The sequence below is a fragment of the Odontesthes bonariensis genome, chromosome 12 (assembly GCF_027942865.1).
Source record: "Odontesthes bonariensis isolate fOdoBon6 chromosome 12, fOdoBon6.hap1, whole genome shotgun sequence".
NCBI lineage: Eukaryota > Metazoa > Chordata > Actinopteri > Atheriniformes > Atherinopsidae > Odontesthes > Odontesthes bonariensis.
This window is the reverse complement of record NC_134517.1, coordinates 24,257,707-24,327,279: the sequence shown is the minus strand read 5'-3', so window position 1 is coordinate 24,327,279 and position 69,573 is coordinate 24,257,707. Positions and strand designations below refer to the sequence as shown.

General features: G+C 40.6%; 5 protein-coding genes across 6 annotated transcripts; 3 read left to right on the top strand and 2 right to left on the bottom strand.

Moving 5' to 3' along the window:
• Positions 1 to 23,199: 23,199 nt before the first annotated feature.
• sona (SON DNA and RNA binding protein a) lies at positions 23,200 to 35,008 on the bottom strand. 2 transcript variants are annotated; one of them, XM_075479809.1, is made up of 10 exons: positions 34,854 to 35,008; positions 31,805 to 31,898; positions 31,242 to 31,449; positions 30,820 to 30,887; positions 28,882 to 30,741; positions 28,320 to 28,668; positions 27,526 to 28,055; positions 26,888 to 27,366; positions 26,670 to 26,762; positions 23,200 to 25,118 (listed from the first exon to the last, which is right to left on the bottom strand). In XM_075479809.1, exons 2-9 carry the CDS (start codon positions 31,830 to 31,832, stop codon positions 26,688 to 26,690), a joined length of 3,597 nt encoding a protein of 1,198 aa, XP_075335924.1. In that variant the 5' UTR covers positions 31,833 to 31,898; positions 34,854 to 35,008; the 3' UTR covers positions 23,200 to 25,118; positions 26,670 to 26,687. The 2 variants fall into 2 exon arrangements, with proteins under 2 accessions (XP_075335924.1, XP_075335925.1); XM_075479810.1 differs by lacking the exon at positions 28,882 to 30,741.
• A 1,321-nt stretch (positions 35,009 to 36,329) lies between these two features.
• Positions 36,330 to 40,718, top strand: ercc1 (excision repair cross-complementation group 1). Its single transcript, XM_075479807.1, has 9 exons — positions 36,330 to 36,494; positions 36,735 to 37,145; positions 37,359 to 37,462; positions 37,590 to 37,689; positions 38,287 to 38,363; positions 39,341 to 39,440; positions 39,675 to 39,746; positions 40,116 to 40,184; positions 40,274 to 40,718. Exons 1-9 carry the CDS (start codon positions 36,435 to 36,437, stop codon positions 40,334 to 40,336), a joined length of 1,056 nt encoding a protein of 351 aa, XP_075335922.1. The 5' UTR covers positions 36,330 to 36,434; the 3' UTR covers positions 40,337 to 40,718.
• A 7-nt stretch (positions 40,719 to 40,725) lies between these two features.
• On the top strand, positions 40,726 to 43,999 carry LOC142396753 (protein arginine N-methyltransferase 2-like). The gene is given in 7 exon segments (XM_075479806.1): positions 40,726 to 41,014; positions 42,069 to 42,140; positions 42,142 to 42,189; positions 42,358 to 42,445; positions 42,448 to 42,502; positions 43,055 to 43,119; positions 43,122 to 43,999. Coding segments are annotated over 7 exon segments (1,068 nt in total). The 5' UTR covers positions 40,726 to 40,978; the 3' UTR covers positions 43,826 to 43,999.
• A 379-nt stretch (positions 44,000 to 44,378) lies between these two features.
• LOC142396755 (uncharacterized) lies at positions 44,379 to 46,415 on the bottom strand. The gene is made up of 2 exons (XM_075479808.1): positions 46,188 to 46,415; positions 44,379 to 45,861 (listed from the first exon to the last, which is right to left on the bottom strand). Exon 2 carries the CDS (start codon positions 45,802 to 45,804, stop codon positions 44,776 to 44,778), a length of 1,029 nt encoding a protein of 342 aa, XP_075335923.1. The 5' UTR covers positions 45,805 to 45,861; positions 46,188 to 46,415; the 3' UTR covers positions 44,379 to 44,775.
• Positions 46,416 to 46,649: 234 nt separating this feature from the next.
• On the top strand, positions 46,650 to 69,058 carry sacs2 (sacsin molecular chaperone 2). The gene is made up of 8 exons (XM_075479805.1): positions 46,650 to 46,746; positions 47,672 to 47,717; positions 51,672 to 51,759; positions 52,887 to 52,998; positions 54,631 to 54,777; positions 54,893 to 56,348; positions 56,945 to 57,033; positions 57,125 to 69,058. Exons 2-8 carry the CDS (start codon positions 47,686 to 47,688, stop codon positions 68,032 to 68,034), a joined length of 12,834 nt encoding a protein of 4,277 aa, XP_075335920.1. The 5' UTR covers positions 46,650 to 46,746; positions 47,672 to 47,685; the 3' UTR covers positions 68,035 to 69,058.
• The last annotated feature ends 515 nt before the right edge of the window (positions 69,059 to 69,573 follow it).

Sequence of the window (69,573 nt, the reverse complement as noted above, 5' to 3'; positions counted from 1 at the left end):
TGTTTAAAATTCATGTCCTTATCTACTGAGCCAGCCATCCAGTCTGCCTACTTATTAAACATCACAGGCTTGTATATCTTATACTGGAAGGGGAGTTTTTGATGTTTTACCTTCAGAGACTTCAAGACTATAATCCCTGAGCATTTGTAAATGTGATTTACATAGTTAGCGCTGTTTCTTTGCATTAATGTGTACAACTGCTGGGATGATAATGCCTCTAGAAGCTTCTAGTTGGCAGCACACAGCTCACAGACCGTATAGTTCAATGTAATGACAAAACATTAAAGACTGCATTACTGGGTTGACCACATTTTATCAGTATAATCTGATATAATCTTTCAATGCAGTGCTAGTAATTAAAACAGTTTAGCAATATTGGGCTTTGTGACAAGTTAGAGTTGTAACTACATTTTATCTAGTTTACAGACAGAGAGAAGCAATTCTTTCACAACATTATTCTCGATATCAAAAATGTAAAATGTATCTCCAGCAAAATTTCATGCTGCCCTTCCCAATTAGTCCTATTGCATAATTGATTTTTCTTTTTAAATCAAAACGGCCTATTATTTGCAGCCTAGAATCGCAAGAATTATGTTGCCTCTTTATTGTACTTGGTTGTACAATTATGCTTCATAATATGTACATTCCTGACCCAAAGAAGCCTGGTGTCTCTGCCACCACATGACACATAGAGAGGGCTTGTAACAAGTCTGCAGGTTATGTAAGGAGTGCATTTATCCTAAAACAATGTTATTTTCCCTACACGCCTTAACCATATCTTTATTTTTCTAAACCTAAGGGGCTTGGCTGCATATGGGTAACAGAAAGAAGGTGCAAGTAGATGCTTTAGAGTCAGCCAACATCCTCCCTGCCCCAAGAGCTTGTTGGTTGCTTGATAAATCTTACAGTCCGAAAGTCAGTCAAGCATGTGTCAAAAATGCAAAAACTGCAGCCCAAATATTGCAAAGTGAGGGAACATCCCTCACCTTGACTGAGAGCTGCGGCAGAGCCAAGAGCCACAGGCAAAGATGGAAATAAATATGAGTTTACACTGTGTGTTAATTCAGTAGAATTGTCCGGTGAACTTTCATTAATGGTATTCTTCATGGTTAAACCAGTGCAATATTCACCCCTGAGCAGTTATCAGTTTACATAAGATTATATTGAAACTAAGATAGTAATCTCTTTTGTCTTGCTCGTCTGTTCTACAATGAACCCACATCCTCGGAGGAGGAGGAGGGGGGGGGGGGGTGCATCTTTCACAGAGACTGATCGAGACCACAGCAGCAGCAGAGGACATGTGAAAAGGAAAGTAGCAGGATGTCAACCATCAACCTCCCTGTCCCTGCAGCCACAGGGACAGTGAAAGGACAGAATCCTCTCGGTGCTGAGTAGGCTCTCTCCGTATGCACCTGCGTATTTAACGTTAAGTATATATGAGCCCTTACAGCCAGACTGATCTGGATCAAGTCCAAGTTTGTAATGCAAGAGGAAATCTGATATTTGTTGAAAAATGCCCATTTGATACTTTATATAAAAGAAAGAATAAATCAATGAGAAGGTGACCAAATGGTCATTACAAAGAATCATCCTGTAAGGCTATTGCTGTGGGCAGGTACGACCTCCAGAACTAGTCCTCAGTGTGGTGAAGCAGAGGAAGCCTCTGTCTGAAGACACTCTATTGTTTAATCACTATGTTGGGTAGAGGGTATGCTGTGTTGTCCATTGTTTTTAACAAGCTGTGCAAAGAAAATTACACTCCATCACAGATTTATGGAACATAATGCTTCAAACATTAAAGACTTAAGCTTCATCAAGAAGTGGAGTCTTCTCTGGTCTTTGCTGTGGACAGCTTCAGTGTTGCATTTCCCAGTTCTTTCTGTTGTTCAGGTAAACTACAATGTATCTGAAGCCTTCCTCAACTTCCACCACCTTCCAAATATTTTTGGAGACGACAGAATGACTAACACTTAAAGCCTGTGGAATATAAAGTCTTCATATGCTGAAAATCCTAACACAACCGTAGTAACACAAGATATGAACAGAAGTAGACAAACTGCACAAATCAATAGTTCTTAACTTGACCAGTGGTCAGAGAAGGGCTTTTTTGAGCAGATGTGCTATCTCAGACTCAGAATACAGCCCAAGGCCAGTCAAGCATCTGTCAACTTGTGTGAATGCTGTCACTGTGGTCTCTGATCTTTGCAGCTGATGTTATTCACCATGTACTTTCCTCTTCCTCGGAACAGATTCACACTTATGTGATATATGTATGACCAATGGCTTAGATTTGCTTTGACTGACTTGACACCTTTGTTTAATATAAATTTCAGCTACTGAGAAAATGAGTAAGGTACAGTTTTATCAAAGTGATATAAGTTTTAAAGTACAACAAAAAAAATATCCTCATGAAATCATCTATTTAATTTTGGCTCCATGCGTTGAGAGTAGTCATGCCTAGGTTGAAAAAAAACATATATGGTACAAGATTTAAGACAGACAGCTCAGAAAGCACATTTGATTTATTGTTACAAATCATGTTAGGACACTATTATGTTGTTGAAGTATTTGGGAAAGTATTTCAATCCTAGTTCAAGAATGGTACCAAAAGCCTTTTATGCGGATGAAGTAAAAAAACAGACACTGAGTTTGTTTTTGAAATGTATTCATATGCAATATTAACCTGTGCATACCTTTGAAAAAAAGAACCCCTTCCTAAACTTAACCACACCATAAGCAAGTCTTTTCACATCGGGGAGCAGATCTGTTTTTCAGCAGACACAAAGAAATTGTCTTGTCCTGCTCATTCAACACTTCAGTGTTTTCTGGGGGGCATAGACCAACAACATATTTTATCACTTAATTCCAAAGACTTGTTGTGCGTTGATGGGTTTATGCTCTGCAGCCCTGCTATAATGGTCCTGCATAACATTCTCAGTTACATAAGAAGTTTATCTCAGATTTTTTTTCCCACTTTTCATGTTACTGCATAAGTATTGAGGCCACAGAATGTGTGCTTTCAACCGCAGCCCGTGCGTAATGATATCTTCTTTTCTACAGTATTGATTCTGCAATGAACCCTGTTTCAGAACTGTCTTATTCAGTACGCAGTCATTGATTCTGAGAAAACACCCTTTAACAATTTCTTAATGATTGGGTCATCTGTTCTTTACAAGTTGTTTAATACCAACTCCAACTTGTTTTTCTATCATATTGTGTAAGATGTACCTGCATTTATACGAGCCACAGAACATGAGACCAGTTCATTTGTTTAACTGAAGGTAAACCTCCACTGCACTATTAAATGTATCTTCCCTTAATTTACACTGTTTTTCTGACATAATAAACTGGATGCATAAAATCGAGGGGCATTGAGGACTTCAATTAAACATGGAATAAAGACCTTGAAACATCATCATTTTTCTTTCTTTCTTTCTTTCTTTTTTGATTGCCCTTTTGCCAGGATTTTAGGCGCTGGACTGGAAAATTGTATTCATATTTCCTGCTGTTTCATAAAAGCTCTCTCATTTTTAAAGTCAATCATGAGAGACACGTGTTAGGAAGTTAAATGCATATTACGATTGTTACTAGTCAGAGCAGTGAAGGGTAAAAGGCATTATTACAGAACAACCCACTGGCAGCATTGCGACAGGTTGGACTGATGTCCTCGTGTTAGGTTTAATGGTCATAAATGTTCAAGGTCAGCAAGAATCCTGAATTACAGTTAGTTTCCGCATGCAATTTTAAAATTAAGAAGTAGGAAAAACAAAAATATATTGTTATTTCAAACTCATTTGTTTTCCAAAATGGAAGGGTCAAAATGTCAAAATGAAGTCAAAATGCTTGGATTTGATTCAGACTAGTCCCAAATCTGATGGCAAAAATCAGAAGAAATACATGAAATATTAACTTAAAACACACTGTATGTAAATTGAAAAGAAGCAACATAATCCCAAGTCTTGGCACTGTGGTTTAACAAGCTCTGTATTTTATCCCTCTCCAAGAGAATTAATCAATCAATTGAATTACTTTTGCCGGATTACTGTGAATGAGACCCATTTGGTGTGTTACGTTTGAGCTTAAGACACAGTGAGGTCATCCAGTATTGCTATACTGCTGGCAAGTCATGCTGTAGTACTGTCTTATCAAATCAATAAACAATCAAAACTGTCTGGCATTAGTTTGCAGAAGACTAACATTGCTGCTGCTGCTTTTAAAAGAAACTGATGTGTTAATGTTACAGAAACCGCAGAGAGAGCTGCGGATAATGACAAGATGATAACAAAATCAATAATATGAGTAATAAAAAATAATTTTTAAAATCTGCAACTTATGTAGGACCTCAAGCAGTGACGTAGGTTGGTGTTGAGAAGTATGAATCAAGAAAATGAACAAAAGGTGTCAAAGTATTCCATTTAATAGTTCACCAGCAACACATTTTTAATGTAGTCAATGCAAAAACACATTAACACATAACTGTGTTCAGTCAAACTCGTTTAAACAAACTTGTTCTAACAAATGAATGCGAATTTCTGAAAGACAATTGTGTGTAGCTTTAACATTCTATGAAATTTTTTTTTTTAAATGTTACATCATGACTCTTTTTGAGACTAAAAGTTTCAGGGCTTGGGCTGAACCTAAGCAGCTGTGCAGGTTATAGCAATGCATACTTTGTTGTACTCACATTTCTCTTTGGGTTTTTTTAGCATTTCCTGCTTGATCTATTAAATGAGCTGTAAGTAATCTAGATCTGGAGAAATGAAGGTCGGCTCATTTCTGATTTGCTTTAGTCTGTTTTAAACTGGTTCAATATGACTGCCAGCTTCATCATGCAACAGGACTTTAACAAACACAGACCACAATATTCAGCGGATATGATGTGTATACTGTGAAAAAAACTCACATCCAGCAATAAACTCTGAGGTAGACACACTTAAGGAAGCCGGGAGCAATTTTGCCTGCCATTATTCATTTTGATGCCATTATCTCAAGGTCATTCGTTATGAACCAAGCTCATTTTTGCCTAATAATAATAAAGTTAGTTCATCTCATTCTCTCGAGATATCCACCTATTCTTTGGTTGAGTCCACAGCATATAGTAACCTATTATTATGAGAAAACCAGCTTTGGTTTCTCAAGATCACAAGGTGATTATGGTGGGCTCCTAAATGAAACAATTCCTGTTCTAACACCTAATTTCATTGTTTATAATTGCTGTAATGACAGTTGGGGAGGATCTATCACATCAAGGGACGGAATGTACAATTCTGTTTAATTAATGTCTGCTGTTGAGCACAGACAGTATCGTTAGTGTCCACGGATTTGAGTTTAACCAACTCTGTTGCGTTCCATTCACTAGCTGCTCTTCAGGTGTGTGCTGTGATGGGAAAGCAGACTTCCAGAGACCACATTAAAAAAACATATTAATCACTATATTGAGTGAAAACAAGCATTGTAATCACAAGGTAACAAATGTATCCATTGTCATGACTAAAGAATCCTTGCTATGTCAAGGTAATATAATAATTTACCCCTTATCAATACAAAAGAAGCTTCATTATTCTGAGATAATCAGATAAGTTGCTGGTGATCTCAAATTGATATATATTTTTTTAAATGTTTCAAACATGGTTTCTCTTTGCTTCCATACAAAGCAGATACAACTATGTACGCCCCTGACCTATTTAGGCAAGGCAATTTTATATGTAGAGCACAATGGTAATTCAAAGTGCTTTACAGCTACATACAAGAAGGCAATAAAATCATTAAAAAAAACATAAAAAATAATCATTAATTAATTAATTTAAAAGTGAAGAGTGCAGATAAAATACTTTCAGGTGTCATATGCACAGCTAAACAGAACTGTTTTCAGCCTGGATTTAAACATTGTCAGAGTTGAGGCCTGTCTCACATCTTCTGGAAGACTGTTCCAGATTTTAGGGGCATAAAACTGAAACGCAGCCTCACCTTGTTTAGTCCTGAGTCTGGGCACCAGCAGGAGACCCCTCCCTGAGGTTCTCAGAGCCTGAGTTGGTTCATATGGCTCTAACATGTCAGAGATGTACTTTGGCGCTTGACCATGAAGAGACTTGTACACAAGCAGAGCTGTTTTAAAGTCTATTCTCTGAGCAGCAGGAAGCCAGTGCAGAGACCTGAGCACTGGACTAATATGGTCGTATTTCCTGGTTCTAGTCAAGACTCGAGCAGTCCTGCTTACTTACCGTATTTATTTAGAATTGTGAAATATCTGTCATATAAGTGTTAACCTTGAAGCTAAATGCAACCTGCAGCTGATAGCTCATATTGTGACTTTTTTACCTAGTTGTGGCTGCTCACTAACTGCTCCCCTTTTCTTTACTGACCTATGTGGTCAGACTATTTCCCATACATGTGGACCAAGGAGCTCAATGGTAATTTTCCGTAGATCCAGTAATATCCCTCAAGTTGGTCTCAATACCACTCAGAATGGCTTGAGCGCTGCTTTGGTATGATATCAGAGTATAAACAGAGTATAAACGCTGAATGTGTCCACAGTAATGACGGCCTCAGTTCCTCTTCACAGCAGCTGCATGGAAATCAGACTCTGGAGACTCAATTTGTCTATGTGTGGAATTGTTAATGATATTGCTTATTTGTTTTCTATCCAAGTATCCTTTTTTTTCTGGTTACCTTTCCAGCCTCCATCAGTCTAAACCTTGTTTGAATCTTCTGTTATCTACAAATTTCAAGAGATGCTTTGTAAAACTTTTACTTAAATTGACACTCATATTTACCACAAGACAGTTCACATTCAGTGATTTTTTTTTGCCCATTCATCCATCCTATCAAATGAAAGTTGCATCTTCCCTCCATTGCTTAGTCCAGATTAGTCCAACATTCATTCATCTCCCATCCCTCCAGCTTCTCTGTCTCTTCTCCAACACATTTGCTCTGCCCGTCTATTAAATCATCTCTCCGTCTCTCAGCAGCCCAACTCTCTCTCAGTTCTTGCATTCCTCCCACTGCTCCTACTCTCTCTTAAAATATTCATTGATGTTTTAAACACTTTTTACGTTACCTATCCTTTAATCTTTCATCGCTCTATGCAATCCCAATATACTATGTTACATCACATTTACATTATTTCACATACTCAGAATTTCATATTTCATCTAAATATATTATGGAACTAGGATTTAGAAAAAATGCTTTCTAGAGACTGCAGTGGCTTAGAGTAGAGAATAAAATGTTTTCCTAGTCTTGCTTGACATAAGACTTCAGTGGTTCAGCAGTTCAGCACCTCTTTTTTAATGCATCAGTTGATTTTGAAGGGTTTCAAGTCTTAACTGCAAGCAGGTAAGTTTAGCACTTGTGCTCTCATACTACAGAGCTATGCTGTTGTATTATGTGCAGAATGTGGGTTCTGAAAAAGATGTATGTACATATGTATAGCATGCAATATATGCATACTATGGAGCTTTGATGAATAAATGCTATAAGCTACATACATACATATATATATATAACAGACACACACACACATATACATATATAAAGTATATATATATATATATATATATATATATATCACATGTATTTTGTTTTTATCTACATTTTGCTCCATGTCCAAACTCAGTGTTTGTTCTTTTTGTCTTGTATTTGCTTTTTTTTCATACCCCACTGGCATCCCTGACTGGCAGTGGCATGTCCCCCGCATCCCATACCATGTGAAAAAATCTTAAATTCATGCCTGAACAGGGGACAGCAGAAAATGCTTTGAACCATTTTATACAGCATCTGAGTTATAATGAAAAATACATGGGTGGCTGAGTGGCAGAATATTTTTACTTACATATATTTTCCCCTCTTATTTGTTAACTTAAACGTGTTACTTATCCCATAAGTGACTTTCACTCCACATTTGCAATGTTTTCCATATAATTGGCTTTATTACATTTCATGGCCACTTGGAAACAAATTTCTATGTTGGTGTCTGGGCAAACAAACAGACAAATAAACAGACAGAAGTCAAACATGAAGAGTAATTCTATCTTAGTCAGACAACATCAAATAAAACAGAAACAAGTTCTTCACCACTTTGTGGACTCTTGACATGAAATCTCATTTAGGTCATGAATATTCCAGTTAGATTTCTGCAGTCCTGCATAATGCTGTCAGAAAGCTTCTCTCCCTAAGCCCATCTCCTTGACTATGCTTCAATGGTGGAGCTGTGCTTTATGAGGTATTTTTACCCCTCCCATCATTTTATATGACTGAGCAGTCAAATCAAGTCAAATACATTTACAAAGTACTTGTCACAAAGGGCTTCATAACAAAGTGCTTTAAATTAAACGGGACATGCAAACAAATAGAGACAAAGACAAAACTAAGATCACACAAACTTCAGAGCTCATTTGTACATCACATAGAATTCTCTTCAAGAGAATCACTAGACCAATAGAGAACATAAGATGGAAGCTGCAGGGTCCTGATGTGAATGGATGGTAGCAAAGAGCAACATGTTGACTGAAATGATAAAATGGGTGGACTGGTGTGGAGAGCTGCTGCACGCTGTGAAATAAAACCACTGCAAAGTGTGTAATGAATAAACAAAGGAAACTCTGTCCTGGGGTTTGAGGATTTTCTCATGGTATGATAGTGGCCCAGGTTGCTAAGCAACATGGAATGCACTGTGACATCATCTATGACTTGCTCCTGCATTGGACAGGCTCAAACACTGCTTGTTTTATAGTCTTGTCTTATTACTTGGCTTTGAAATGTGCCTTTTGACCAAACTTGATTTGACCTCACAGATGCTGCCAGAGTTCAGATAACATGCATGTGATAGCAAGCACCATCTTTCAGCCACACAATGAAAGAAAATGTACAGAACACCAATTTGAGATGATAAAATGCTGAATCTGTGATGAAAAAAGGGATGAAACTGTCGGTTTCAAAAGGGTTGTCCTGCAAAAGCACTTACTGTAGGCTTCCATGCTGTTAGTGTGTTGAAACATAAAATATATAGCAGATATACACAAACATGTAAAATAAACAATGCACAAATAGACAATTCTCCAGCTGTTGTATTAATGGCAAATCTGTCCCATGTCACACTAACGTCACATCAGCTGTAACTGCCAAGGAAAAATACGAGTTCAAGATAAAATAACTTAAAACTCCTGGCTCATGAGTTGTTATTTGAAGCATTTATCATGGTTGGCTGAGGACTATCAGCTCTGATTTATCGGCTGTATTGGAGTGTTGCAACAAACCAGTATTTTTATTAACTGGTTTCCGTGGGTATGAACTGGCCTCATTCTTGCTAAAAGTATACGTCACTTGTACTGACTTTCTCCCACTACTCAGGCAAAAGTGTTGAAAACTGCTCCAGGGTTCAAACTCAACAAATGATTTTGCTCTCTGCTCTCTGAGAAGTAGTGGTGCATGTGCATTGAACGACTCCAGCACACAAAGGCAGACCCTGTTGGTATTTGTCACACCTTCAAGGTGGAAGAAGAGGACAGAAACTGGAGAGTAAAGGTCATCAGGCGTCAGATGGAGACATAAGGAAAGGGAGGCAAGAAATCCAGGAGCGAATGAGATCAAAATGACAGTGAAAGGGGAATAAGGGAGTCAAGACAGCAAAGCACAGGAAAGAAGAAGAATAGGAAACACTGGAGAGAGAAGAGGAGAAATTGTGGCAGTTACGACAAAGGCAGATGCGAGTGAGAAGAGAAAGGGAGAGCTAATAGGGGAGGCAAGGGGTCTGGACAAAAAATATAAGAAGCAATCAAGAAGTGGTGAGAGCAGAGACAGAGAAGATAGAAAACAGTGAGGCGCAATATAAAAGGGAATTTTGTACTTGTCTTACATGGTCACAGATTGAGGGATATGGATCGTACACATTTGGGGACTAAGTATTGATTGTTTCACAACACCAGAGAGTGCATACATTCAAGGGCTGTGAGGAAACATGTCTGGGTCTGTGTGGTATGAAAAGAAAAGGGCTATAATCGGTCATTCCCTAACGACAGGTTTGGACAGAGGTCAGAACCGTTGGAAATGACCAGAAAGCAGAAGGCATAAAAATGTTCTTTTAAAACAAACCAGTTACACGTGAGAAAATACTCTCTTTAAATTCAGCTGTTTAAGATTATAATCATCAACATTACCTGATTATGTACTAAATTCCACAGATTTGATTCAAAAGTGTGAAACCAGTTTATCACCCTTTGTGGTTCCAGAATTCTGACCCAAGTAATGTTCACTGATTAATTCATTGACTGAATAACCATTTCATATTCTATGCTAGTCTGAAATTTGACTGCACGTTGAAGAGGTAAAAATTAATAAATTGCTCCGAAATAATTGTCTTTTTCAGAAAAATGTCAAAAATTCACCAAAATAAGAAACACTGAATATTTAAGTTGGATAATGGATGAATGCTTGTGGCTCAATGGCAGGCTGTTCCTGACCTAAATGCCCTTCTGAAATATTCACAGTCTTTCGGCCACACCAGCAATCAGTAATATTTCTGCTCATATAATATTCATACCATATATCCAACAATAATCATTGTGCCTTTGTCTCTCGGCATGCTGCATATTCTGCCCGTATAAACCCACAGTGCCTGAAATTGATGATCGTGGATCACAGCCTAAAGGGGGTTCCTGCTGTCGTCTCACATCAAATAGAATGAGACACACTCATCACCCGAGGCTGGAACTTCTCCATTTCAAAATATTTGTGGATCATATGAGCGAATGAGGCAAAGCCCCAGTTTCTATATCAAGAATACCGGATTAAAGCGATGCATGTATTGTGGGAGGGGTATGTTGACAAGTGTGTTGTGTAAATGTGTCTCCTTATGTCTGTGTCAGGAAACTTATTGCTGAAGGTTTCACTGCGCTACAAATAGCCACTGCACTGGTCACTGAATTGATACGAGCAGCTGTTGAATCAAGAGACCTATAGGCACTGCTATAGGAGACAGAGCCCTTTGAAGTGTCAGTGAAATCCTGTTGCTGCACGCAAAGATCTCTCCATCCCCTTGTGTCAGCTTTTGCATGAGACTGTTTGAATTTCCCATCTCGAAAACATTGCATCAACTCTAATTTGTCAAATCAGAATTAATTTATGTAGCAGCCGCACATCTCGTGCTGTGTTTACTTAGGAAGCATTCCAACACAATTACTGTCATCATTTTCATTCTTGTTGAGAGAAAGACTCTTCATTACTTAGACTGCTTACAGTAACCAGGTGTGTCAGTCAAGGGAGTGAGCTATTAGTAATTTTTTTGTTGTTGTTTTTGGTTTTGTGTACGTGTGCGCGCGTGCGTGTGTGTTTGTGTGTGTGTCTGTGTGTTGATATCAGCTAATTCAAACACGGCATCAAATAAACATAAGCTTAACTTGCTGTGATCTTAATTACCCTTCATCATCTGAAGCATTGCCTATTTGGCATCATAACTGATGTGAAATGTTTCTTTTTTTTTATTATTCATATGTGCACGTCAAAGTTTTTAAAGGTATCAATAATCTCCACCAAAAACAGAGCATGCATTTTTTTAAATGATTAAACAACTAACACGAGATTTCTGTTCAGAATCTTTCTCCAGATAGGAAGCCAGGTGATGGATGTTGGTGGCATTTGACCTTGGTTACATGTTTTTTTTTTGTTTGTTTGTGTGTAAGTCGACCAATCTTGGTGCTATAAAAAATCCCTGAGCATTGGCACTGATATAAACAAGGATGGTGGACCAACAAATGATCATCTGTGAAGGAGTACAACACCCAAGTGTACGCAGACTTGGAGACTCACATGAAGTAAATAGAAACTAGATTTAAATGCAATATGCAGTATAATGTTGTATTTATATGCAGTATGTGAGAACATGTTTTGCATGAAATTGCTCATTGCGTCCTGCGTGTTCTATTTGTCTACAAAGTCGTGGAGATAAAAGGGCTCACTCCAATGTACGGCTTTGGCTAGTTAGAAGTAGTAGGTTTACCAATAAGAATTACAAATGAAATATAATTGTAATCAAATTCAGTTACTCTGGCTTACACTGAGTTGTCTCTATAATAGCAATAAATGTTTCTTTTTGCAGCCATGATGAGAGCTGGTGGATTTCTCTGTATGTTAAGGAGCTTCAATACATCCTTTAGTATCTCCTTTTGCATAGGAAACACAGGAGTATCTTTTATTAAAAGGTATGGGGATAATTCTGTCCCACAACTGCTTGCGGCCACAATTTTTAAAACAACACTTGATTACTGTCATACCGTTGTAACAGCCATGAATAATGCAGATGAATAGAAAGCTTTTCTTTATCTTTTTTTTATAACAAAGCTTAATAATGTATCAGCGTTGTGTCTTATGTCTTATAATACTAATCTGATTTCTATGATGTAGCCTCTGTGAAACATTGTGATAGGAGTGTGTTATGCTAACTAACGATAGCCTTCTAATGTGCTTTATAGAGATTTTAAAAACACTCACTTACAACAAACACTCATGAGGTCTTAGTGTGGTCGGATTCCTATTGGTGCCTGGTCATCTTTTTCTAAGACTCCAGGACATTTTCCAAAGAGACAATGAGATGTAATCTTTTCGACTATTCGACTGTACCAGTAGACAGCATTCATTCATTTTGGCACACACAAATGTTGAGGGTTGCTTTTTATTGGCTCTCTTGTTTGAAATTGCCTTGGCTCTCATCTGCCGATCAAATCAATGCACACTGCTATATGCAACCTGTGTCTGAGACCAGCGGACCACACCAAGGAGAGTAGCCGGACAGAAGAGAGAGCAGGCTTTAGGCTTTAGGATTTAGGATTCACATACATCGCAAAGCAGTTCATCTCACTTGGTAATACGCTTTACTCTATTCGATGGTTAAATTTATTTTTGGTGTCCTTTTTTTGTTTTACATTTTGTGTTTTTGCATTAAAACCAATACATTGCTGTGTTAGTTCAAGTTTTAACGACAGAACTTGTCAACAGTTTGTCAGCCCACTGTTAAGTAGTCTTGGTGCTCTTCAAAGGACTTAACAGGTTTAGTAAACCGTTTTTAACGTTTGTTGGTGAACACAATGAAAAAGGGCTCAAAAAATGTGTTAATTTACATTACTTTGATTCAGTAATTCAACAATAATTACATGTCTCGTTAGGTCCACATTTTTGAAAAGCAAGTAAACTTTGAATAAACATAGATAAACAGATTTTCCATCACTAAAAGCAACTGCTTTTTAAATGAATTAAGAATGCTTTCTGGTGAAACAGAGATCATATGGGTTGTGTGTGGTGGAGTGTGAAGTTTGCTGCACAAATGGTCAATCACATGCGTAAACCTGAGCAAAATGGATGTCCACCAACATGACTGCTCAATAAGCCTTTACTTCAACCGTCACCTTCTTTCCTTCGCAGTTGTAAGTCGCAGACCCACGTGACCTGTGACTCGTGAGCCTGGAAAGCAATTTGTAAGAAACATTCGCTCGGCAGACTGATAACTGGAAATCGTTCTTCCACCTATAGATTATTAAAATTGAAACTGCATTAGAAAACATGAGGAAGCAAATGAAATGATTGCAATTCAAAGATTAATTAACTGTGAACAGCTACTGCATGGTACACTCTGCCAAACGTATGAGCTCCTGAAACTGCTACCGTCAAGCCATCGGGGAAAAATCCTCTCAAACAAAAAAAACTGAGAGAAGAGAGAAGACGAGAGTCTTTCATATTTTATTACTTCACGAAATATTTATGTCAGTTTAAATCACCTTATCTATTTATGTCACAAATATCAAACAGTGTGAAGAGGAAATACATGTTCTACATATAAGGGGACCGATTTTGAAGTTTATGTCAAATGTTATCTTATTGTTATTTCTTTGTGAGTAGGTTGGAGTTTCTGGTCTAAAACCACAAAAGAGTTGGTGCATAAATACCAGGCAAAGAGAAATTAATTCAACAAAATGAGCAATCTTAGCTTGCAAATGCAACACTTTAGGGGCAAGGAAAGTTGATAACAGCCTCCAAAGAGAAGTACTCTTTCTATAGATACAGATAAGAGCTCTTAAAAGCCCGTGACTGAATTGCTTCTCGTGAAAAAACCCTCTTTACAAAAACTGCAATTATACAATAGAGGAAGCGATAAATTTACACATGCCTCCCGGTTCAAACTGAGGTAGATGATATACTTTGCAACAGAGCAAACCATGGTTTATTCTAATGTAAAATACATGAGTATGTTAAAATATGAACAGGCTGCCCCTGAATATCCAGCTGCAATGGGACATGTATCTACTGTCGAAACGTACACCCAAGAAAAATTACAGTTGAATCCATCAAATCCTGCTACAGAAAAAAGCCCATGTCGGCACAAGATGCTTCATTCATGATGCATGCCGACACGTCTTTTCTGGCAAAGGACTGTGAACAAAACCAGAGACAAGACTCTCTCTGAGCCTCCATCCAGGAAAACAAAGGCGGGCCAGTGTTGTCATACAAGCATTGAAAAATAGTCAACACTGGGAGTAAACACACACACAATCCCTTGTATTTTGTAAGTCAACCACATCCTGCAGGAAAACTGAAGAATAACCGAAACAATGATGAGTCAGACTTCCTGTGGACGTTACTGGAAACAGAGTGAAGAATTATGTTAGGCCTGTGAAAATAAAGGCAGTGGCTGTTCTCACTGTTATACTGCAAATCATATAAACAATGTGTTTATGCTTCAGTCTATTTGCAACTTCAAGTTGATACATTACACACTTAAATACAGGCTCATGATACACACAAGTAGAAATTATAAAGATGCATATTCCTCTGCTTTCATCTGATATTAAATGACCGCCGTGTCTCAGCAGTACCCCTCAGATAAGAAATGTAATATCCTCCAACCGAAGCTGCTAAAATAAGGGGCATAAAGTCATAAACTGCCTGATTTTTCATTTCTTAGTTTGGGTGGGCTCCATTAAGTTGGACAGGAATGGGGTGCAGAGCAGTGTGAGCCATGAACTTCTTACACACTAAATGAAGTTGCAGATCTAATCTATTTTGCATGGAAGCCATAATTAATGCATGCGGTGACGGGCAAAACGTACATTCCTTGGCTGTCTTGCAATATAACAGAACAGTGAGTTTGCTTTTAAAGAGCTGTCTTGTATAAAAATGCGTTTAAGTGCAGTCAGAGGTAAATGTGTTGGCACAGCAAGAGAGTGAAAATGTTTGCTGCCGGTTTGGTGAAAGCGAGTCTACTTTCAACACCTACCATGGATAAGCTGTTCGAAGAGCAGAGGGTTCGTTGACAAAAGCACTTTGATATGGACATTCTCAGGCAGCGTACAACAAAGAAGACGCCCAAAGTCAAAGAGAGATGGGTGTGTTTTGTTATTATTATATGGTTACATACTGCATGAAAGAGGGAGATGTCTGTTTTTGCATAAAAATAAAAGAATCCTGCAGTTTCCTTGACATTACTTGATGGGATATTTGAAAAAAGAAAAAAAAAAGTATACAGGCACAGTGTGCTACGTATGGATGCCAAGAGCAACATCACCTGCAATACTTTTTTTTTTTATCTTGAGACCACAAGTTGATTATTTTATTTTCTCATGATAAAGCTTCTTTTTGTGCAACATTTATTTTTCAATAAATACGTCTTACTTTTCGTAAGATCAGGACATATCGTTAACATTTATCATAGGAAAGCAAGCTTGTCATCTGGTAAAAACTACACTTAGAGGAGACATAGGGTGTGGATGTGCTGACTAATCAAAACTTAAACTGTATCTGGGGAAGACAGAAGAGTGATGAAATTGTGGTAACAGCACAACTTTTGAGCCTCTAATGTGAACCTGCAGCCACTTCACATTCCGCCATGAGATCGAGCTGCAGCCTCTTTACTTTAACAAGTAGTTGTAGTCAGGGAGAGGAAGACTATTTGTGATGAAAAGTGCACAAAAAATCTTCAGTAACAAGACAGATCTAGGATATATTTTTTTTTTTTAATAAATGAAAGAATTCCCATTCGCTATGTTTTCTGACATCTAAAGTATGTGTTGCTAATGTAAGCTAATCCTCTGATAAGTCCCATTCTTGAAGGGGATTGTACAGTACCTAGGTTATATTGTAGGAAACTCTGGATGTTTGAATCATTGATTTTGCGACTGTCATGGGTGGGCTTCAGTTTCAAGGTGAAAATGTTCAGCCATGGTTTTGACAGCTTATTTTGCTCTTTTTATGTCCTCCAGCCTACGAAGAACATGTTCACTGAGGACATTCTTGAGGCTAATCTAACTGCTCTATATGATGTAAAAGAACTGGACAGCACGGGGTAAGGTGCGTTGGGAAATGATGTGACATGATAGCGTGGAAGAAGGTTCAGATACAAAAGCAGAGGATATACAATATTTGTGTGATATGCTCTTAAATATTAAAACCTTTCAAGCAGTCAGCTTATTAAATCACACTAGACTCATTACATGGGTTCAATCCTGGTTCATTATCTTCTCTCTGTCCTGTCTTACTTATCCCAATGTGTGATATGTGATAAAGCCGAGGTACAACGAAATCATGATTTCTTTAATGATGAAAGGAGAATAGGAGAATTCGTCTGATCAATCAAGTGGCAATTCACTTTTTAATGAAAACTTAAAAAACAAAAATACTCCGCTGATGCAATGGTGAAAGAATCCCAATGACATCAGTTGCATAAAAAGGGAAATAAAAGCGGTTGCCAAAAGCATTCAGTTGATCACTTAGGATTGCACTAGTTTGGCAGGAAGGAACTTCTGATCTCTTGGAAAACCACTCATTTGAGTACTTCACGGGCCCAGGGCAAGTATTAATATTTGATTAGCCAGTTGGAAATTTCAATATTTGATCAGCCTGTTGCAGGTAGGCAGGATATAAAAAGAGAGTGTTCACATGTGGTCTACTCTTACACTGTCTACTATTTTGAAAGCAGCAAGCACTAAATTATGGAGCTATTTTTCTTCACATTGGTTGAGTATTTAATCACCGAACAGGCAATCTGCATGTGTGGGTCGAATGGAGTTTTCCAGGAATGGAATGCATGCAGGTAAAGCACCAACATTAAATGACAACTACAAATGGGTTTTGTGTATTCGCTGCAGTGCAGGTTGTCTCTCGTGGGGGACACTCGTGCTCACAAACACGAATGCTTTTTGTTGTGCACATCAGCAAGAACAATGAACCAGATCCTGCTTCAGTGCAAGTGACAGTGCACGCTCACGGCTGCATCACTCTGCCTTGTTGTGTCGTGACCTTAGGGTGTATTGTGTCTGTGACACAGTCTTGATGTTCACACTGTGAGCCCCAACGCGAGAAATAGACCGCGACGTCCATGATTATAATAGACACAGCTTAACAGTCGAGTGGGTGTTTAGGATTGAAACCTCTGATATAAATTGTTACAAACTGAACTGCTAACTGGAGACAAAGACAAAAATGAACAGGCACCAACACAGGTTTAGGTGAAAATGAACAGGTGAGGCTTAAGTAAAGTCACATGACCTGGCCTCAATCAAGGTTGTCAATTGAGAGCACACAGATAGTTAAGGCCCTCAACGAGCATCAATCAACATAAATCACATTCATATGCACACAGATGTGTAACTGTGTCTTGATGAAGGATGACCTCCAAATGGATTTAAGGCACTTATTTCAAATTTCCTGATGAATAATGATTGAAGTTGTTGCATCATTTTGGAGAAAACATTAACAATTACTCGTGGATGTGTTCCCACTGAGGCTTTTACACTCGTATTGATGTTGGGACACATGCTAAATTAATCAGCGTAGACCCAAAAGACACAAAACTGTCCCTCCCTGCAGCTAACAAACAAACACGCACACACTTATTTACACCCAGTCCCATTTTAACCTTGTTCTACCTTGATCATTTTGGACGTCATCGCGGGCTCCCCCTCCGTTGCCGTGACAAACAACAAACGCGCTCACACACAGCACCACCTCTGCTCTCATTCTAAAGCAACGGACTGGAACTAACACACGCACCTTTCTGCCGCCGTCACACACAAGGAGGCAAGGAAGAGACACAGAGGACGAGTGCACACAACCCTGTTGTTGTTTATTGATCTCAGGAGAAAACAGCCCGAGTTTGAATTAGTATTAAAACACACTCTGTTTGGAAATGAATTACAAAGATCTTACACAAATTATACTGTACAGTCCTTAGAGGTCAATTGTGCGTCAACGGCCAGCATCTCCTCGCCATCTGCAATACACAGTTTGTAAATCAAAAATTTCATACACATAGACATTTTGACATGATTTGGAGGACATTCAAATACAGACCACATCTGCTCAAAACAACAATGTGCTTGGATTTGAACTTCTGCTGCTTATCGCTCGTTGTCGCTCATTGATGATGAATAAAGTATTTTTCTATTCTATTTTATTCTATTCTATTTTCCCTCAAGTCTTGTTTTTGTCTGCCGTGATGATATCAGATCCCCCAAAACAACTCAAGTACTTTTAACTCTAACCTGTAAGATAATTTAACTTAAATGTGCAACTAACCTGATCCACACAGAGGTCTGTAATAGCACAATTTATATCTAGCACTACTGCAGCTGCTGACTTGCCAGATGCCTTTGGACAGCTTTCTAACATTTGAATACTATAAGCAAATGCATAGGTTTACACATTCAGAATCTCACTTTGACCCAAATATTGCATGATATGCATGAAATAGTTTGGTATTGTACTTCTCCTTGCCCTCCCGAATGAATGTTTAAACTGGCTTAAATTCTCTCATCCATAAATCAAGAACTATGGTTACTCCCTCCTAGTGCCCTCATGAAATATTCACATATGCATGCAACATGTATACAAACATATTCATGCGTTATTGTTAGAGCAGACTTTCCTGATTTGGTACAATGTTGTGAAGATGTGATTCTGTCTTGGCGAGCACAGTGGCACATGGTCTTTAGCTGAAATGCGCACACACCTTCAATTGACCAAAGCAACCCAAGCCACAACCTTTATTTTACTTCTCTGTCCAGTCCGTGGACCCTCGGCGTTCCACACACAGCTCCCTTGCTACCGTTTTTGACTTTGTGTCAAATCCCTCTCAGTAAAATTAGGCATCTTATGTTGTCTTTTGTTCTCAGTTTTTTCCTCTTTTCTCTCTTCACTCTCGTCAGCTTTTATCTCGTCAAGCCTCTTCTTTTCTCTGAAATCCTCTTTTCTCCTTTTTGTCTTGGCTGTCTCTGTTGTCTTCGTTAGTCTGCCTCACATTGTAGTGAAACAACTCCCACTCTGATCCAGAGCCCCACCGAGGACTGAATACATCAGCTTATCCTGTGTGCATGTGTGTGCACGTGCAAGTGTGTATGGGTGGACTGTGAAGCAATTTTATGATAGCAAACAGGATTTTGAAAATGGAGAGGGGGGGGGGGGGGAATCTGTGTATCTGACCTCCTTTCCTGGCTGCTTCACAGAAAGGGTAGAGTGTTTGGACGGGGTGGTCGTTGCAAAGCACTCAGCCATCTATCGACTGTCAGCCATTGATCTGCAAAATCCAATGACTCACTGGCTGCTCAGAATGCAGCCCACATGCATATCCATGCAGACGTCAGTGCTCTGTGTGTGTGTGTGTGTGTGTGTGTGTGTGTAAACAAGTGCACATGCAGACACTGACTGATTAATGTAATTACAGTCCACAAATTAAATGAGTATAATTGGTCTGGAATATCTAAACAGACTTGTTCTTTTGGAGAGTGCAGCTGACTGAGATTACTAACCCCACCCTTACATAGTTATTGAGACAACAACACCGGAAGCTAAAGGTGAAAAGTAAAATCTCTAAGTAGGTAAGGTGTTTGTTGCTGTTGTTTTTCCTTTTTATTGTAAAGAAATTTAGGAAGGTAAGGAACCTTAGATAAGGAACCATAGTGGCTTTTGAAGTGTGCAGCGATAACAAGCAGAATGGTCCCTCTCTTCTTCAGATCACAAGAACACAACATCTGTTATCATCAGAATTAAACAATTTGATGCGTCAGACTGTAGAACAGTTTTCCGCTTTATCTCTTTCCATTCTGAATAAGCTCTGGTCTTAAAAAATGACTATTTGTCATATATATATATACAGTCAGGTCCATCTATGTTTGGAAATAGGCAAACATGGATTATTTTAGCTTCTTATGAAACACATGTAAGTCCCAGGTATATAATGAACACAAATTTATTCCCTCTCAAAGTGGAGGAAGGTTAGGAATCACAGCTTTTTCTATTGTCAACCCTGTTTTCTTGGAGTGTGTTTTGACTCATTAAAATTACCATAAATAAATTACTAAAAATCCAAACTGTTGATAATCCTTTGCAATATCTGTCTTAAGTCTTTTTGAATAAACTATTTATACCCCAGCTCATCTTGACTTCCGGGCTCACTCACAGACTCTTACAGCCTCTCTGAGATGTTTGTTTATACTCATTAATGTTGCTGACCTGTTGCCGGTGAACTTAGCTCGGAGGTGTTCATGTGAATACATACCGTGTTCAGCCTTTTCTGGAAGCATCTGGTTTCAAAGTCCAAACGAGTATAACACTTTCAAAGTTTCGTATTACTTTCAGTTAAAATCATTTACAGTTTACACAGCATCCCAGCAGGTTTGTATTTTGTTATTTCCATATAAAACATCTCCCGAGAGAAGGCTGGAATACCGTGTAAATCAGGGATAAGGTAAAATAAGAAGGCTTTCCGCTACTCCTCCAAAAAGCAAATGGGAAATAACATAATCCTTTGCCTTTAGACAGTGAATAAATGTTTTTTTTTCTTTAAACAGACTGCTGCTCAGAAAGGTGTACACTGTGGGTAGTAAAGATGTTCACATAATTTGTTCATTTTTCTGTAGAAATTGCCAATTAAATCAAATTAAACGCAAATTAGAAAGTTCTCATTATCATCGTTTTGTATGCGATGTTGGCTTTCCCACAAGATGGATACAGAGGGCCTCATTCAAGATTTATTCCATATAAGATACTTTCTTTAGCGATGATGTTCATGTAATCCTTAAATATAGAGGCAGATATGAAGGTAAAGTTTAGGAAACATTTCCCTGGCCTGCCGTTAAGCTTCTAAAGAAATATGTTAAAGGCTCTATCAAAAGTATCCAAAGTTTTACCAGCAGAATTTGCTTCAACATGTAAGTCACCAATAAAACAAACCAACAAAAAGAGAAGTAGACCTCAGTGTAAGAAAATGGAAATCATCCGCTACCAGTCCAAAGCTAATCATTTCCGACAATCATAATGATGAAAAGGCCTGTTTTTAACCATTTTATCCAATGCTGATATCGAAGCCACAGATTAAAGACTTTCCTCAAGAAGACAGGCCTGAGTTATTCATTTTCATTCAACACCTTTGTCAAACAGACCGCAAAACATAAAACAGAAGACCGAATGTGCCAAATCCTCAAAACCTATTTAACTCACATTTCCCACACAATCTCTATAGCTTTGAATTAGAGGAATCACAGGAGTTCAAAACTGCACATTTCACTGAACAGATACCACATTTCTTAATGGAACTCTGCCTGCATACCAAAATTGCAGAGGAAACAAAGAGAAAGTGCACCACTTACAGGAGGGATTTATAACTACAGCTTATCTAAATCCAAATCATTTTCTGAATATTAAAGCACCCAGTACATCACATGGCAACATACGCCCATTTCAGACTATTTCATTATCTTTTACACAGGCAAAATACATCACAGCAGGGATGAAGCCCCTCACCACTGCTACTTCATTTAACATTCAAGATATGAGCCCGTTCATAACCAGCAGTGTTTGATTGTAGTGTTAAACAACATGGGCGGTAATCAATAACTGTTCATACAGAAATGATACGTGTCTTTGTTGTTTGGAAAACCTAAGATCTGAGAGACGGGACATGGAGCACGAATTCTTATGAAGAAGAAATTATTCTTTTAGTAAAAATGTTTGTCATTGTGTGGCTTTGGTATAAGAAATTTGAATATTTACAGCTTAAACACTGCAACATGAATTGAACATAGTTGAACATATGCTGGATGCTTATTCTGTATTGGTGGTTAGCACCGTGGCCTCACAGCAAGAGGGTTCCAGGTTCGAATCCCGGCCTTTGGAATGTTCTCCGGCTTCCTCCCACTGCCCAAAAACATGAATGTCAGGTTAATGGGCAACTAAAAGAGAGCGTGAATGGTTGTTGGTCTCTGTGTGGCCCTGTGATGGACTGGCAACCTGCCCAGGGTGTAGCCCGCCTCCCACCCAATGGAGGAATCGATGTATGAACCAAGTCTCATTTTCTCCGTTAGATTCTTTAACACCACTAGGTGGTAGCACAGGATTGAGTGGAAAATCTAATTTATTACAGATTTGTTGTCATCTCAAAAGATTAATATTTTGAGTTATATTAGTAACTCTATCAACAATGGACTTTTTAAAAAAAAATTCTTAGGTGTGTCCCTTAAAAATAATCATACTGATAACGATTAACATATTATGTACTGATAATTTCCTCTCAAATCTTCTCCAATCCCAAGATATGGTCAGTTAAAACAACTTCAGCAGAATTGCTGATGAAAAAAAAAAAGAAATAGCCAATTTGCTCCACTTAGACAGCCTGGCGCATCCTAGCAACAAAGATATCCAACACCATTTATTGCAATTTTCAGAGGGAAATGATATTAGCAGCCCACCACACAAAGTCTGAACTGGGGGCTTTTTGTTTCCACCACGATGCATTTCAGTGCTGGAATGGACTGCGGCACGACTTCTGACGATTCTCAACTCTGGGAGATTTTGAGGCTTTAATAGCTCGTGCACAACTTATATTTAAGCTTTAAAAGGAATATATTGCGCATGATGGTTTCAAGAAAGAGTTTCCTTGTTGTTATATGCTCTATGAACACCATGAAAGGAATGTTCTGCTCATTAAAAAGCTACCATTTCTAAGCCTAAAGACGAGAACACCTTCCAATCAAAACTGTTCACTCTAAGCCTGTATTCACATAACGATCTTCAGGGTTTTAGTTTTTGAGATTTCCATTGCTGTCAAAAAAATTTAACAACTACAGTTACTATACATCATTATTAGATATGTAAGGCATAAGTAATCCTAATCTTAAACTTATAGAAACTGGCAACTGTAAAAGAGCATAAGAGGATAACAATGTATACAGATTGTTGAGGTTTTTAATAATCATCAACACATTTATGTACAAAGCAAGCAATGTCGTGTTCAAATGACCAAAGCGGAGAAAAAAAAAAGAAATCCTAAAATGCATTTTCATATTTTCCTGTCATTAAAATAGCTGAAGCTTACCTCAGAGAATCATTTCAACAGTTATAACAGTTGTACAGAGCAAGGATAATTAAAGTTTGACAAAGCCTTCAAAGGTAATCTTTACAGTTTAATAACCCTGGGCATGGGAGAGTGGAAAAGTGAGATGGAGTCACATTTATTCCCCTCTCCTATCAATGAAAATAATTGTAAATGATGAAAATGAATTTAAAATCAGAAAGAATGTGTCCCTTACAGTTTCCTCAAAAGCACCAAGTATGTCTTTGTTCTTCACTTACCCAATAAGACAAATGCATTTAACCTGGTACCCACAAAATACAGTCCAGGAAGAGCAGATCTTAGCTCTGTGGGTTAAATGAAACAGGCTTGTTAGGCCTTTCGTGTTTGCACGTCAACAGACATTCTCTCTCCTGTTTGCCACCTGAATACAGTACTGCAAGATGTGTACGTGTGATGAGCCTATTGTTCTTTCTTCAAAAGAAGAATCTCCAGACAAAGACACAAATTGTCTAATACAGAAGAAGAAAAAGAGAATGGAAAAAAAAACCTGAAATTAAGGTTTTAAAAGTGTCAACAAAACAAACCACCAAAAAAACAAACAACAATGGCTACCTTTTCTGTAAAGTGTATTCAGAAACTATAGTTCTAAAGAGAATTCTTTCTATGGACCTAATAATCACCTAATTTACAATAGTCTCAAGGAAATGTCCGTGTGCATTTCCTTAGCTCGGAAAAACTCGAAAAAATGTACATATAACTTGAGCTCATTGGTGAGCTTGGTTCACGTATCTTAGAGGGATCTGCGCAGCTGAGATATATCTGATAATTCAGGATATCAGAAAACACCCGTCAATGAGCAATGTCTTCTGTTTCAAAATATAATCTCTGCACTTCCTTGAAAATACCAAAAAGTATTCTTTCTGTGCATCTCAAAGGAAAAATGTTGATGCTGTAGGTGTTGAAACTCTCAAAGTTGTCCATTCAAATTTAGAGCGAAACGTCCAAAAATGAACCAAATGAACAACCAGATCAGTGTCAAAGATCAGCTTGGCGGTAAAAAAATGAAAGGCAATCAACTCACACCCAGGGTAGTGCCAACTGAATTATTTGTTTTAGTTCTTATTTTGCAGCCAATATATTCAAATGTCCTGTTCCTTCAAATAATCAGATCTTGCATCCTGCTTCCTTTACGCTGAAGATCCTAATTTGAGTAATTATGACACGTGAGGATTTACTATCTCTACCTTCATCTGCATTATTTGTACATAAAACCAGGGACTACAGATAACTAAGGGGATTACAGAAGAACAAGTAAGCAGTCTCCACTTAACACAATCCTTGGGAAAGCAAAAAGGTCAAATAAATTTAGAGAAACTTAGAACTTGTACAAAAACACTCGCACCACTACTTAGTTTGGTTTGTTTCCTCTTCAGTCTTTATAACTGTCTGTTGATGTGAACAGCAGCACTGAAGGGATGGTGGTGAAAGTCATTTTATATATACACACACGCACGCACACACACACATTATGCTCACTCATACAACTGCGCACACCTCAGTGTGTCCAGTTTTCTCAGTGGTATCACAGGTAAAAAGTCTCTCGCTCTCATACACACATGAAACAAACTGGGGAGCAGAGTGGAGCAGTGGCTGCCGCCGGTGATGTGGCTGCGACAGCCAGTGTGTGCCTCTACTCTGTGGCGACGTCGTCGGGCTTAAAGAGGGAACTGTGGGAAAGTAAGTCCTTCTGTAAGGAATCCTACATTTTCCTCCAGTCCTTTGAAAGGAGTAGCTGTGTGCAGAAAAGATGGAGAGCATGTCAAAAATTTAATCAGACCAAAAAAAATTCAAAAAAAATCCCCATTTGATGTTTACACAGCACGCAATCTTCCACAAGGCAAACAATAATAGTCAATTTAGCCAATACCTTGGCAGAAATGAAGAATAAAAAGAAATCAGATGAGTCTGAGACAAGTTTTAAGAAATAGTTATTTCACTACAGTATTGACCCCTTCAGAATTACCATGACATGCAGGTCTAAATAAGATATGTAGATTTCAGATTTTTTGAAAAATAAAAATCTCAAAAGCTGCATAGGTTGTGATAGGGTTTTTTAAAGAGTCCAACAAATTACTAATCATAAAAAATGGATAGAGAATGATTATTCCAAATTATGGTTTGAAGGCGAACTCAGAATCGGTTCTTTCCGTTTCAACCATGAAAGGTCTCGCATCAGCGTGGACAAACTGGTGCGACAGCAGCACCAACTCTTTGCTGGGCCAAAGCAAACAAGCTCTTGTAACAGCAGCTGATGGAGACCAACCAGTCAAACGAAAAATTACAGGACAATAGAGGGGGGGGGGGGGGGGGGGGGGACTGAGCTGCAACAGGGATGTGAGGTCGAAGGAGTAGCTAAAGAGCAAAAGCTCATTGTTCATTTAGTCTCCTTGATTTTTAATGTTTCAATATCACACGTCACATCTGTCAAAACAACCAAATGTGTGAAATAGAGCAACATTCAGTCCCCTTTTTGTCTTTTTAAAAACATTGTTGGGTGCTTTAATATCATTAGCTGGTAATTACAGATCCTGCTTGAAAAAGTAGGTAGAAATCTTGTTTGCAATGCCATTCATAAATACTAGCCAGGGTTTGGAAACGCTCAAATTTCATAGCAGGCTATTCATTTTTTTCCATTTATTTCAAAAACAAAAACATTTGATTGGGCTTTTGAAGCAATTACCTTTCACTCAAAGACATTTTCTCATGTGTAAGGTGATAATTAAGGTTGTATAATACATTTGTATAAAATTATTTGTGCTCATTCAAAGATGGGCTGAAACACTAACTGTTCATTTATTTCTTAGAATGCATATTTTATTAGTTCAGATATTTAAGGAAGAAAAACTGACAAAAACAATCGGTATTGACCACTGGCCAACGGCCAAATCATTATTCTTAACGGCGGTATGGACCCACAATTTCACAATCAGTGCATCCCTGCTTAAAACACCAACTGTTGTTTAAAACAGTGTTTAGAAACTACACTAGGGGTTTTAGGGAATCAGTGGGAATGAAAACAAGAGAAACCCTGATCTGTCAATATAAATCTTCCTGCAGAGTGTTCTTCTACAGAAATTCGGAATAAACAAGTAGGTGGTTGAAATAGTATTCGAGCAGACAGCTTTGTAATAGCTCTCGAGCTGTGGAAAATAAAAATAGTTCTAAGCTGGATCTTTAACCAGAACCGGCTGTAACACCAGATATGAACCGGCATTAAAACCGTTTCGGTTGGAAAGGGGTAACATGGACAAAAACATAAGAGGAAAAAGATGGGAGATTTTACCTCTTGGACTTGGTGGTTTCAGTTTTCATCATCTGAAACATGTGGTTTAGCAACAGCCATCTCCTCTTTGCTATTTGCAATCATCTTACATTTCTATCAAAACAGGAAAAAAAAATATAAAAATCAGTTACTTTGTAAGGAACTATATACATAAATACCATCTGCATCTTAACTACAGTCACAGATTTCCCCCCCTCCCTAAAAATATACACATTTACCTCAGTAAGCTCCTTGATGGTATGTATATTGGCCTGCTGAGTGACCTTCCTCTTTGCTTCCTCAATGTGGTCGAGGTTAAGAGATGGTGTTGGAGGGGCAAGGCACGGGGGAGGCTTGTTAGTAATTGTAGGGAGTGGGGCAAGGGGAGGCATAGCCGCCAGGGCACCCATGTTGGTCAAGGCAGCCGTCATTGTGGCTGCTGTCATACTTGCCACAGCTGCACTCATGGTCATATTTGACATAGTGGGCATTCCTGGAATACTGGTTAACCCCATTGGACCCATGCCGGACATATTCCCCATCCCCATGCCCATTGGAAGAGGTAAAGGTAAAGGTAAAGAGATGGGGGTAGGAGATGGAGTGGGCAGAGGGAGCTGGAGAATGGCTTTTGGCCGAAGATTCTCTGGAATGGGAACCCCCGCCTTAGCACACATGGCAGCAGCATTAGCCTTTGCTATCTCAAGTAACTGGTCTTTATCTGAGGAGAGAAGAGGTGAAAGAGAGACAGAGTGAAGGGTAATGCAACAGAGAGTAAGTTAGTAATAAGGCAGGATTAACTCTCAAATCGCAAAATTGTTGCATCAAGATCCATACATGTCACGACAAAGTGTCTTTGATTACAATATAAATGTTTTACCCAGATCAGTGAGTCTTGGAGGCGTCTTGCTAGTGCTGCGTCGTGTCCGGGACCCTGAGCGGCGCTGTTTACGCAGAATAAGAACTGGTGAGTGGCTAGGTTCCCGCTTCCACCTGTCCCTCCTGTCAAACGAACGACTGCGAAATACCGGGCGCCTCCCGCGACCGCGTGACCTTGACCTGCGTCTACGATCTGAGGAACGAGACCGAGATCGCCTGCTTCGGTCGACTGATCTGGACCTTTTCCTCCGACCTGTGGAGCGGCTCTTGGAACGCTTACTCCTGTCAGCAGACTTGGACCTCCTCCTTCCTCGAGCATTTGCTGAACGGGAGCGAGATCGTCTCTTGCGGGCTTGAGAGCGGGACTTGGACCGCCGGTTTCTGGTTCGTGACTTGGACCAAGAACGCTTATGGCGCGTGGCAGAGCGGGACCGTGACCTCCGCCGTCGGGCAGGACTCCGAGATTTGGATCGTCGTTTCTTCTTTTCTGATGGAGAGACAGATTCTCTTTTCCTCACTGGAGACTTGGACCTGAGGAAAGTGAATAATAGGACTGATTAACAGTAGCCCAATATGAAGCAGTTATAAAAAAAAAAACAAGCAGAGAGGCATTGGTGCTCAAACATTTGTGGTGGCTTACATTTCTTCAACCCATTTTATTTATATCTAATGTTATACAATGTTAACATTTGATGAGCGTCTTTCGTGTCTCCATTTAATAAGGTAACTGCGTTTAAAAATTTGGAGGACATGACACTTCTTGAATGACAGAGTTATATGAACATCAACACAAACCTGGACAACTTTCTTCTGGATGTAGACTTGGACGCTGAAAGAGAAAGTTTCCTGCAATCGGGAGGCGAGCGTGACTTGGACAGCTGCTTCTTCGGTAGCTCTGGTGATGCAGAGCCTGAGGAGCTTCTCTGGCTTTCAGACACCGTTTTGACTGGAGATTCTTCATCTACATCTGACCTTTCTGAGCCATCTGAAGCATCTGGGCCTGGGCCTGGGCCTGGGCCTGGATCCTGGGAAGCAGATCTGGACCGGCTCTTCAAGTTAACGGGCTCATCCTGCAGCTGTTCTGTGGTGGAACATCCACCTTGGGGGCTTGGCTCAGGTGCTGACGGCACTGGTTTCAAATCACCTGCAAAATGCATGCATATTAAATAACAGTCAAATATGGATTTTCTGGGGGGGGGAAGAAACACTTAAATATATCCAGTGAGTCAAGTCATTGAACTCCAGTGATTGCCAAGATCAACACGAGTAAAAGCTCCGTTGATAAGTGTACTGGTAACGATGTTTTGAAAACAAAGCTGAGTTATCGTAATTCACCCAGAAATGAAGAGGCTCTCACCTGCTGTAACTAAGCTTTCAGTTCCTCCATTTTCTTCAGCTGCTTTTACTCCAATTGCTTTCTCTGTGGTTGGAGGGGGAGACGACGTCTTCTCTTTAACAGGGGTGCAAGAAACAGACCTGGCAGAGGATGAACTGTCATCGCTTGATTCAGACCTGGACCTGGACCTGGACTTGGACTTGGACCTGGACTTGGACCTGTTCAACTCTACAGAAGCAGATTTAGACTTGGACCTTCTTCCACTCTTCCTGGGTGATTTTGACCTCTTGACTGGTGGTGGTGACCGGTGCCGTCGTGACAATGAGCGGGACTTGGATCGTTTGCCTGACCTTGGTGGGGAACGATTTCTTCTTGCTGGGGAACGAGAACGCTTTCTCACTGGTGACCGAGATTTAGATAGTCGTCGGGAGGGAGGGGTTCTGGATTTGCGGTGGCTCTTGGATCTGGAGCGACGATTGCGCTTAAGCACAACAACGGAACGTGATCGAGTACGCCTGTTCCTGCGGAGTGAACGAGATCGAGAGCGTCGGGATCTGGGGAGTGGTGACCTTCGGCGTCTAGATAAGGACCGACTCCTAGAGCGCCTGCCTCCTGCACGCCTTGCAGGTGACCGTGATCTGGAGCGACCAATAGGGCGTCTAGTTCTAGAGTGGGAGCGCCGAGGTCTCGTCACAGAACGTGACAGCGACCGTCTGCTAACTGCTCCACCTCGCCTAGGTGAGCGGGTCCTGGAACGCCTTGTGCCTGCTCGGGAACGTGACCCTGACCTTCTTCGTCTCCTTGGAGATCGCGACAGGGAAGGAGATCTGCGCCCGCCACGTTTAGGAGATCGTGACACCCTTCTTTTGGGAGAAGGAGAACTCCTGCGTCGTTTGGGCGAAACAGACAAGGAACTCCTACGCCGCTTAGGAGACTTGGACTTCCTTGGAGACTTTGACACCTTCTTCTTGGGTGTGACGGAGAGAGAGGTAGATCGAGACCGATTGCTTGCTCTTTTAGGAGACTTGTGGGAGGAAGAGAGTGATTTTCTCTTAGGTGACACAGAGGGTGACTTGGAGTGGGACCGCTGTCGAGACTTTAGAGGAGTTGAAGATAGTCTTCCCTTTGAGGTTGACCTGGAATGGCTTCTTGACCGCTCCTTCACAAATTCTGTTGTTTGACCAGCGGACTGCTGCCTACTGAGAATAGGTGATGGTGACCGGCTTGGGTTTGATTCTGACTTGTTTATTTCTACTTCTAAGCCCCTAGGAGGAGATGGAGACCTGGATGAATCATGCTCCTTCACCTTTTCCCATTGAACTGAATTGGTCTGATCTTTCAGAGCGGGGTCTTCTCTTGGGTTGGCACCTTCCTGTTTCGGGATGATGTCAGGCAATTCCTGGGCGTGGCTGATCATACCATTTCCGTGACTGCCTTCTGTCTTAACCTTAACTGTTTCCGTCTGCGTCATCTCATCCTCGCCTGCAGAGGGTGGTCTCATATCCTTTTGTGGTTCATTGGTGCTACCACCCTTTCCTCCAGTGGAGGTCACATCCATCTCAGTCATCTCCTCTTCCTTTACTCCAAGCAATTCAGGTTTCTGCATGATGATGGGAGCTTCTTTATCCTCCCCTCGCTTTCCTTTTGGAACAAGCCTGGATACTGGTTCTTGGAGGTCAGAGGCAGCAGCTGGAGAATATTTACCATCACCTGCCACTTTACCTCCTTCACCTTCAGACTCAGAGCCTGATGCTGAACTGCTTTCAGATGGAGAGCGAGATGGGGATTTCTTTTCATCTTTCTTTTTCTTTTTTTTCTTCTTTTTGGCAGCTTGTCTTTTATGTTTTTTGGATTTTGTCTCTCCCTCCATATCCACACGATCTGAAAAAAGTATCCATAACCTTTGTATTTATCATTTACTTTGAAAGGAAATTATTATTACAAATTTGTTTGCTATACCTGTAATCCCATCTTTTTTGCCGTCCTCTTTATGTTCTCCAGCTCCAGCAGCTGCGGCCAGTCTGGCACTAAAAAGAAGAAGAGAAGGTTTTTTTTTCTATATCATGTCTAGAGGCTTCACTTTGCTCAGATAATCTTCCATGGCAAAGATGGAAAATTTGACTTCTAAATAGATTCTGACAACAAAAGAACAAAACTAACATAGCACTGAGCTTAATTTGTAGCTTTTGTTTAGTCAGCTTTTGTTCAAAACCTGGGACAGTGAGAATATGGGATCACAATTAAAAGAAAGTTATGCCGAATTCAATAGAATATATGAATATATATCCATTTATCCAGTCACTGAAAACTGCATATGTAGTTCAGAGTTGGCATCTTATTTACATTTTTGACAGACTAATTGAATGTTTAGTTTTCCTAACCTGGCTCTAGTGGTCCTGACTGGTCTCTGTGGAGGCAGGGGCTCCACATCTGACTCCGCACCAGATTCTGAACTGCTCTCCTTCTCGCCTTTCCTTCTCTTCTTCTTTTTCTTGCTCTTGTGTTTTCTGTGCTTCTTGTTTTTTTTGTGTGGCGGTTCAATCCCTTCCTTGGCATTCACGTCATCTTTCTCCGGTGCTTCATCCTCACCTGCACAGGAAAACAGTATTTCTTATTCATGAGCCTTCAGCATCCACCGTGCAAAACCAAGAGCAAATTGTCAGGAATTTGGGCTGGAAAAACACTGACTGCTAAGCCTGGGTGGTTCACATCGTGGACAGGGCAACACAAACAGTAACACCAGAGGCACACAAACTCTTAAGTTGTCATTAGCGTGGGACTTCGTAAGATTGAAATGACAAGATTTTGGGTCCACAAAATTTATGCGCCAGCAATGTGAAGAAACATCCCATCAAGATATAGCAGTTAGGTAGATAACCATGAAATCTTCTAGGAAGCAGCAGTAAAAGAAACTAAACAGAAAAGGTAAAAAATTAATTGGTACCTGAAGGAATGCCCAATGCACTTTCCATTATGATGGTGCTGCAATTTTGTAAGACCCTCTTAATCTCACTGGTGTGCTTTTGTATCAATCAATGCTGTGGAGGAAAACAAAGGTAATGTCACTTAAATTTACAATATGCTTCTGCAAAGCACTTGATTGTGTGTTTCACGTTCAAGATTTGACATACTCTCACACCTAAAGAAGCAGAACTACCACACGACATGCTTGCCTGCCATTGAGACTAGGTTTCAGAGATTTGCCCAAAGGCATTTCACCACATGGAGGGAACCAAATCTAAACCACAGCTATCCTTATAAACCTTAAAAATCCAGAGTGACACATGTACACAGAGTCCAAAACTAAAACCTGACTTGAAACTCTTAAAAATAGCTTGTAGATCTCTATGCAATAAAAGTAACGCAAGGTAAAAACCTAAGAAGCTCCAAGTAGCTTACATCAAGATCTACCAACAAACTATGTGCAAGTATGGGTACCAACATAGGAACACATTAGGCAAGGTAAAATATTTATGGGACTACTTTGGAATCAAAAGTATTTGATTGTCTGTCATTCATTTATTTAATGTATATTAATGTACTATTCATTCATTGTCTGTTCAAATAAATAGAAATGTGTTTAGGCAAAATATGGGAGATATCTTCAAATATAATAAGTGCTTAACATTACTGCACACCTAAATGATAAAGCTAGTTACGTTCACCCGATTTATTCACATAGCTTTACTAAATGTACAATGACTAATTTAAAGAACAATAAAAATATACACAAATCAGAATTAGAGCTGATCTAATAAACGGAAAGTAAAGACAAGATATTGAAAATGCAGGAGCAAACCGTGTATCAGTATAATATGCACTATTTTCACTGTAAACTTGATCTTGTTCCTTGTCCATTCACAAACAAGTAGATAGATTAATACTGATGTCAGTAAAAAAAACTCAACTAATGTAACCCAACAAAGTAACTGTTATGGTCAATGACTTAGCTAGCAAATGAGACTTTTTACTAGGCTTTCAGGACACATATGTAAAGTTAAATAACAAAAGAGGAGTATGGGGTAAGAAATCGGTCAAAAAGAAACATGCATCCGTGCAAGTAATCCGCGCATATTTGGGAAATGTGTGCGTCTTTGGTTGTAGTTGACCATAAAATAAATATGTGCAATCTCTAAAAATGAGTCCGTCTGTGTTTATAATAGGTTGTGTTTTGATATTTGTCAAAATACGAATTGAAAAGTTACGACATCAAAAAATACATACACGAATCGAAAAGTTACGAATACGAATTTCTCAAGTGCAGGAAAGGGGACAAAAATCCGTCATCGCTGACATCATCACGTCACAGGCATCACCAGCAGAAGAAAATTCAATCACCCCATCAGCGCGACCATGATGCTAGAACATATTTTGACTTTGACCACAGTGCGGACTCTATATTAACTATACTATACTAGTAAATATTTACTGGATTGCGTTTGTGATTTAAAGCATGACACAACAAGGGGCTTCAGCAGCGGATGAACCTGTAAGTTAAAGATATTTTCCCATTATTTTTTGTGTATGAAATGCGCTGTGAATAAACTTGGCTTGTGAATAAACTTTTAGAGATTGCACATATTTATTTTATGCTCAACTACAACCAAAGACGCACACATTTCCCAAATATGCGCGGATTACTTGCACGGATGCACGTTTCTTTTTGACCGATTTTTTACCCCATAGAGGAAGAGCAGTGAATAGTGATGTCTTAAAAGAAAACAAATTCTCCAGTTTTGTAAGTGCAACAGAATGCCAACATTTGAAGCTCCAAATACACTTGCTTTTAAAGACTACTGGATGATAAATACCCAGTGATTGCAATCGTTAAGCATTAAAAGTGAGCCATTATAATAATGATTTCGGGGACAAAAAAAACCCAATACAGACAACATTATAAACCAAAGGTGGAATTTCTTGCAGCATCCACCAGACGAACCTGAAACATAATTATTTATCCAAACACGTGGCATAAATTCATGAAAACAGAGGTTCTTCATTCAGTCTTAAGATTTCTTTGAAATTGCGATCTGACAACTTCAGTCATTTCTATGTCAGCCATACGCTCACTGAAAATGTCTCAAATGTTTTAGTTTAGCTTTTTTAGAGCAAGTTAAAGAAAATAATTCTAGTGTAATATACGCTTGACTGAAGAACGCAGTCGCCCTGCACAATAGGTAAAGTTATATCATAACCCCCAGGAATGAAGAAAACGTAAGGACCGCCGCTGTTCAAAACCGCTAGCACGGAAGCCACACTCTTCCTATTATCGCGTGCAGCTTTTCCGTGCGGAAACAATCTACACGCTTCAATATGTGTTCATCCGAAAGAAACTTTGCAAAAAAAAAAGAAGAAAGAAACAGAGAAAAACAAGAGAAATAAATTAAAATACATACTCCGGAAAATAGACGATACATTTAATGGCCACCTAGCGAAAAAATGCTAATGCTAACCTCGTTGAGGTACGTTTCCCAACATGCTTTAAATTTTAAATCTGTGAACCGGCTAACTTAGCTACTCAATTCCTAACTCATTGTGCCCTGCAAAGTTACACTCAATTAAAGGCGTGCACGCATTGAGCAAAAGCGACATTAATAGCCAACTTAAATGAGAAAGAAGTTCAACTCAACGTCAAATCGTAAACACGTTAGATAACGCTGACCAGGCCTGCTTCACCATGGCTTACATTCAACCACTAACGGCTGCAAATGGATTTAGCCCAGTCAGATCTGTTTGAAATATTACAAAGATGCACATATTTTAAGCTTTCCCATATACAGATAACTAATTGGACAACGCAGAGACGGTAAAAGCCAAATAGGCAGCTTACATGCTGTGGCCTGTAAGGCAATTCACAACCAGCTCAGACATCACCGCTAGTCAGCTCGTATTCAATTGGCTGGTTACTTTGCTAAATCATTTAGCTGCTGCTTGTGTCAGCTAAATACATTCGCCGGCAAATCACATCTGCTTATTATTTAACAAATAATTACCCAGTTTTTGTTAGATGGCTGCAGTTCCTGAGAAGAAAACGCCAGATGGCTGCGGTGCTGAATTGCGCGAAACCAACCAGTCGTTGAATATGCTAACCGTTGTCGTTAGCTCACTCTCTGGTCCGCCATGATGGAGAAAGGTATCCCAACATGCCATGCTGCGCGGTTTGAATGGCGGCGTCACTGTTTCCTAGACAACTGCGGGCTTCTTCGTAGTAAACACATCAAAATCGAAAACCACAACGAATCTCAGAAAACTCTGTACATATTAAAGTGCATACTTTTGACTTAATCTTGAATATATTCACATTTAACGTGGATAAAGATTTTAAGGATTACAGCTACATGCTTAACATTCTTTTTTTTTAAATTGAAAAGTTGCCTGTTGGATAGTAGCATAGGTGTGGTCTATTCTTTCATTATTTATTTTCATATTTATATTATATTATTGTGTACAATTTCCCTTTGGGGTAAATTAAATATTATTTATCATTTTCATTTCATGTCCTCATCAATTTAACATATAAAGGCTCTGGAGTTGCTTTTAAATGAGACATCTATTATTTGTCGTCATGAGACCACAACGTGAAATGAAAGCTGCTATTTCGACTTGGTCAAATTAAAATAAATCCATTCTGAGAAAAAAAAAAAGAGCACACTCCGAAACATGGTCTAGAAAGCCACAGAAGATAACATTTGCTCATAATAGCCAAGAATAGCATGATTCTGACTGATAAGATTAAGATAAGCCTATAATAGAATGAATGACAGAAGAATAAAATGGAGAAAACATATGGAGGCAGTGCGATGGCATGCATGACTTCCACTAGTGCTGGTGTTCTTTGATGATGTGGCAGATGGCAGTAGCAGCTGGATAAATCCTGAAATATTGTGGACATGTACTCAAAACAGATTAATTTAAATGGAGCAAAGTTCATCGGACAAGACTTTACAGTGTATATGGACAAAAGAAACCCCTGGGTAAAGAGGGTTTTTACATTTTATTGTTTGCAATACCAAAACCCGCTCTTCTATTGGATGTGCATCATCTGATGATACTCACTAAAATTGATTTTCAAAATTTCAAAATGAAATTCTGTTTAGTACACTAAGTTGAGTGCTAATTAAGTTATGAGGATACCTGAATGGAAATGTAATGGTTTCATTTTTGTTTAGGCTTGAAAACGTGCATTTACAATAACAGCAGTTATAAAGTTCGACTGCCACCGTTTGTATGTAATTTAGCACAAAAAAAAGTTAGTTCCCACTTTAAGTTGAGTTTATGACAATGTGTCTTCTTTTAACAGCAACAAGGTAAACGGTAACAAGGAAATAAAGCACAAAAAGAAGCCATATTGTTATGAAATGTGTGCTGAATGTGTATTATTTATTTTTAAGGACCGAAGACTGTAAAACAAACAAAAACTGTCTTTGATAAGGACTGTGCTTTTATTCTGGTGGGATTGTTCCGGAAATGTCAAAGCTACTCCCTGCACTGTCTGTTGAGTGTCGTTTGTACAAATTTAATCACGCTTATCAGGAGCATGTGATAATTTGAAAAGTATTTATCAGTTTAAAGACATGAAGAAAAGGTTTCACATCAACCTAGATGACTCTGCCTTCACCAAAGAAAGAACACCGGTCTGTATTTGTTTTTTTTTATTGTTAATTTGGCGGCTATTTAGCTATGAGGCTAACTGACAAGCTTTTCAGCCCATAACAACAACGTTTATTTCCGAAGTAACTTTTTAAAATGAGCTCATAAACTTCGCAACACGGCATTTCGGTCGGGTTAACTTTGTAAAATTCAGAGTTTTCATTTTACATGATTTTAAGTTGAATTTAGTGCTCAGACTGACTTATATTTTAACTGTGTTCTAGCCAAAGCCACAGTTTCAGCCTGTTTCCAAAGGACAGCAAACACCGACAACATCGGCTTCTCTTGCATCCACTGTAAATCCTGCTCCTAAGTCAGCGGACCAGCCCCTGTCCTATGCAGAATACATCGTTCAGAGTAAGAGCAATGTGGCTGCTGTTCCACAGAGGGATGCTCTATCCAAACCGCTCAGGACTGAAGGTGCTGGTGTCTCCAGTCTAAGACAAGAGGATCCAGAGTCCATGTCCTCTACTACAGAAAGGTGCGAAACTGCTCAGGACTCTGTCAAAGGGACTGAAGCTCAACCCGAGGAGATTAAAACGAGTGAGGACAGCTGTCAAAAGTCAGACCCGAGCGTTAGCCTGGGTCCTAAGCCTGTGGGGTCTGGGAGCAGCATTATCGTCAGTCCTCGACAGGTGTGCCAATTCATGTATAAGTTTTCACTCTTACAACAGAAACCGCATAAAAATGAACCATATCCATTCTGTTCACATGTTTATTTCAGGTACGTCATAGTTCACGTGTGCTCATCGTCTTATCCTATTTCTCGATTTGCCTGAAACAAACAGTTTTCAGCAACAACATCAACATCGCACCTGTATTTATTTCTTTTCACTTTGCTTGTTCAGAGGGGAAATCCCATTCTGAAGTTTGTGAGGAGCGTGCCATGGGAGTTTGGAGATGTTGTACCCGACTACGTCTTGGGACAGACAACCTGTGCACTCTTCCTCAGGTGGCTTTTTCACATTTAATACTTTTTGATGAGCATATTTTGGGGGGATTCACATTTCATGGCTACGAACTTTGTCCTTACCCACATTCTCTCTCCCACTATATTGGTTTTGGACCCACATTTGAAGTCTGAGGTACCACAACCTCAACCCAAACTACATCCACGACCGTTTGAAGCAGCTTGGCAACACATTTAACCTACGTGTGCTTCTAGTTAGTGTAGATGTGGTAAGCATAGATGTTTTGTATCATTGATGGTGGACTTTTAATAGTAAAGTAATATTAGCAGAGCCAAAGAGGATATAGTTTACTTCATGTATCTATTTCTTACATGTTTCATGCAAATGGACAACAAATATGGAGACAAATATCTATGTTTCTGTTATCTTGTGACAGAGGTTAAGAATCGCAGCTCTCAAACGGGTAGTTCTATCTTTTATGAAAGAAAGCCGACAAGAATTAAAATGTACGGCGGCCTATTATTGTCAGCTTTGACAGAGTAGTGACTGTAATGCAATCTGACCGTGTGGATGTATTTATCCGTGAAGTCTATTTTTTTTTCTCAACAGAATTAGTTTCACTTGAATAGGTGTAACTGAATGTGTGCAGCTGGTGGCTGTTTTTAGCATCATGTGGCACAAGAAAAACAAAAATGGGTGTCAGATGTGACAATTGGAGGAAACTGTATTATACAAAGAAGATCCTCTTAAAGAAACTTTGATATATCTGTTTGCGACACATCCTCAACTTGCATTTATAAAGCCACAAGAATTCATGTTGTGTGTTTTGTTTTTTTAATTTTGCTCTTGCTATTTTGAACCACAGAAGGATCCTCATCACGCATTAAAGGAGCTGGCTCGCATCTGTATAATGGCTGACTGCACTCTCATTTTGGCTTGGAGGTAAAAACCTGTAACAGCTGAAACATACGAGTGTTCTGGGAAACTGTTTTAAATTGTGACTTCTCATGAGCGAGCTTAAGGTCCTTAAAGGAGAACTCCGGGGCATTTGAAGCGCATTTCCATTGCTAGAGGTTGTCAAATACTGATAGTAGGACACTATTTAAAACATTACAACAATACATGCCCAGTAATATTGTTGTAATGTTTTAAATACTTGAACGCAGTTTTTCTAGAGAAGATAATTGTTTTGTATATGGGATTATCGTCCATCGACTCTTTTGGGCTTTCACATGCGCGAGCCTACAACTAACCGGTGAGTTACATGCTGTTTATAAAGTTGTTTTGTAACGTCCCCATGCCAGTAATGTGAGAACCATGCATATGGTTTTGATGGTAAGGCTTGTGACTTTATTGTCGGATGGTTTATAAAGTGGTGTGACGTTTCTGCAGTGTGCAAGTTGTTGCTTTACGTGGAAGGGTTAGCGCTTGCCCCTTAGCCACCACGTATTAGCCTCGCACGACAGGCTGAGCGAACAGCGCGATCTCCACACAGGGAGCGCAGATTTGCACCTGTCTGTGTCCTACTATCACTATTTGACAACCTCTAGCAATGGAAATGCGCTTCAAATGCCCCGGAGTTCCCCTTTAAAAGCCTTGCCACCTTAAAAGTATGTCACCAGAAGATAAAATTGGACTTTTCTGGGTTTTTTAAGGACACAACCTGATGTTACATCAGTGGTTCCAGGACGAAGATGAGATCTTGTATCTCAAAGGGACCTTCCTGGTTAGACTGAGAGCAAATAAATGACCAAACATGTCTTTGACACTGTAACCATTTCATCATAAGAGCCCATAGAGATTATGTTTGATTCAGCTCCTCCTTTTTTTGTCTGACTGGTATCAGAGAGTGGAAACCAGCCTTTGAGCCTGACATTTTCTCCGCTCTGTTTTGTATATTTTTCATGTTGAATCTGTAGTCAAGAAGAAGCAGGGCGCTACCTGGAAACGTACAAGTCGTATGAAAAGAAACCAGCTGACCTCCTGAAGGAGCAAGTTGAAAAAAACTACCTGTCAAAGGTGTGTGTGGAGATACCCTTTTGATTATTAGCTATTTAAAGGTTATTGTTTCACTTTCCGCATTGACGTTTTGCCAGTCTGAAAAGTTATGTAAACATTATAATACACCGGACTGAATGTGACACAAGCAGAAGGAAAAAGGCATGGAAAATATCTGATGGCAATCAAAATTTTTGCAAAGGTCTTGCAGGAATGCGGCGTGATCCAATCTGGATTTCCTATGTTTATTTAAAGGTTACAGATTGCCTGACCACTGTGAAGTCCATAAACAAAACTGATGCCATTACCTTGCTTTCCACTTTCTCGGTGAGTACCAATGAAAAAAGAACCACGCCAACTTAACCAGAGTTACCCGGGCCAAGTTTAAAGTGTGAAAAAGGTTACTGATGCTATTATTCTGCTTATGAAGACGTAAATGTGTTTTGGCATTTCATTGTGAAATTTGCTTGATGCAGACTCCCAATGATGAACAAAACAATGAATCAGAAATGGGGAAATTTCTCAAAAAGTGGTCAAATTGATACAGAGAAGTCAGACAGTATTTTCACTCCCATTAGCTGCAGTGTAGTATAATTTTTTAACTGAACTTTTCATTCCTCTGAGAGGAAATGATGCAGTTATTTTACTGTACAGAGAAGACACGTTTTTCTTCTTTTTGTTTTCACTTCTTTACAGTCTGTGGAGGGAATCATCGGTGCCTCTAAGGAAGACTTGGTACTCTGCCCGGGCCTTGGACCGCAGAAGGTTAGAGAGAATAAGTGTGCAGGATATTGACGTCCCAAGTGTCGATGGATTATTTACCAACTAATCATTTTGACATTTTGTACTCGCAGGCAAGACGGCTCTATGACGTGCTCCACAAACCTTTTCTCAAGTCAAAGACAAAAGACAGCTGAGATGCCTTACCAAGGATGTGTGACATGCTTTTCATGTCAGAGTTGGTCATGAAAAGCATTTAACACACAAAGGACTGAAGTAGCATCATGGACCGTCTTTATTGCAGAAAGAAATGTGAGAATAAGCAGGGAGTTGTTTTTTTTTTTAATGGAGTGAAATATTTTGTTTATCATGTTTGTTCCTGAAATAATAAATATTGCCTTTATACCCTAAAATGTCACTGCAAAACTAGTTATGGTGATGGGGAAAAGACAAAAAAGTATGTGATGAAGTATGTACGATTCTGTTTTATTACTGCTGTAGAAACCAACCAAATGTGACGAGGACCGTGAAAGGAATTCAAACACGTAAAACGCCTTTAATTCATTCATAAGGTAGCACAATTACACAAACTGAGCGAGTCTAGTTGTTCGGAGCGTGAATCTTTGCCAGATTTATTAGAGTTTTAAAATTTCCGACAACCGCAAAAGCACTCGTGGACGTCGAAACAGGAAGTGTTTACTATGTCACACAAGCGGGGTGTTGCGAGTTTTTACTCCTTGTTTCTTTGTAGCAACAAACACCGTTTCCCTATTTTTACATACTTAAGTTACTTTTTAAAAGAGAAAAAAAAAGTATTTGTGTACCAAGTGTCATAAGTTATGCTCCTGCCAGCTATCTGCGCCACGACTTTTCAGGTAAACAACCCACTTTGCTCACTTTTGCTACTCCCTCTGCTGACAGGAGGTCCACAAGAGGGAGATGTCCGCACCAAACCTCCACAAATCCCTTTCTGCCAAAAGTTTGGCATAGTTAAGATGAAGAACGTTACGTAGTTATTTGATTACAACATTTTATGTGTTTGCTTTCATTTCACGTTGTGATTTCTCATAACCGCCATTTTGTCTCATTATGTCACTTTTCACGGCAGTTCTGTGACCGCTTTGGCCTGAAGATATTCTATATTTCATGTTTGTGTGTCCAATTGCTTCTCGAGAAGCAATTGTCTCACCGTGAGCAGGCTCTGGAGGAGCTCTGTATTGCAATGTTTCCTTTGTATTTATTTGTAATAAAAACTTGCGTCTAAATGAAGCAACATAAAGTTGCCGGTGTCGTGACGTTTATTCACTCCACCGAGTGGTTTCATTTCTGGTATTTATTTGATCGTGTCTCGTGATACAGAGGCTTCCTCTGGAGATGTCGGACTGGAGCCGTACTGAGACGAGCAGGTGTTGTGTCTGCCCTCAGCTTGCACGGCCTTCAACGGTAATGCTTGGCTGATGGGGAATTTATGACGCGTATGTCACACAAGTTGTTGGTTAGGTACGCTGCAGTGTACAGGCAGCCAGGTGAGAGACTGACATATCGCAGATATCGCCGTGTGCTGCTATGAATTTGAGTCACCTGTTGACACGCTGGAGCAATAAAGCAATAAACTGGAATATGTGAACAGTTTGTTGTAATTCCTATCTTTGTTGTATTTTACCTCAAGACATTATACCAGGCAAGCCTTAATTAATGTTGGAGTATCGTGAAAATGTGCAAATGTTAGTCATCCCCTCCAAGATTTCAAATGGGGGTAAAAAAAAACAACTCTTAAATAAACATAAAATATGTTTATTACTAGCAACGGAATCAGTGAATAATTGAGAGCACCGCTCTGAATGTTGAGCATTAAAATGTTTCTAGTGCCATCTGCTGGTGAAGTAGTGTTACTACATGGTGTAAGAAAGTTGATCTGTTGCTCTCTAGGTGTATGCTGAGTACACCAGGCAGCTGGTGAAGCAGAACGGTTGTGAGGAGGTGGTAACAGTGCTCCAGGGAACGAGCTGAGGAGCTCGAGCTGCCGGAGCAGATGGGCACCTGCCTACTGGTAACCATCATGTTGCTCCCAGTACTGTCGCTGAAAACACAGATTGTTTTGATTATTGGAAGCTTTTTGTTTTCTCGACCATTGCTTCCATTATTGCCTTCTGTCATACCCTTCCACTTTCGACCCTTTTCACTGGGACTTTTTTTTGCCCATTTTCTTTTGGTTTAGTTTGAGTTCATGGTGGAGTCGGTTCTGGTGGCCAGAGACCGCTGGCTCAGAGATGGAGGTGTAATGTGGCCGTCCTCTGCAGCCCTCACTCAGAGAAAATGGCCTCCTGGGACAGGCCTTATGGCCTGGACTTCACCCCGCTCCAGTAAGATCTATAATTAGGCTGTTGACTCTGAACAATGCCCTCTCAATTGTCCAAGAACCTTTAGATCTCGAACCTACAAAACATTTGGTATTTTGTAATATGTTGCAGGCCATGGCAAACTTTTACCTCTGAGATTCTTTGTACCATTGCTAAAAACACGAGTGATAGGGGCAGCGTACTTTCTGTACTGTCTGGTGTTCATCATTAAACCAACAGTGATCATAACACTGATTTAAGGAGAGTAACGAGGAGATTTACTCCAAATTACAACATTTTGGTGCAGAAACTGTTTGAACTTCCATTTCATGCTTTCATTGATCGTATTATTTAGTGTTCCATTTTTAGCTGGCCTGTTGTCACAGTTATGGTTCAGTATGGGAACAGGTTTACATGCTGTTCTGGACTCTAGAAACATTGTCACATACACTAACTGAGCAATTCAACTGTTTATAGTCCTATAAATTCTTTTAATCATTTTCTGTTGTGTTAGATATTGTCGGTGTCAGCGAACTGATTTCCTAATCGGTTCTGAATTATATCCCATCTCTGTAGGCCTTTGGCACAGCAAGAGTTTTTCACTAAGCCAAAGTTTAGCCATCTCATGGAACCACAGGATTGCTCGCTGCTCCCTTTGACGTCATCTGCCTGGACATGTGGACTCTGCAAGTGGGAGACCTTGAGATAAGATGCGGGTTTCATCAATAGAAACTTGATTCAAAAAGAACTTGTTTCATTTGTCAGGAAATGAAGGGTGAGTTTCAGTTGTGTGTGAAAAAGCCTGGAGTTTTCCATGGATACACTGCCTGGTTCACTGTTCCTTTTGAGAGCCTGGAGCCTGGAGGTGCGACAGTGGAGCTAAACACTGGACCAAACTCTGAGTAAAGAACACAACAAAACCATCTTTAACACCTTAAATGAACACATTATTTAGAAAAAAAAAATAAAAATAAAAAACATTGGAGAGGCCTTATTACTCTGTTCATGCTGGACTGACCGGTCAGTTTATATAATGGAGACTGCATCAGTTGAACCGTTGTCCTGCGCAGAGACGCCACGACTGTTACCCTGAACTGGAACATCAACAGCTGCACAGAGGATAGATGTGACTGCCAGGCAAACATCTTACTGTGTACTCATACCCACAAAGCTGAGCTAGATTGTTTTTACAGAGTTGTTCATTTGTTCTTTTTAATCTTTAGGTTGGGAGAAAAAGTTTCCCCATGCGGAGGTGACAGACTGAACCGTCAGCATGGACAATCCACAGAAAACCATTCTAATACATCCACTCTTCTGACCTGTTTTCAAGTGTGGCTCAAAGGTTAATGTTTAATCTGATTGCACATTTAAGCCTCTGGTGATAAGCCCGATGGCCACAGGACCAAGTGGTTACATACTCTGTAAGAACAAAACACACCCACTCAGAATGAACTGTGGGGACATTCTGCATGTGATCAGCAGGAAAACAGGGAGGAGGCAATGTTTTTTTTTTTTTTTTTAATGAAAGATGGTTGCTAACATGGGGCTTTTTCCCCCATATATTTTAAGCCTTGAGATGAAACAAAAGACAAGGCCACATTACCTTTTCATGTTTAGTTTACTTGCCAAGCTTAACTTTCCTATTGTTGTACAATAAGCATTCTTTTACATTGTCATCAGCACTTACAGTACATACTATGACCTCTGAGGATGGGTTTACATGGATTTTAGAAAACAATGGTTTCAGATCTTAGAAATTTTTTTCTTTACAAGATCGGAGGGAAGAATACATGCCGCTGGGATCCTGATAAGGTTTGTGTGCTGAACTATGCATGAAACATACCAGACATACCAAGTGTTGCAGTGAGATGCTTTTTAATGGAAACAGGTTAAGAGATAAGAGAAAAGTGTCACACATTCCGGCTCTTTACGCACTTCATTTTAATTTAGTTAGACCGATGTTTGGGCCGGGCAGGTCTCCTTCAAGTCTAACAACATTTTTACGTCTTAAAATATGTTTTAAAACCACAACACTGTCGCGCTTACAAGGATAATTGTTAACAATGACATTCTAAATAACAATACTGTACAATTCGTAAACCCATGTCGATTCAAGTTAAATAAAAAAACATGTTGGGGCTTTTTCCAACTACTTGTTTGCTCTTTGTCTCTTATTCTTAATTACCCTCATTTGTGAACATGTGAATTGTTAAATGAAACCGATTGACACAACTGTGCTATTAGGATGTGCAGCTTTGGAACAGCTATGACCCCCTAGTTGCTTCTCAGCCTCTTGGTTATGGCTCAGTCTTAGTCTTTGCTTTCACTCTGGAGCGCGTGTTCACCTCTGAGGATAAAGGTTGAGTGGTCTCAGAAGATGGAGGCTTGGAGAGTGGAACAAACAAGGGTGGTTTAACAACTCTGTCTTTAACCTCCTTATTTTTCTCCTTTTTCTGCCTCAGGTGCTTGTCGCAGTGGTTTACAAATGTATCCAGCTTGACAAAGGTCTTGTTGCACACCTTGCAGTGATACGGTCTCTGTCCTTTCTTCAGGCGGATGTGCAGCCTGATGTACGATGAGCGCACAAAGGTGCGGCAGCAGACGCCACACTTCAGATCCTCCGTGCTGCTTTGTGTCCCCTGAGACTGGTCGGGTGGTGGTGGTGGTGGTGGCGGTGCGGGTGGTGCTTTGGTCTGTCCGGACGCCTCCTGAGCCTTGTGAGAGAGCAAGAGTGACAAAGATCGAAAGCCCTCTCCACACTGCTCACACTTGTACGGCCTCTCCCCGGTGTGTATGCGAACGTGAGCCAGCAGTCCAGCCTTCTGTGTGAAAGATTTGTCGCAGTAGGTGCACTTGAAAGGCTTCTCCCCTGTATGCAGCCGACGGTGTGTCTTTAGATGCGAGGCGCGCCCGAAGGTCTTCCCACACTCGGGGCACTTAAATGGCCTGTCTCCACTGTGGATTATCCTGTGAGCAATCAGGTGGGAGGACTGGTGGAAGTACTTGCCACAGATGCCGCATCTAAACTTCCTCTCCTTGCTGTGGGAGGCGAGGTGAAGGGTCAGGTGGGCGTAGGAGATGAAGGTTTTGGAGCAGAGGCTGCAGCTGTGAGGGTCCAGGCGGATGCGCCGGTGGGGCCTCCGGCCATTCGGGCGGCTGCTGCTGCCGCCTACCCGACAGGATGGACATTTAGAAGGACTGTCGGTCTCCTCTTGTTTAGGAGCAACTGAGGCGTCTGTGGAGTCGGGCCGTGGGAGACTGAAGCTGCATCCACAGTCTGAGCAGAGCCCAGACTGCTGCTCTTTGTCACTGGTTTTATCCAGCATTCTGCCATCTACAGCCACAGCAGGAGGGGGAGGGGGTCGCACTGTTTTAAAGATGATCTGAGAGGGAAAGCAAACACACACAACGTGCACCAGGCTTTAGTGTGAGGCAGCTTTTAGGTTACATAAAGCACCTACGAGCCGTTTCCCACCCTATCGGCTACAGTTGCATTCACTGATTTCTGCACCACGTTTTGTTTGTCAGTCACGATCGTACTGTGTGGTTCCTCGGTATGTGGACCAAACAGGTGAAACATAACCAGAAAACGCCTAATAAGACAGCTTCCTTAGCAGCCTGTCATCTGAGCGTAGGCCCCGCTTCGTCGTAAACAATGCGGAGGACATAAAGATGCGACTTAAATCAAAAGATCAAAGCTTTTACATACCGTTTTTCATCCTCCCTAAGACATTTAGCGTGTGCTAAGTTGATTTAACTGGCGAGCACATTAAAACCCAACAATAGCGGATTTAAGTAACAATGGGGGGGACTGCTGGGTCGTACGGCGTCAGCTGCGTTTTCCTGGAAGAAGCAGCCCGGTTTCTCTGATCAAACAGGGCTGCAGCATCATCTAGCGAGCGGCGGAGCAACTGTCCTGCCTGTCACCACATTAAAGGGGCACAAATGTAAAGAGCTGACTAAGTTGGGGCAGAAAACAAAATAAAAATCACATTGCACAGATATTATTCGCCGTGACCCGTGGTGCCCTGGTGTTTTGACATTGCCCAGTAAGTTTCGTTTCACCGAAGAGGAGATTTCCGCTGCTGTCCCTTAGTTCTTAGTTTCGATTCTGATGATATGAGAGTCGATTGAGTGAAATGAAATAAACAGTTGAGAACTGACGTGTACTGTTGGGATTGGACATCAGCAGTCGTTATAAAAATGCAGATTGATGCAACTTCACCAGTGAGAGTGGAGCTGATGCGACCTGCGCTGACATGGCTGAGGTACTGTGGTTTTTCTCACCTATCTGCATCTATATGCAATATTATCTATAGTAACAACAATCTATATCGTGCATCTATTTGCACTAATGTTACGCTTTGACAGATGACACTCATGGCACAAAAACCGACAATGTATGAGAAACATTGAAACGACAAAAGAGAGATATTGTCATACTGCTCAGTTTTAGTTCTTGTGTTTTATTTGTGAAGAACTTCAACTTTAATCTTTTTTTTTTACTCCTGCTTCTTTTTTTTCCGTTTTAATGTGACTTAAACGAAAGTGTGAAGGTGTGACACCCCTCTAAGAGGATTAACACGAACTTTCTGAAGAAAGATCTTTCTGATATCACTCTGTCCTTGATCATTCATTTTGTATGAGAGGCTTAGTTTGAGCACAGGAGTCACTATTAGCACCGATTTGTTGAGAAGCAGCAGGAACAGGAACTCACTCTTCTTGTTTAAGATTTCCTTAGTTTATTAGAAACCACAGTAAACCGACTGTGGGTAACTGGAACTGTTTTTTTTTATTGTATCACTGTCTCTAAGAAATACATCCTCATAAAACATTATCCACTTAGTTTTTGTCCAATAGAAGCCAATGGTTTGATGTGGGCAAACAGGAAGAGGAATTAGTTTGCATATTCACATGTAAAAGTCCCTCCGATGTGCTTGCATTTGTAAAAAATATTCTGATTATATTGCACCTGTGTCTGATACTGGACTACTTAAGAAATTGATATTTCAGAAGAAGTTACAAATCAGTGCAGGGGAGCTAAAGCAACAAAAGTGTGTTTTAAAAACAAAGTCTTTGGTTGGTCCAAACTCAGTTACTGTCAGCAACTACTCTCATTTCTTTTGGGTTTGATGTCAGAACAAGTGTTTGCCCTATACTATCCTCCATCATGGTATCCTGACTCTGTTACAGTAACCAACCCAGGAATGATGAGTCAGAAGACGAGGAAGACATCCCGGTGAGTTTCCCCCGCCTTTTGCTCTCCTCTCATTTAGACAGCAAAGAAGGAACACTGAATGAAACGAGCTGATTTAGACACTGACATCTTTAGAAACATTTGAAAATCATGTATTTATTTTGCACAAACTCATGGTTACTACATAAAACATTTCACAGATCCTAAAATCTGTGTATTTACATGCTTGTTTTGCACATAAACCTTCCATGAAAGTTGAGAGTAACGAACAATGACTGCACAGTTCTCTTGGATCCCTCCTCTGGCGGTAAGGTACAACTGCAGCATGTTTTCATTTTACTTCCTGAGTGTCACCCAGTTAAAAAAAAAACTGATTAGATGTCCATAATCTATGGAGTTTCCTTGTTTGTTTATTTTGCACGTGAATATAATACGCTTGAACCCAGTTAGATGTGAGAGCAATAGTGCCAGTCAAAAAATAATCCTGGAAACAAAAGCCCCTTCTAAGATACTTCAGATTCTTGTAGGTACATAAGAACAAGGAAACAACTATTATTTGAGTGTTTTTGCTGAGCAAAGACATAAGTTATACTTCTCAGCTAATAAATTATTAGAAAATCTCCTATAAAAAAAACAATACTTTGGTCCTTTTTAAGGTGGGAAGGTATTTTTCCAGGTGCCTTTTGGTGGGAAACTGCACCCACTCCATGGGGATTTATCAAGCATGTGTTCTACTTCATGGTGTAATATATGATAAGAACAAGGCGATCATTTCTTTCCTCTTTATTAAACAATATAAACATGCTGGGCAATTGAAATAAACACAGTAACACATTTACAGTGTAAATGTGAGATAAAAGAGTACTCCTTTATGCCATCACTGCAGCAGATCAAAAGTTAAAGATGGGAGTGAGAAATAAATGTAACTTTCTTTAGAAAGGTGGTATAGAAGGTATTTATTGTCATCTGAGGATGTAAAACTAATGTAATACCATCCATCCATCCATCCATCCATCCATTATCTTCCGCTTCTCCGGGGATCGGGTCGCGGGGGCAGCAGCTTGAGCAAAGAGACCCAGACGTCCATGTCCCCGGCCACTTCCTCCAGCTCTTCTGGGGGGACCCCGAGGCGTTCCCAGGCCAGCCGAGAGACATAGTCTCTCCAACGTGTCCTGGGTCTTCCCCGGGGCCTCCTCCCAGTGGGACGGGCCCGGAACACCTCACCGGGGAGGCGTCCAGGAGGCATTCTCACCAGATGCCCGAGCCACCTCATCTGACTCCTCTCGATGCGGAGGAGCAGCGGTTCTACTCCGAGCCCCTCCCGGATGACCGAGCTTCTCACCCTATCTCTAAGGGAGAACCCAGACACCCTGCGGAGGAAACTCATTTCGGCCGCTTGTATTCGCGATCTCGTTCTTTCGGTCACTACCCACAGCTCGTGACCATAGGTGAGGGTAGGAACATAGATTGACCGGTAAATCGAGAGCTTCGCCTTCTGGCTCAGCTCCTTCTTCACCACGACGGGCCGGTGCAGAGCCCGCATCACTGCAGACGCCGCACCGATCCGCCTGTCAATCTCCTGCTCCATTCGTCCCTCACTCGTGAACAAGACCCCGAGATACTTGAACTCCTCCACTTGGGGAAGGATCTCATTCCCGACCCGAAGAGAGCATTCCACCCTTTTCCGGCCGAAGACCATGGTCTCGGATAATGTAATGTAATGTAATACCCTAATATAATATTGTCAGGTTTGATGTATATATTAAGGTCAATCACATGCAGTTACACTTTAGATGCTATACGAAGAGCTGAGCAACACATTGGGCCTCATGCAAGAACATTTTCGTATTTTTATTCTATATTTCTCTTACTTTTTTCGTACAAAGGTCTCGTACGAACACGCCACGTCAGATTCAACAAACGCTCTTAACTTCGGAAAAAGTGTGTAAACGACCTGCGTATATGATGAAGGTCACCCGTGCGTATTTAAGTGCAGGTGCACGAGGATAGTAAATTTCCATTCTCCACACCCAAAATCATACCATATAAGGCTGTGCTTGCTCTCTCCTGTGCCAGGACTTGTTGAGTGTTGAGTCATGAGAATGGCATCAAGGCGCAAAAAGAACAACTTTACGGGCTCTGAGACTGAAGTTCTGCTTCCAGAGATCCAAAAAGGAAAATCTGTCATTTTTAGCAGTGTCAGCAGTGGAATTACAGGACCTGCTAAAGCGAAGAAATGGGAAGCAAACGAGTGCTGTTAATTCTCTGTCACCTGTTGTTTGTAATGTCACCGAAATAAAGAAGAAATGGTTTGATATGAAAATGGCTTAAAAATGCGCTCGATGACTGCAACTAAAGCTGTGCAATCAGTTGTTGCCTCATCATGATGGTACTTTGATGGAGCGGTCCATGAGGGGGGTCTTCTGGCACCACACCTTCTGGTCTGCCTGGGCTGGTTCAGGTAGTGGGAGACCCTCGTTCATGGCAATATTGTGCAAAATGCAGCATGCCAGATTTCTCTGGGCTATAGAGCAGTTTGCCCCCCGCTATATCGAGACACCTGGCCTTCAGCTCACCAATAGTGCGCTCCACAACAGCACGGGTGCTTTGACACGAATATGTGTGCAGTTTATTGCTCCGATTATGTTGTGTCATAAGTTTGTCATAAGTATGTCATACGTTTATCATGGGTGATAAACTTATGAGAGTTTTGATGACCAAGAGAGAGCACAACTGAAAGGTTCCTGTGGCCAAAAATCCAAGGGTGGTGATGACCTGGACGTGTGGTGGAATTAGGTTTGATCGGCGTGTTTCTCTCTGGAGTTGTGCCTCTAGCAAGCTGCATATTTGCAGCAGCACAGTCCTCGGCAATCTAAATCGCAAAGTCAGCCATTCGTCTGTCTCCACACGGTCTCTTCCAAGAGCCTGACGCGCTAAGGCATCCAAAAGTAACAAGTCAGCCGCTGGTTACACTTCCCATTGACCTTGTTATATACAGAGTCAAACTAATCTTCAATTAGTGCATAATTTAAATCAAACAGAATAATGTCAGTATCATTATGGGTTATAATGTATATATTTATTTATGTTTGCTTCAAAGTAATTAAATATACAACATTGACAACATTAGTCAAGCAAACTTGATTGGAATAACAGCGGACTATTTTACTAAACTCCTACGACAGCTCTGGATCACTCGTAAATTCTGTTCGTACCTGAAAGAAAACGTAAAATACGAACAAATTGGTGAATGGGCAAATTCTCTTAAATCCCTCGTACACACGATTTAAGACCAAATCTGTGCGTACGAACGGTTGTTGCATAAGGCCCAATGTTTTTATTCTTGTAAAGAGTAAGATGCACAGGGTCAGTTATGGAAAAAAAACTACTACGGCTCGGTTTGCTCTTAATGCAGTTTTTTTTTTTTTTTTCATTCATGCCAACACACCAACAATAACTACTACTTCCAAACGAATATGTACTGCAGCACCTATAAAACACATTTGTAAAAGCTGACATGACCAGTTGGCAAAGTGTTTAATTTTGTTGCACACTCCTGTAACCTATTAACAGAGAAATGTCAGTCAGTTATTATGTAAGAGTTGCCAGAAGATGCTTTATATTCAGCTGTGGTCACTTATAGTGTAGCCCATACGGTAAGAACCCACTACTTTTGAAATACTCTTCACTCTCCACTTGATATTCCCTTATTTCACGTTAGTTCTAGTAAGTACAATTACGTATTTTAAATGTACTGATTCATATGACCAAATTACATTGTTAGTTCAAAGAAATAAATGTAAAATTACACTGCAGGTTGCAGGTTGTATTATGTAGCATTAAAACTATTTTGAAGCAAAGCATTTGTTAGCCATGTGTTTGTTTAACTTTACTCCAATCCTAGTTATTCTCACTCTTATTGCTTGAGTAGGATTCACCTTGTGTTGATTTGAATCTCAGCTTGAGTTTTTTCTCTTTTCCTGATGCTTTGTGCAGGACTTCCTTCGGGGCCACGGCGCCGCCCTTCCTCGACTACCTGAAAGATATTCTGCGTCGATATCCAGACGGCGGGCAAATTTTGAAGGTCGGTATATTACCCGAATTCTGACTGTAACAACTGCTTTGTATGATGTTTTTAGGCAATAATCACGAGTATAAATGTAAAAGAGGGATTGTTGAATTTTTTCAGTTTACAATACAAGCAACAAACCAGTTATGTTTCTGTTTAATGTTGTTAAGATGGTTGACGTCCCTGCTACAGACATATCATTTGTACAAAGTACCCTTCTGTCCTTGCTGTCATCCCAGTGTTGAAGTTAAGCTGTGTACTCTATTTTATTGTGTGTGTGTGTGTGTGTGTGTGTGTGTTTGTGTGTGTATGGGGGGGCACTTCTTTTTACATCATGATGAGGACCAAACCTGACTGGACACCAACATATATGAAGTTCTTGTAAATGTGGGCACACAGTTTTCTTCCCATGGGATCAGAGGGATTTTTGGTGTCAGGGTTAGAATCAGGCAGGCTTAGGTTAAGGGCTGAGCATTCAGTTGCAATGGTTAAGGACACGATAAAAAGCCAGTGAATGCAATGTGTCAATGGAAAAACCTCACTGACGTTAAAAAAACAGACATATTTGTGTATGTGTGTTCATTTGTTCTTTGCATTTCAGGCATTTTCAGATGTGGTTTAGACAATCTGCTCAAAGGACAAAAAGTACATGTATAAAAACTGGATACTTATATAAGAAAGTTCTTCAAGCCGTGGTCCTCACTGATAGACAGACAGAGGGACAGGGTGGTAGTGTAAAGATTTACAATAAGTAATAAACAGTTTGTTTATAAGATCAGTGTGCACAGATGTGGAGTACAATGGTGTGTTCACTTGTAGCACAAATGTGAGGTTTTTTGCAGCTTATAAAGGGCATGGATGATTTTCTTGAATAACCCAAAGTATACAGTAATCTTTTCTGGTTTTATATGTTCAGAAACAGATTAATGTCTGCACAGTCACCACATAAGTTACACTTTATTAACAATAGTTCAGGCTGCTTCAAGGTTTGGTCTTACACATCTGCACGAGTTCACAGGAAAACCTGCCTGGAACACATAATGACACAAAACAATGCATTTTGTTGCTGCTGCGAGTCCGTTGGCTCCCTGTTCATCTGTGTGAAACTGTGTAAATTCACATTTCGTTTTATTTGTTGACAGGAGCTGATTCAAAATGCAGATGATGCTCAAGCCACAGAGGTGGTTTTCATCCACGATGAGAGGAGCTATGGGCACAAGAGTCTTTGGACTGATGAACTGCAAAAATATCAAGGTACCTATGGGATCAGAGAATAACAAACTGTTGATTTAGGGCAGAGGTCACCAACTGGCGTCCCATACGGACCCGGACCTAACCGGCCAAAAACAGAAGGTTATGATTAAACCTGACGGAGCGCTTCTATTTTAACCGGCGCAGCTTTTGTAGTCTTTACGGTAGCAGTTTAGCTGGTGTGGAAACGCACAGACCAATCCCACGTGATACTACCCAGCCAATCAAGTCTGTGCATTACAGGCGGTAAACATTGCGAACCTACAGTGCAGACAGAAAAGAGTTTGAGTCAAGTTACAGATGAAAAGACGATAGATAGCATACAGTTAGAGAAAACAAAGGGAGATATACAGATGACTGACTTGAAGAAAGTTGAGAAACAGGAGTGAGACGGACAAAGGGAGAGGAACGGACGACGGAGCCGGAGAAAGGTAGAGAAAATTAAGTAACAAACGGCGCTCTCCAAAAAAAGAAAAGTGGACAGCGAAAATAGAGCATTTAATCCGGAATGGACAGACTCGTTTCTGTTCATACTTCCCACTGGGAGCATTAAAGCAGTGTGTCTCATATGTTCAGAGACTGTGGCACTTATAAAAAGTGCCAATGTGAAACGCCATTATGAGACAAAACATAAAGGTTTTGAACAAACATACCCACTCAAATCTGAAGTGAGATCACAGAAAATAAGTGGTCTCAGAGCCCGATATGACCAGTCCAGAAAGCGTTCTGTGAAGACCTGTTAGGTGTCACTCCCCTTCAGACCAGTACAAGAGGAGAAGACATCTACCTGGCCATAAAGGAGATGTTAACAAATAGAGGAATAGAGCCAAAACAAGTGTTTTCAATAACCACAGATGGAGCCCCTGCTATGATCGAGAACATTATACTTATCTGCAGTCATACATACATGTTCAGTTCTATGTTACGTGACAATAATTGTCAAAAAGTTTTTGAATTGTACTGAATTCATTTGATTTAACCGTCAGGTATTGATTACATGCAGATGTTGATACAACTACTTGGCTACTTAAATACATATCACACTAAACTTAAATATATATCACACTAAATAGACATTATGATCTTCCGGACCTTTGCTTCAAGAAATTTTCTCGAACTGGACCTCTTTCAGTTTTAGTTGAATACCCCTGATTTAGGGCATACAGAAGGTACCCTCCTGGAGAAAAGGGGGAAAAAAATGGCATCCCTAGTTAATAGTTTTTGAGTAGGATGTTCTACCTGCTTTCATGCGAGTTTTCTTACCATCCACTAATGTTTGTCACGTTATATCCCATTTTCAGAAAAGGTTTCTGTTATGTTGACTCAACAGACATTTCTACAGTCCAACTCTGTTTAGTATACAGTATGTCACTGGTTCTATCTACATCAGTTCTATTTACAATTAACGATAGAGCCAAATATCAATATATTATTACAGAAAATACCCATTTTAGTCAGTTTACATTGAGTCATCATTGGGCAAGTTGTTTGTGTCTGCAGGCTCCATATTAACAATCTAACTGGCAGTTTTATCTTTCTCAGTGCAAGCTGCAAGCATTTATAATGGATGAGAGTGATCAACACCTAGATACCATAAACTTATTGATTTAAAACGTTGTTTTTTTTTTTTCAAAGGTCCTGCTCTCTATGCCTACAACAATGCAGCATTTGCTGATGATGACTGGGAAAGAATTCAGAAAGCAGGAAGAAGTGGAAAGCTCAATGACCCCAACAAAATTGGGAGATTTGGAATCGGCTTCAACTCTGTTTACCACATAACAGGTGAAACTTTGTATATTTATTATAAATACAACAGACAGTCTCAACTTGAAAAGTATTATTAGACACCGTAAATAGGATCATTAATGGAATAACATCTGTTTTATATTACACACAGATGTGCCAAGTATATTCAGCTCAGGACACCTTGGCTTGATGGATCCCCAAGAAAACATATTTGGAGAAAGAAATGGAGGGTTTCTGTGGTCTTTTGAGAATTCTGAACACCAAGAAGCTCTTGTGAATATGCACGATCAGTTCCAACCCTTTCGAGATATAGTTTCCCTTGTGGGCACAGAATGGTCAAAGGTTATCTCGGAGGATCAGTACTTTGATGGGACAGTCTTCAGATTCCCGTTGCGCAACAAGACATCAGAAATTTCAGATAATCTGTATGATTCTGATAAGGTAGTCGACCTATTTGATAGCTTCACTGCAGACGCAGACTTAAGTCTCCTCTTCTTGAAAAATGTCAACTCTGTCTCTTTGATACACATCCATGCTGATGGCTCTGTTGACACCAGACTGGAAGTGAAATCTTCAATTCCCAGAGAAGTTGATTCTAAGTCAGGACATGAGTCAGTCATTGAGGGTTTGACAAGATTCAAAGAGATAACCCTGCGGTCTTCTATTAATTCAGAAGACCACAAAGAGACAAAGAGAGAGCGTGATGCACGTTGGCTTGTGACAACTTGTACCATGAAAGAGGGCAAAGTAAAAGATCTTGATGTCCTTGCAAAAAAGTTGAGCTTTTTACCTCGAGTTGACTTGGCATTCCCCTGTGGTGAGACGAGAGACTGTAATGAGGGTAGGCTGAGCTGCTTTCTCCCCCTCCCAAACAATGCATCCAACAAGACAGGCCTCCCTGTTCACGTCAACGCATGCTTTGGACTCACAGACAATAGAAGACACATCAAGTGGCAAGAGGAAGACCAGAAACACGACGAGCATGCTCAGTGGAACGAACTGCTAGTGAAGAAGATGCTTCCACAAGCATACCTGAAAATCCTTCAAGATGCCATTGAACTTTCCCAGCAGTCCATTCTCCCTGTCTCTTCTGTATACAAATTGTGGCCTGATATCTCCCAGATGCAGCACAAAGAGAAATGGCTTGAAGTCGCTCTGGATCTTTTTGAGCACTTATTCAGACACGATGTGGCTGTCCTCTCTCTTGCCAAAGATGAACGAGAGTTTATCCCACTGTCAGAGGCTGTGTTACCCTGTAATGGTCCAACAAGCACAAACATACTGTCTGCCATTAAAAGGACTTTGGTTTCCTGTGGAGAAAAGCTCGTCACTTTACCCGCCAGCGTGTCGAAGGCTATTAAAGCCTGTCCCCACCACGCTACCCCAGAGCATGTGACTCCAACCTTCCTGAGAGAAGTTCTTCACAGAACTGGAGTTTGTAACATCGCTACAGATGACAAACTCTGTCTGTTGGAGTACATATTGAGTGATGGAGAATACAGAGAACTTGAGGGTCTTCAGCTGCTTCCACTCAGTGACGGCTCCTTTAGATCTTTCACAGACAGAGAGGAAGACACTGCTTTGATTGACAGCGATGAATTTCCAAGGTGGGTTTTAATTAGTCTGTTGTGTTAATTATCTGAACGTTCTTCTTTTTATGACTCGTTAGATATGGGTGAACACGGGGACACACAGTACAGAGCCGCTGCTGCTAAAGAAAATTAATTTTTTTGTTATAAAGGCTTTAAATTGTTGTTGTGACCGTTTTGGAGATATTGTGACAGTATTATAAAGCAGTGCAACAAGGCAAGTTTTGAATATGCTCCAAGGGTTTTATTTTTAATTTAAAAAAAAAAATTCTGTTTATTTATTTATTTTTCATCGTCCTCATATTTATTATGAAACACCAGGAGGGAGGAGCAATAATTTGTGCGTGTGTGTGTCTTGTGTGAGTAAAACACCATAGAGTCTCATCTGATGACAGAAATTATTCTGTGAAGAAATTATTTCTAATTGTCAGTTGTTTTTTTGCCAACTAACCACTTGCCTCAGCATTTCTTTTAAAGATTGCTATTATTTTACAGATTATTTTATTTTACTGAAAAATAATATCTACTTTTGGTCACACAGTTGAAACTTGATGAAGATGTTTTTTGGTTTTGCTACATGCATTATATGCACAATGTTCCTTTTTTTTTTGCAGAGCCTTACTGCCATACTGTGAACACCTCTTCATCTCACAGGATCTCAGTCAAACCTGCAGAACCCACCTGGAAGCACTGAGCAGACAAAGTAGGTCATTTTATCTTAACACACTGTTCTCTGTACATGTACACATGAATATATGTGTATATCTACATATATTTTTATCTTTTGTTTTCAGATTTATTCAGGGTCATCAACATTGATGCAGATGATGTGGCTGAATATACAAGAAGATTTTTGCCACAGGACTGGAAGCAGGCGGGGACAGCGCTGGTCACATGGGACAGCAGCAACAGTCGGCATCCGCCGTTAGACTGGCTTCAGAAATTCTGGAAGTTTCTCAACACTCACTTCAACGAGTTAAGTGCTTTCAGAGAAATACCTCTGATACCTGTCAGTTCTCTGTCTGACAGTCAGCCTGTATCACTAGCTAAACTACAACAGAACACAACCCTCATTTTCCAGAACAGTAAGCAGACTAGTTTGCCAGACCAAATAGCTCGGCTTATGACCAATGCTGGTGGCACAGTAGTGAGGAAAAATGAGTGGCTCAAGCATGAAGACCTTGACACATACGTGCTGAGCCCATCTCCAAGGAGTGTCATGAAGATCTTGAAAAATCTAGACTCCCAGTGTCTCATCAGAAGCCTAAAGTCTGAGCCTCAAAGAGCACGAGAGGTGCTGAAAGACTACCTCTCCCAATTAAATTCCCTCTCAATCAGAAAGAAAGATTTGCTCTTGACGTTGCCTCTGTTTCGAACCATGAAAGGATTCTGTGTTGCAGCTCAATCAAAACAGGCGGTGCTTCTAACGTCTAGTCCAGCAGTACCTACAGAGCTGCCTATGCCTGATTCCATCATCCAGTGTGCTACTGAGGCTGATCGCAGGCTGTTAGAGCTGCTGGGTGTTAGTCTCCTGGGCCCACCTGAAGCAGCCATTGTTCTCATTAACTCGATTGAGACAAAGACTTGCAGAAATGAGGAAATTGAGAAAATAATGAGTTGGATTTTACAGCATGGTAACATCCTTTTCTCTCAAAACCAGCTCTTAAAAGGCAGATGCAGGGATTTGAGCTTCATTGAAGCAAATGGGGAACTGAAAAAGGTTTCGAGGTTTTTTGATCCAAGAACAGAAACTTTCACACTCATCTTTGAGTCAAACTTCTTCCCCCCACCCGTATACACTAAAACACGGCAGATGCTGGAAAGCCTGACGGATCTTGGATTAATAACAAAAGAAGCAGATATGACACCTGAGCATTTGTTGCATGTCGCCACACTGATTGACAAACTGCGTGTGGACTCACACACCGAGGCTCTCAAAAAAGCTCAGGTTGTCTTGGACGTGTTGAAGGCAAATGATCTACTTTCAAAGTTTCCTCCTGAGCAGCTTAATCGCCTGAAGATATTAAAATGGGTCCCAGGTCATCAACCTGGTAACGACAACAGACAATTCTGTGACAAATCTCAGAAAAGCTGTTTCTACTGCCCAGATGAAATGAGACACACTATGTATGAGGACATTATTGGACACGTAATGCCTGTGACAGGGAAGCTGAGTGACAGAGTTAGCAGCAAGCTTGGTCTCAAACGCCTGCCCCCACCCGTGAAAGTGATTGAAAACTTGTCAGTCTTGAAATCAAAAGCACAGGAAATGATTGATCCTGACACAAATGTAGGCTTTAAAAGACAGCTGCACACCATCTATGGACACATGCAGGAAAACATCCCTGCATTTGCAGAGGTGATGAGTAAGGAGACATGCTGGCTATGGGCCCACAACCAGTTTGTTGCACCTCAGGACCTGGTTCTGGAGTACCCAAGTAATCTAGATCTGAGCTCTTACATCGGGAAGGTGCCAGAAGAATTTTTGCCATACAAGACGCTGCTCCAGAAATTTGGCCTGAGAACATCGCTTTCAAAGGATAAGATTGCTGACATTCTTCGTTCTATCCAGCAAAGAATTGTAGCGAGGGAACAGCCCTTTGCAAGTCCGGCTGAGGTAAAAGTGTCCATAGAGATCCTTAACTGGCTGTGGAGAGAGAAGATGACAATTCAGGATGACATCCCGGTGCCTGTCATCACAGACGATGAACGATTCACCCTAAAACCACAGTCAGAAGCTCTCCTCTGTGATGTAAGCAAAAACAGTCTTCAAGAACTTCAGTTCAGTCAAGAAGGCATGTATCTCTTGCACGAAGAAATCCCCATAGCAACAGCTGAATGGTTGAAAATCCAATTTCTCAGCAACTACATCCTTGCTCCAGAGTTAGTGGGAATAGAACAGTGTGGGCAGTTTGAACCAATAACTACAAGGATTAAAAACATCCTTAAAGAGTATGACGAAGACAGTGACATCTTCAAAGAACTCATTCAGAATGCTGAAGATGCTGGAGCAGATGAATGCAAATTCATGCTGGATTTCAGAGTACACAGTGATCCCCCTAAAAGTCTTATTGATCCTGGTATGGCCCTTTGTCAGGGACCATGTCTTTGGGCGTTTAACAATCAGCACTTCTTGTCTGACGACTGGGACAATATTGTCAGAGTCGGCGCTGCCTCAAAGGAAAACAAAGTGGAAAAGATTGGAAAGTTTGGACTTGGATTCAATACAGTGTATCATGTGACAGACGTGCCCTCCATCCTTAGCGGCAACACACTTCTCATACTTGACCCAAATGTTTCACACCTTAAGAAGCACATCAAGCAGAAAACAAATCCTGGAATCAAACTGGATCTCTCTCAGAAGAGACACATTTGTTGTTTTCCTGGTCATTTTGGCCCATATGAACGCATTTTTGATTGCAGTTTCACTAAAAAGAATCCTCCCCAACCCTACGCAGGCACTTTGATCAAACTACCTTTCCGAAGCAACGAAGAGGCTCTCAAGTCAGAAATAAGCACAAAGGTATATCACAAACATGACATCATGGCTTTACAGGAGAACTTCACAATGAATGCGCAAACTCAGCTGCTTTTTCTCAAAAACATCAACACACTGTCCCTACAAAGCATCTCAAGCAATGCATCAACTCCACCAAGAGATGAGGAAATAGAAACCATCCTGACTGTCAGCAAAAGCACTGTGAGCACAATGAGGATTAGAGATGAAACCAAACAGCATCAAGCTGAGGAATCACTGATGAAAATGGATGGTAAATGCAAAGAGATGATTGACAGCTGCACGGTCAACATTGTTGAAGTAACCAGTCAGCATTCTGGTGAAACTGAACAACAAGTCTGGCTCCTGTACAACTGCTTTGGGACAGATCAGTCCTTGAAAATGGCCCTTAAAGGAAACAAGCAAGCCAAGTTCTCTTTGCCCATCGGAGGGATTGCTGTGCTCTTGCAAAACAAAGGCAAAAGTAGAAAACTGTCCCCACTACAAACGGATCTTGTTGGACAGGCGTTTTGCTTCCTTCCTCTGCCCATTCACACTGGTCTTCCAGTAAATGTAAATGGAACATTTGCAGTAATGAGCAATCGAAAAGGTCTGTGGGAAAGTGGAGTGAAAAGCGAGTGGAACAAAGCTCTTCTGCAGGATCCTGTTGTGAGAGCGTATCTTACTGCACTTTTGACACTAAAGAAAATGTCTGAAAACAATCAGCTGGAAACTTACTGTTATCACACCTTTTGGCCTGACAGGGAGAAAGTGAGCGATACTTTCAAGCCTTTGGTGGATGCGTTTTATTCCGCCATTGCTCAGCACTCTAATGGCCCTGAGCTCCTCAGTGATGGAGAACGTTGGTGCTCAATGAACAATGCCATATTTCTACATGAGAGCATTGAGGAGGATCCACACATCAGTGCACTTGCAGCTCAGGTGTGCAAGAAATGTGCAAAAGCAACCAGCTGTTATGTTCCTCTTCCACTGTGGTTGAGAAATAACTTCAAACAAGCTGGCCTACAGAAGGTTTTAGAAAACAGGACCTTGACCTGGGAGAAGTTCTACCAAGAAGTAGTGTTCAAAAACCTTGAAACCTTGGATCCAAAGAGCAGAAATACTCTTGTGCTACATGCGATTGACCTCAATATCAAAGAAATTGACAATCTGCTGAAGGGCTATCCATGCATACCCACAACAGACGGACAGCTCCAGTATATCAACAAACTTGTCGATCCATCAGGGAGAGTGGCCTGTCTTTTTCGAGCAGAAGAGGGACGCTTGCTTGGTGGCACCAAACATGACTTTTGCTCCCCCAAAAGGATCAAGCGTTTGTTGGAACTTGGAATGGCAAATGACCACCTTCCATTGGAGGACATCACACATAAGGCAGGCAAAATGACAGACACCTGGAGGGATAACAGACAGAAGGCATATGAACATTTGAAGTGCCTTCTCGAATTAATGAGGACTCACATGCATGACAAAGACTGTCCCCAGTGGCAGAGACTGAGGATGACGGCATTTCTTCCCGCATTTCCTCCTGGGGACATAAAAATGGAGAGAAAGTTAACACTTCAAAGGCCCACAGTTGTTTTCAGAGACAAATACTCCCTCCTTGTTAACATGAAGCACCACGTGCTGGATCACACTGGTCTGCAAATACACAACACTGATCCACTCCTTGAAGTTTTGGGAGTTCACAACAGTCCAGAGCCAGAGATAGTGCTTCAACAGCTCCAAGAGGCATGTAAGCACTCACAATCCACAGACAGATCTACGCTGCACAAACTAGCATCTGAGTGCTACAAGTTTCTAGATCAATGGATCAGCGGTTGTTCAGATACCACTTTGCTTTCAAGCCGTGCAAATTCATTCCCCTTCGTCTTTGTCGGCGATACATTTGTAAATGTCAACTGCGTGGCTGAAAATTGTACGTTTGAAGCAAAACCTTATCTCCACATACTTCCATCTGCCTTCAGTAGTTTCAAGAATCTCTGGGAGTGTGTGGGTGTTAAAAAAAACTTTACTATCAGTCAGTTTCTTACTGTGCTTCAGGAGCTGCGTTCTCAACATGGAAACAAGCCGCTGCCAGCCAGAGATCTATCAATTTGCCTCTTAATTTTAAACCAGGGGATATTTGAGGACAGACAGAAAACAACAGATGATTGGCTTATACCAAATGTGCATGGTGTTTTACAACATGCAAGTGAGCTGTTTTATAATGACAGCCCATGGATGCCAGTAAGCTCAGATGTCACATTGTGCCACGAAAATATCCCTCGTACTGTGGCTCGCCACTTTGGAATCAAAACAACCAGGCACCATACTCTGGATAACTACACAACTGACATTTCACCATTTTCATTTCCGTTTGAACAGCGAGAACAACTAACTGTTCGAATCAACAACATCATTTCAGCTTACCCATCAAAGAAGGATATCCTTAAAGAGCTAATCCAAAATGCTGACGACGCTGAGGCAACAGAAATTCACTTTGTTTGGGACAAACGACAGCATGGCACCGAGAAGACATTTGGGAAGAGATGGAATCATCTGCAGGGTCCATCCCTGTGTGTGTTCAACAACAAAGTGTTTTCTGAAGATGACCTGAAAGGCATACAGCAGCTGGGAGAAGGAGGAAAGCACAACTCTCCTGGGAAGATAGGCAAATATGGAGTCGGATTCAACTCTGTTTACCACCTGACTGACTGTCCTTCCATCCTCACTGGAGATGAATCACTTTGCATTTCTGATCCCAATAGGAAATACATCGAGTGTCACTCAGACAAACCTTCAGCTGGCATTGGCTATGAACTAGCTGACACTTTCAAGGAGATGTACATGGATGTGTACAAATCCTTTCTTCCTGACAATTTCCCTCTTCAAGAGGGCACCATGTTCAGACTACCACTCAGGAATGATGCAACCGCACAAAAGTCCAAAATATCCCAACAAGCAATCACCGATAGTGACATGAGAGAACTGTTCTCTGCATTGTCTGAAGACCCAGAAGGACTGATTCTGTTCCTGAGAAACATCTGCAGAATAACACTTCATGAAATCAGTGACCATTCAGGAGGACTTAAAACCATTTTTATGGTTGAAAAAAGTCTGCCAGAGGGAAGCGGAGAAGAAAAGGCTGCATTTGTGAAACATCTACAAACTGCACTACAATCTGAGAGACCAGTAACCCCACGCAAGGTTTTCTATGAAACCACAATTTCCACCTCAGATAAAAGACAAAGTAAGTGGATCATTGCAGAACAGTTTGGCTCATTCGAAGGCAATGATGAAGGGAGACTGTCAAACAAACTTCCACATGGAGCGATCGCTGCACGTGTGAGCACAAAGTCATCAAACCCTTCACAGTTCCGTAATGTGGAGTTTAAAGGTGCAGCCTTTTGTTCCCTTCCCCTACCTGGGGAAACTGGACTGCCAGTACATGTCAATGGAAACTTTGAGGTAGACGCTGGCAGGAAAAATCTTTGGAAGGAAGATGGCCAAAGTCACAAGTTAAACTGGAATGAATCTTTGAAACAAAACATCATTGCTCCACTGTACGCCGATCTCTTGCATTACATCAGATGTAAAATTACAGTGAAGACAGTTCCTCTTGCAAGTATTGAATCGTGTTTCAGTTCCTCATACCTGCTTTTTTGGCCAGCTGCATCAAAGAAAGTTGGTGGAGAGTGGGATGAAATGACGCTTGAGGTGTACAGATCAGTTAAAAGGAAAGGCCTTGATGTGATCCCAGTTCTGAGGAGCTCAACGCGCAAGATTGCAAAACATGTATTTAAAGAATTCTCTTTTGACTGGTGTAACCTCAGCCAAACTGAGTCAACTGAGATGCCTCACCTGATGATCTCAGGATATGACGGTATTAATCCCATTTTGGAAGATCTTGGAATGAAACTGGTTCCTAGTTCCATGTCCAAGATATGGAGCAACTTCAGATCAGCTGGAATTGATATGAAAGAAGTCATTCCTTCTGCTGTGCGGACTTTCTTAAAAGCAAAACCCCTCAATGGTCCAAACCACACAGATGAGGATTTACCTTTGCCCATAACTGCCACTCTGATCAGAAATGAAAAAAGGTGTTCTATGCTCCTGAAAGTTTGTTTGAGCGATTTCCACTTGAAAAAGGACATCAAGCAAAATCCAGATTTACTGAATGGTCTTCCACTTCTTCTCACAAAGGACAAAATGTTGAGAGTGTTTAACTCTGAATCTCCCAAACTGATATCAAGATATGACAGTCTTTTTGTTTCCTACGAAGGCCAGTTTGCAGACTATAAGACCAACTCTGATCACATTGAGCTTCTGCAAACTTGCAACCTCATCAAGAATGTGACACTCCCCTCTGCAGCCAAATACCTGAAGCCGTTAATTCAGGATTTTCTTCAGAAGTGTGAAGTTGATCCGAACAGTCGTCTTCCTGTCCCAAACGCAGCAATGCTGAAGTGGTTGGAATTACTTTGGAGGTTCATAACAAGTGAAATTGCACCTCCAACAACTATTCCTGAAGAAAAGAATCTGACATTAAGTGATGTGAGGAAGCTCTTCAGTGACTGCTGCATTCTACCTGTTGTGTGTCCGAGGTTAAAGAACAAGCACTTCCTGCAAAAAATGCAAGACATGCCAAGTGTGATTCAGTGTGCCTCAGACAAAGACATATCACACATCCTCTTTAAACTTGGTTTTATGAAGATTGACAGTGTTTTCTTTAATAAGACAGACCCACAGTTATTTTTACTCCTCCATAATGAACTCATGGATGTGAAAGACAAAATCTCAGTGTTGGACCAGGTCTGCAAAATCAACGGCTCTGAGTTTTCCCACCTTTCAAGTGGTGATATGAGAACATTTCAGAGATTTCTGCAGTCTGAAGAATCTAAATCCGGACACAGTCAAGAGTACAAGAGGAAGCTTAAATCCTTACCATTATTTGAAACAGTGCAGGGTGAAAGAGTAAGGATTGATGGACCTGCAGAGGTATTTGTCCTCAGCAGCGAATACTCTGAGAGATTTCCAGATTTGTTCGCTATAACCAATGGCAACAGCATTTTTCTCAAAGACAATCTAGAGAACTGCGCTCTGTCAGAAATGCTGAAAATTACCATCCTGGGTGATTTGGAGTATTTCCTGAAGTTCATTCTGCCCGTTGTCCACAGACTCACAGAGGAACAGACTCTTCACTGCCTCCAGCTGTTACTGCAACTAAATAAACATTCCCATTTTCATCAGCACAAGAAGGACATCATGTCCACAATGAAAACCGTGAAACTGATTTGCAGTTCTCAAGGCAGACTGGAGACGGCATCTTACTACTTTGATGATCACATTAAGCTTTATGAGAAAATGGTGCCACAAGAGAAATTTGTGCCTGAGAAGTTTTGGAGAGAGCTGTGTGGAAGAGATACCATCTACGAGGCAAGGACAATGATCAGAGAACTTGGAATGAAGCATGAAGTGTCCACAGATGACATCATTGATTTTGCGTACCAGTTAGAAGCAGAAGCAAAAGGAAACTGTAGCCTTGAAGAACTGAAAGAGAAATCAACATTGATTCTCAGAGCAGCCTTGCAAAAAGGGAATGCTGACAGCAACACAGGGCCAAATCTGCTGAAGAGAATAGCCGACATCAAGTTCATTTTTCCAGTGAAGATTCGAGAAGAACTTTGCAACTATCATCAACCGTTTGCTGCACACAGAGCTGCTGTTAAAATCAAAGGATCTTTGATCGACAGAAATCCAACGCATGAAGATTTGATTTGGTCCTCAATGCCAATTATCAATCTACCAGTTTACATCTCAGACAATCTCCTGCAAGTAATCAAAACTGCAGGAGCACACGGAGAACCTCCTTCACACTGTGTGACCAGTAACATGACAAACATCTGTCAGTCACCATGTGAAACAGAGCAGCTGATCAAAACAAGGGCGAATGTGTTTCGCAGAGCATATGCCTATCTGCAAGCAAATGGCTTTGATGGACAGACACTGGCTGGTCTTCCTGTTGTATTGGTCGAAGAAGACACACAGCTTTTTAAACCTGAGAATGTATGTCTCTCACTATGTCATGAACATGACTTCAGACCATATTTGTACAAAATTCCTTCACAAGATGCCATGTATGCAGAGTTCTTCAAGCAGATTGGAGTAATGAATGAGGCCACTGCGGTGCAGTATTGTAACGTCCTGGCAGCGATTTATACTGAAACCTATGATAAACCGCAATTAAACCCAAACCAGATGAAAACTGTAAAACGAGCTGTTGAGCAGTTGTTCGAGCTAATCAAAACTCAAGAAAGCCAGCTCTTCACTGCCAATGTTGAGACTTTATATCTTCCTGCAGTGGACGGAAAGTTGCATCCCTCATGCAAACTCTACTACAATGACACAGTGTTCGAGACCAAAAGGCTGGAAGAGGCGCTGCAGGATGAGTTCCTGTTGCTGGAGAAACTCAGTAACTGTCATTTGGGCAGTGACATCTATGAACAACATCGGCTGGTCAGACTGCTGCCTAAGGAATTTCAGCCTAGGATGTTGTCTCAGTTGACTACAGAAAGAGTGGTGGAATCACACATGCAGCTTTGTGAGCTTGGGGACGGTTGTGACTTTTGTGGATGGTTTATTAAACATCTCTCTTCAGAAGAATTCAAATATGGACTAACGTCTCTTCTCAGAGAGCAAACTCAGGGCGAAACTACGCAACAAGAGGCTGCCGAGATGTTTGAGAAGACTTTTGGCAGCATCCAAATTGTCTGCTGCAAATCATTGGAAACAATGCTGTGGCTTGATGACCAGCCTCTACACCAGACTGCCAGAGAAACCCAAGTTTATGTCAAACGAGAGCATCAAGGTTGCACCTTTTTCTTAAAGCACAACGATGACCTGGCTCCTAAAGTGATAAATAAAGTTAACATGATGTTGATAAAGGAGATCAATGCTCTGTTAGGTCACAAAATTGCATCAGTTCACCTGACTGTGCTAGGAGAACTTCTGATGTGCGATGATTTGGAAGATGTTCAGAAAACTCTGGCTGACAATGAGATCCACGACAGTGCTGAAACTGCCAGTTTAATTCTTAATCCTCCAGCCCCTGGGACAGATATTCCTGAAGAATGGCTGGATTCATTGGACATGAGCTTCCTCAACAACTTTGAAGAGGGAGAATACGTTGGTTACGAAAACAACAACACGTACATTTATGCAGTCATTCTTGAAGAGTTTCCTGGGAACTCTGGACGATGTTCCCAGAGATACAGAATAGATATTGGAGAGGATGATCCCATTGAAGTCAGTCATCTTGACCTGTACCAACTTAAACGTGAAAAAAAGCTAAGACCAGAGGGTAGAACGTCCACATCCTCAATGGAGCTGAAGCTCGTCCCAGGATCTGGGCCACGTGCTTCCCAACCTTCAACAAGTTCTTTACCAGCCTCTTTTAATGAAGCGAAAAAGGAAATTGACAAATGTCTGGCTGAGATCTGGACACTTCCTGAGGCGGAGAGGCAGAAGGCCATCAGGCGACTGTACCTTAGATGGCATCCTGACAAAAATCCTGACTGCAAAGAAGTCGCCGAAGAGGCTTTTAAATATTTACAAAATCGAATTGAAGAGCTCAAAAAAGGCAGAACTGTAGGTGCGAGCTATTCGAGCGGAAACTTTGATTTTAGAGGCTTCTACCAGCAGTGGAACCAGGAGGCCAGACGTCACAGAAGTGGTCGAGAAAGATTCTTTAGGAGCAACCGTTCCTATAACTTTTGGAGCCATAACACAAATGTCCCAAGGCCGGACAAAGAGGAGGCCCAGCGCTGGTATAAACAGGCCCGCTGTGATCTCGATGCGGCTCAAAACGACATCGATGGAGGCAGTACTGAATGGTGTCTCTTTAAAGTACATCAAGCAGTGGAAAAGGCTCTAATTGCTGCAGAGTATAAACGGAATGGTCAACACCCCACCAGCAGCTCAATTTCAGCCACTGCAGCGAAAGTTTCCCACTACCACCATCAACTGAGAGATCTGCCTCAAATTGTGGAACATCTGAATTCTCTGGGAGTGGACCCCAAGAAGACTCAATACCCCAACTGCCACCCAAAGCCCCACATTCCAAACGGACGGTTCAGATCAGAGAATGGAGTGTTAGCGCTGAGCAGGGCGTCTGAGTTACTGAGTAAAGTAGAGGCATATGTGAATTAGACGGGCACTCGGAGAGCTCCGTCCTCGGTCTTAACCCATGCATCAGCTTCTGAACGGTCCAGATCCGCAACCATAATTAAATGTTGAATGGTTCTCTCTTTGCCTGCTCTCCACCTTTCATAAAAATTGTAAAAACAGCTTTTTTTTGTCATATGAAATGAAAACGGACAAATTCTTTTAGACTCTTTGTCACATGCATTTTTATGCAAATTTATATATCTTTTATTTTTATCTATATCTTTATTTTTTTAAGAATGGCTGAACCCACTGAGGACCAGTACGATCACTGTAAAACGTTGTGTTTTGTTAGCAAACTGATGAGAACATATTTCCATGTGTGTGATTAACTTCTGATATATAATGCGTTTGTTTGTTTACCGACACCTTTTTTGTGTTTTTGGCTCTTAAAAGAGCATTAAAGTTGACAGTTCTTAGAGATGATGTAAGCATCCAGTTATTGTTTTAGATATTTTCTTCTTTTCGTTTCCAGTTCCTTTTAGCGTCATTAAGTTCCAGGAACGGGTTTTCCTGCTTCAGTTTGGTTCCTTTTCTTTGTTTAAAAAAGAAAAAAATTCTAACATTTTTTTATGCTTCGGCAAATTTGACTAAAGTGAATCATCGTTGAGACACTGCTGTATATGTAAGTACAGACAGTATGTATAGTTTATTTTTTTCCTTTTCATTCTTATTTCTATTTAAGTTTTTTCTGTTCGGTAAAATGTTTTTATGTCCAGTTTTAGTTTTCAGCTTATTTTTAATGAACCATAATAACCTGTATATGTTTACTTGGTGAGGGACATTATAGTCAGTCCATTTACATACAGTACTGAATATTTACTTCTTAAGGGCCAATAACACTGTATGGATTTGTTCAGGGAATCTAAAATCTGTTTTGGGGTATAGTATTTTTTCTTTTTTCATATATACTTTATGTATTACTCCTTAAAGAACTAGTCAGTAGGACTTCAGTGGTATTTTTTATTATCACAAGTTCTTTTTAGTTTGAATTTTACTCTGAAAATAAAAAAATTTAAAAAAGATAAAACGGCAATCTCTGTCATCATTTTCCATATATGCCCAGTGGAAGCCAACGATGCTATAGAAATTCTGAATGATTTTCTTTTTCTTTTTATGACTTGAAGCTGATGAAACGGGAACAGTCAACATACAATCGGACTGAAACGCAGCACAAATGTCCATCTGAAATAATACTTCATGCTGCGATTGGTACGGAAACTTATTCATTGTTTGAAAAAGATTTCTGCATTAAAGGAGCTGCAGAAACCTTCAGATACAAATGAGCATTACCTGAACTTTGCTTCACTGTTGCAGTTTATAATGATATGATATGATTTTAATTAGATATAAATCAACCTAATAATTGTAGGTTTTTTTTACTAATTATTCTCAGACCCGATCAGGACAACAAAGAAGAACTTAATGTCCTTACAAAAACTATGTGAGCACATCCATAGTGAGGCTTAAAGGTCGTAACCCTTTATTTACAACTCATCTAACCGCATTAATTAACAATAAACC

Bases quoted from the DNA above. Each gene is read 5' to 3' on its own strand.
- LOC142396755 (XM_075479808.1), bottom strand. From the start codon at position 45,804: ATGCTGGATAAAACCAGTGACAAAGAGCAGCAGTCTGGGCTCTGCTCA.
- sona (XM_075479809.1), bottom strand. From the start codon at position 31,832: ATGGAAAGTGCATTGGGCATTCCTTCAG. The intron at 31,450-31,804 runs GTACCAATTAAT...TTTCCTGTGCAG, and splicing joins TGCATTGGGCATTCCTTCAG to GTGAGGATGAAGCACCGGAG. The intron at 28,056-28,319 runs GTTTGTGTTGAT...CACTTTCCTCAG, and splicing joins TCCAGAAGAAAGTTGTCCAG to GTCCAAGTCTCCAGTGAGGA.
- sacs2 (XM_075479805.1), top strand. From the start codon at position 47,686: ATGATGAGTCAGAAGACGAGGAAGACATCCCG. The intron at 47,718-51,671 runs GTGAGTTTCCCC...TGCTTTGTGCAG, and splicing joins AAGACGAGGAAGACATCCCG to GACTTCCTTCGGGGCCACGG. The intron at 52,999-54,630 runs GTACCTATGGGA...TTTTTTTCAAAG, and splicing joins TGAACTGCAAAAATATCAAG to GTCCTGCTCTCTATGCCTAC.
- ercc1 (XM_075479807.1), top strand. From the start codon at position 36,435: ATGAAGAAAAGGTTTCACATCAACCTAGATGACTCTGCCTTCACCAAA. The intron at 37,146-37,358 runs GTGTGCCAATTC...TTGCTTGTTCAG, and splicing joins TTATCGTCAGTCCTCGACAG to AGGGGAAATCCCATTCTGAA. The intron at 37,463-37,589 runs GTGGCTTTTTCA...CCACATTTGAAG, and splicing joins ACCTGTGCACTCTTCCTCAG to TCTGAGGTACCACAACCTCA.